General features: G+C 45.6%; 1 protein-coding gene across 1 annotated transcript; it reads right to left on the reverse strand.

Annotated features, from left to right (window-relative positions):
- Window positions 1-3,455: 3,455 nt before the first annotated feature.
- Window positions 3,456-40,035, reverse strand: GUCA1B (guanylate cyclase activator 1B). Its single transcript, XM_075335633.1, has 4 exons — window positions 39,619-40,035; window positions 14,766-14,915; window positions 10,782-10,896; window positions 3,456-5,792 (listed from the first exon to the last, which is right to left on the reverse strand). The coding sequence occupies exons 1-4, from the start codon at window positions 39,817-39,819 to the stop codon at window positions 5,665-5,667; spliced, it is 594 nt and encodes a 197-aa protein (XP_075191748.1). The 5' UTR covers window positions 39,820-40,035; the 3' UTR covers window positions 3,456-5,664.
- Window positions 40,036-72,089: the final 32,054 nt, after the last annotated feature.

A 72,089-nucleotide genomic window follows, 5' to 3' on the forward strand; every position in this document is an offset into this window, starting at 1 on the left:
GTGCACACACAACATGGGGACTGAAGGGAAGGGGAGTATGGGGAGCCATGGGTTAAATTTAAAGACACAGTATGGGGAGCATGAGGGTAGGATGGGTGAGTCTACAGTATGAAAAGTGAGGGGGATGGGTGCAGACACCGTATGGGAAGTGAGGGGGATGGATGCAGACAATTAAGGGAAGAAAGTGAGGGGGAATGGGTGCGAACACAGTATGAAAAGTGAAGGGGAGTGGGTGCGGATACAGCATGAAAAGTGAGGGGAGGATGGGTGCAGACACAGTAGGAGGAGTGAGGGGGAATTAGTGTGAACACAGTATGAGGAGGGGAGATGGGTGCGGACACAGTATGAGGAGTGAGGATGGATGGGTGTGGATACATTATGGAAAGTGAGGGAGATATATATGCCAATGCAGTATGATAAGAGAGGGGCAATGGGTTCGGACACAGTATGAAAAGTAAGGGGGGATGGGTGCGGACACAGCATGAGAAGTGAGGGGGATGGGTGCTGGGTGAGCGGTGAAACTCCGCCCACAGCCCAGTCACTCAGGAAGACTGGAGCCCGCCTCAGTAATGTTGGGTGAACTGGAAGTTAACGTGATATCACCGTAGCCCGGGTGTCACTTGATGAGGATGAGCGGACCGCAATAGTGCTGCTCAGAAGCAGAATTGACTACCCAAGGTATTTCACCAAAGCCTTCCCTATGAGTTTTACAGCGATGTGGCCACCAATGATGAGTAGTGAACCACCCCTTTAAGGACTCATACACATTGCAGAGCTTTATGCAGGCAAAAGGAGTCAATGTGACTCAGTGTGCTGTCTTTTGGTACCTGTAGTTGGCAAAAACCTGCTTCATAAACCCAAGATTCAGGGTATCGTGGGTCTGGTGACCTGAACTCGATAGTCCCATATATGACTCTAAAGCTAGAGTCCCATCATCTATAGACTTGAATGGGTGAGTCTCATCCAATTTCAGAGTGCTGAAATTTTTTCCCAAATAGACTCTGTCAGTGAAAAAAATAGGTCATTTGCCCTGGCCCAATGAATAATGTTGGCTCGAGTGCTGTCCGTTTTTTTCAGGGATAGCACTCAATCCGAAAATAAGGTTGTGTGATCCTTGCCTAAGGCTGTTGAGATCAAAAGCAAGGTTGTATGATCCTGGGCTAAAGCTGTTGAGACCAAAACTAAGGTTGCATGATCCTGACCTAAGGTTGCTGAGACCAAAACTAAGGTTATGGGTTCCTGGCCTAAGTCTGTTGAGTACAAGTCAGGAGACCCACAGCGGTCCATACATTGCAGTCTGTACGTGTGTATATCCGACATTAGAGAGATATTCTTACCAAGAAGGTATTATGGCATCTGAGGAAAGATGGCAAAATGTGCTGTTGGAAAAAATACAAAATAGGACAGCAAACGTATCTATATAATTGACGGTACTGTATATGAAGGTAATCTGGAGGCCATTAGACATGTTATGATTCTATCCAACTCCGAGTTTGATGATCTTATAGTCCCATCTGGAGTACAATGTTGTCTTTGTTATATTTTTAAAAATAGTCACGGACACATTTTTGCCACATTTGCTGTTAGTTTTATTACATAAATTGTATGAAGTTTACAAAATAATGCCGCCTACAGGCAACAACATTACTGATTTCACATAAAGAAACATTAAGAACAAACACACATTCACTATCAATTAACATTTCCATTTTCAGTATCATTACATGTTTTCTGATACTCCCTGCCAGAGGGTTCTGCATTGCTGAAAGACCCCTCGACAAGGAAGGGGTTAAACATGTGTTAATTCTGTACAAGGCTTTAAAGTGCTATATACAAGTGCAGATTAATTTCGGTTAAACAACATTAATGCATTCCTTATAGACAATAAGGGGGCGGCCACTGACAATAATGTTCAGAAAAATGATCTTATCAGTGCTTTTTTAAACGCATAGGTTTGCTTCCAACTGTGTCTTGTTGCAAGGAAAATTTTAAGGCTGGGTTCACACAATGCAGCTTCACTAAGGGTACCGTCTCACTAAACAACGTACCAGCGATTCCGACCATGATATGACCTGGTCACGATCGCTGGTGCGTCGTTACATGGTCGCTGGTGAGCTGTCAATCAGGCACATCTCACCAGCGACCACTGACCAGCCACCAGCCAGCAGCGACTCGTGGAAACGATGCTGCACTTGGTAACCAAGGTAAATATCGGGTAACTAAGCAATGCTTTGCTTGGTTACCCGATATTTACCCTGGTTACCAGAGCACACTGCTTAGCGCTGGCTTCCTGAATTCGTAGCCAGGGTACAAATCGAGTTACTAACCAAAGCGCTTCGCTTAGCTACCCGATGTGTACTCTGGCTACTTGTGCAGGGAGCAGGGAGCCAGCACTGGTAGCCTGAGAGCGGCGTACGCTAGTAACCAAGGTAAATATCGGGTAACCAAGCAAAGCGCTTTGCTTAGTTACCCGATGTGTACCTTGGTTACCAGCATCTGCAGCTTATAGACACCGGCTCCCTGCTCCCTGCACATTCAGAGCATTGCTCTCTCGCTATCAAACACAGCAATGTGTACTTCACAGCAGGAGAGCAACAAGCAAAAAATGAACCAGCACTGTGTGTAACGATCAGCGATTTCACAGCAGGGGCTGCATCGCTGCTTAGTGTCACACACAGCGAGATCGCTGATGAGGTCACTGGTACGTCACAAAAACCGTAACTCAGCAGCGATCTCGCTAGCGATCTCCCTATGTGAGAAGTACCCCTAAGTCTGAGATGTGCCTGCAATGCACCCGAACCATCATGGATACTTCCCAAAACGATTGGTTATCTACAACGGTTATGGGCTTTTTGCAGATTCGCAGTCCGGGATTTCTATGGAAAGTCAGAATTGGCATATAGTACCAGCAAAGAGGATGGGATTTTTTAATCTCGTGCATATGTAGCTTTTTCTTTCTCTCAGAATTTGGCCTGTTTGTGGATTTTTTCATCTGCAGCAAGGTCTGTTCTTTTTGTGTTCTTCATTTGCATAAATGATGGGGTCAAAGTCCATCCATAAATTGCATTAGTGCTGTGATTTTAGCAGAAACGGTGCAGTAGAATCTGTAATTATAAAATTGCCACCAAACATGATGATGATGATATAAAATTATATTTACTAAAAGTTGTGCTTCAGCTATTTCTGTTAGGGGGACCGAATATATAATATAAAAGTACTTTGTGTCACATTTTGCTAAAAAATCAATATGAGGCTACACCGGGGTGTTAAAGTATATACATCACTTTAGAAATAAGAAGCACATATCCTTGAACAAGCTTGATGAAGAAATATGCATTATTTTCTGCATGTCATCTGAAAAATCTTGCAGAGATCCATAGGGAAAAAAAGTTCTGCAAACACAACTTTTTTGGCCATACTATAACTGATTTCTGCGTGATCCATTTTTTTTAACATTGAAGTCTATGGAGAACGGATCCGTTATCAAATTGCTATTTACCCCATCCATTGTTCTTGCATTGGTAATAGATTCTTTTTTTGCATACAGGATCCATTACAAATGAAAGATAAATAGCAAACCGTTAATGGATCCGTTCTCCATAGACTCAAATTTAAAAAAAAAAACGGATCCTGCAAAAATCAGTTTTTTAACAACGGACAAAAAAGTTGTGTTTGTGTATTAGGTGGGAGGTGCCCATGTTGTAGCCATACAATGTTTTATGTGCTTACTGTTCAATATTAAAATGCATGTGTTAATATATTTCAGAAGAGAATAAATACCATTAGGACGGTGCAGAGCTAGGATTATTCAACAGGTTACTAAAGGCTGCAACCTGCAGTCGGGTAAGCCAGCGGTAGAGCGAGTTTAGAATGTGTTAGAGAAGATAGGGTTAAAGTATTTAAGGGAGGAGTAACAGATGGCAGGGCGGATGGTTAGGAAAGGGAGCTCCAGGGTGAGTCAGTCAAGAAGTGGGTTCAAAGTAAAAAGACGTGGCCTCGGTTTTAGGGCCAGTCAGGGAGCCCTGAGGTAACCTCTGCAGGACAGGAGCCTTCAGCTCACCCCAGCGGGCTTAGAGAATCACCTTGCTAGAAAGCCGTTGAGACCTAGAAGCGGATGAAGGTGTGCGGTATTATGGGAAAGGAGGCACAGACTCTGGCGCATTAAGGACGAGGTCTGAGATGAGTGGGGGACAGAACAAGGAGTAGTACCCCAGAGAGAGAGAGATGAAGGCTATGTCTGTCATAACGGTGTGAAGAGTAAAAGCAAACAAAACTGATTGGCTAAGTGAACTCTGGTGTTGCATGTCTCACTACGTTGAGCACTGGCAGCAGGGGTGAGGGTCAATTACTTGAAGCAGCAAAATAGTGTCCTGCACCCTGCCCGAAGTCAGTTCTGCACACAGAGAATCCTTGGTGAAGGAGAGTGGTACCTGTGCGGCCCGGGGCCGACACCCTCCTTCATTTGCACAAACTTTTTTCCCAACTGATTCCCAGCTGGATCCGTTTCCAACAGATGATTGCTGGACTTGTGAACACAGCCATAGGGCCAAAAACATTTACAAACAATTGATGACATGTGAACACACCCAAAGAAGTGTGGAGCTTGATGGTGGCACGATTATGCTGTTAGATGTCAGTTTTCCGCGCAGTCATTAATCTCAGCCATAGTGCGGTCACAACATGTGAACATGTTCAAAACACACTGCACCAAATAATGTTACATACTCGCATACCATTTATGTATGCTGGATTCTGTAGAGCTTAATAGTTGGTGCAGAGAGTTCCAACTCAGACATATAAGAAGATCTCAATTATTCCTTAGTAAACACCAATAAACTGATGTGTCCTTAGTAAATTCTCGGCACCATAATTAAACATAGTCAAATTTAAATGTCTATGTGGCTCTGATGTGCCTGTGTGTGGCTTTGATTTAATATAGAAGCACATTGACATTTTTTACAATTGATTCCATGCACAAAAAAGTAGGGCGTTTTGTATTATTTTCCCCGGAACTATCACTCCAACATGCACACCATCGGGAACACCATACAACACCCTCAATTCGTCCCCAGTCTCCTCTGCGTGTCATATAGAAGGGATCTTACAGCGCAAATTAGCTAAGGTGGTATTAGTTCATTGCTGCTAAGGAGCAACAGAAATCAATTCCTTGGCCGGTAAAAGGTTCATAGTTTGTCACATAAGTGTCAAAACCGGCTTATCACAGGTTCCAATGATCATTTTTACTGAGTATTAAAAAGCAAAGGATTAAAGATATAAATAAAATTCATTTCCAAGTTAAATCTTCATTGAAAAAATCCATTAGTATGATTTGTGATTGCAGAATAATAGCATTTGAGCAACCTACCGACACAATGACCACCACATTTATGTTGTACAGAGAGATAAGGAATCACAATATGCCTGGTCACATTGCAAAATACTTCATAGGACCCATGGATCTCAGTAACACGATAGCAGAAATTATAAATCAGAAAATCATCCAGATTTATAATAACATCTGATCAGTTTGATCAAGCAGACATCCAGTGTATGATCCATATGATTGTACGCCTTCAAAACCAGATGGCTGAAATCTTTCTGAGAAGTCTCAAACTCCATGGAGCTCTTTAGGTTTTTGGAAAAGCAACAATAAGTTAGCCAACATTAAAACAGCGCACTCTTTCTTCTCTGCTCGGTAATCCAGCTGCCAGGACTCACATCCATTTGAAGCATCTTCATCACCCATTTGTCTTTGCGAGCCCCATCTATAAATTCATCCAGAGACAGCTGGCCTGCAAAGAAAATAATACAAAAAATTATCAAATCACACCATGTTTTTGCCCAATTACAAAAGTATACATCAATACACAAAAAATGTATCCAAAGTACCAGTCAAAGGTTTGGACTTGCCTATTAATGCAATTGCTTTGTTTGTTCTTATTGGAAATGTGCACCTCGTAAATTCAGACTGAAAGCAGCAAATCCTCAATAGGAAACAAGAAAGGACGAAGTAAAGAAACTCGTGTAAAACAAACCACAACATGTGTTAAAAGGAATGTGTCAGCAGGATTTCACCCAGAAACCAATGATATTTGCATGTATCTCTTACCAAGACAAGTCCAGCAATGACTTTTCATGGCTAGTTTGTTTCTCCAGTAATAATAAATCAGCATTTGAATTGATATGGAATGAGGTTGTAGATCTGATGTCTCTGTCACTTCAGTGCTATTCACCGCCCAGCATTGTCTCCTCCGGCTTGACTGACATTCTCTATGCTGTCGTCCAATTTGTCAGAGATGAGCAAACTTTTGGAAGTTCAGTTCAGAGGGCACAGTCAAACCTTAGATAAGGTTCGGTTTGTGACGCTGACTTGTACCAAACCTCAATGGAAGTCAGTAATTGGGCAGTTCGTGTCTCTGCCGACATGCTGCCAGCCATAAAGCAGAACACTTATAGGGAAGGGTGGGCAGGGTTTTTCAATTTTTTTTTTTTTTGTGTGTTCACACTACATCTGATTACTCTGATTTTACCCCCTGTGCAAGGTGATCAAATACTGCAAGTGTGGCGCCCCTGACCTGGTCAGGAACCACAGAGTACTGCACCCATGCTGGGACAATGCTTCCAGGTAATTCCAAAGGACAGAAAGGGGCGTGTACGCACAGATACATAGCAACGAGGTCTCCCACACCATTAGATGGGACCCTTGGGTAGCCTCTGGAAGAGGCTAGCCTTCAATTCTTATCAAGGGGTGTAGTGGAGAGGCTGGGAGCTAAAGTTGCAGAGGCTGTCAGGAAAGTAGGAGGAGAGTCAGTCTGGTAGCAATGAGCGGTGGTTGCTAGGAGACGTGCGCACACTCTAGTCAGACCCTGCACGTGAAGTAGCCATTAGCGAGGGAGAATGGTTACCAGGGGGTCAGTCAGAAAGACGCTGAGGGAGTCAATCGGTTGAGTATGGGGACTCCTAGTGACTAGGCACACACAGGGAACAGGTCCCTAGAATAGACGTCCATTTATTGATCTGCTAAACCTGCCGGTGAGGGGAACTAAAAGTCCCTCACCAACCATCTAGAGTCTGAGCCTCAGCAGCAACGAGGGGGCCCATAAGAGGGATCGAGCCTGGAGCCATCTCCCTTGGTCCACGCTGCCGGTAAATGGGCCAAAAAGGGGAGAAAAGGCAGTAGCGACTTCCCTGGATGAATCCCGCGGTACTTGAAGTCAGGAGTTATCCGAAACAAGAAGTGCTAGGAAGGTGAGTTAACGGTTAACCTTAGACCGGCCTAAAGGACACCTGGTTTCATCTGGTTAATCTCAGCATCGCCCGGGTACATCACTAAACCATCCAAAAGTGAGTAAAAGCAAGTTGAAAGACATTTTGGACTGAGACTGAGTTATTCTGGAACCTGTTGTTCTACACACCCGAGCCCCTGGGGCCAGCCTCACTCATGGGAGGCCATACCATCCGACTGCAGACTCCATCAGCCCCAGACGCTCGTTAAACCTGCAGTGGCGGTCACCCATAACCCTGACCGCAAATCGTGAGTGGTGTCACGACTCCTATACATACAAAACCGACATACCTCCTGCCAGAAATACCCAAGTGAAGACCCTGTGGCATCCCTGAAGGTGGAGTGATGTTCCTGGGGCGATTGCTGCAGGTGGGCTCCACACAAGCGCCTCGCCGAGGGCTGAGCATCACTCATACCCAAGCACAGCGCTGCTCGCTAGAGTGGTTTGCACTCGTAACTCACTCGAACTCTGTTATTTTTGTAGTCTGTATTCGACACCGAACTTCAAACCTCGAACATCAGGTTTGCTTACCTCTACAATTCGTCCCAAACCATCTCAATTGGCTTGAAGTTGTTTGATTTTGGAGGCCGTTATTTAGTGCAGAACTACATCCCTCTCCTCATTGGTTACATACCACTTAGATAGCTTGCAGTTATGTTTAAGGTCATTATCCTGTTGCAACACAAATAATGCAAATCTGAAGCAAACCAGATGGAATGGCATGTAGGTGCTTTCTAAATGGTTTACTCTGAAACGATGTGGCAAGTAATTGAAAGACATACAGTGTGTCCACCCATATCCTGTCCACCGCCATTAACTTGAGAACGGCGGCAGCTATATACATAGAAGTGGTGTCTAGGTATAGTAAAGTAGCCATGCGCTACACAATGAAACCACCTACAGCACCACCTGGTGGAAAACAACGGAGTTAGCATTTTTATCTCAAAAACAGAATGAGATAGAGAAAAAGGGAATTACAAAGTCGTAGGGCATCATCAATTCAATACGAATCGACACCTTGCATACAGAAATGCTATGATATGTAACCCATGACACCCCCAAAACATTGAATGCTGATCATGCATATGGCGCTCATGTAACTTTGATGCTCAAAGTGGCCACCGTCAGCTGCAATGCACATCTGGACTCTGGACCGCATACTGTATCTTGCTGCATGTTGTGCAATATGGTAGGTGACACGTTTGCACAAGCATCTGTGATACGTCATCGTAGGTCCTGCAATGTTGGTGGAGGGGTTGCATACACCTGCTGTTTGATGTGACCTCACAGAAAGAAGTCCAATGGGGTCAGGTCAGGTGAGCGTGGAGGCCACTCCACGCAGCCACCATACCCAATGACTTGTAGGAAGGTCTCCATGAGGTATCGCTTCATGTCCGCAGCCTTGTGAGTTTTACACGTTCTAATCATAGCATTTCTGTATGCAAGGTGTTGATTCGTATTGAATTTCGGATGCCCTGCAACTTCGTAATTCCCTTTTTTTCTCTATCTCAGTCCGTTTTCGAGATAAAAATGCTAACTCCATTATTTTCCACCAGGTGGCGCTATAGGTGGTTTCATTGCGTAGCGCATGGCTACTTTACTATACCTAGACACTTCTATGCCTATAGCTGCCACTGTTCTCAAGTTAATGGCGGTGGACAGGATATGGGTGGATAGGACACACTGTATATGGGAGCAATAACATAGTGGAGGTCTGATTTATACCGCCTGTGTTTCGGGCAGCATGAATCTAATCACGGATTCCAATTAACACATTATCTGGTCACTTGTGTTTCTTTATTCCTGGTTTCTATGTGTGTCCATTTGTGGTTTTGGTGCCTTTAGTCTAAATCTAGAATATGCAGATTAAAATAAAAGAAAAAAAAGCATTGCATGAATAGGTGTGTCCAAACAGCCTATATAATTATCAAAGTTTGTCATTTTAGTCAACATTTGGAAGGTTTATATCTGGAAAATCTTGGGCAGTGTGCAAGCAAGATGCATGAAATTCATTAAGAACTTTGCATCTTTTAATGAATTTGGCGCCCCTTTCAGCTGTCGTGCGCCCATGTCAGAAATATACTCCACTTGAGGAATGGAGCACATTTTGTCATTATTTATCGATCAATCTGCAAACTTTAGCTCCGATGTACAAAAAGGCATCAAAGCTGCCAGAAAAACCTCAAAAGCCACAACATTTTTGCACAACTATAAATTTCTGGTATAAACTGATAAATTGGCTCCTTTATCTTCCACTGTGTAAGTAAGTGAAATATAGATTAAACCCTTCAATAATAATGAGAAGAGCCATGATACTGGTCTGAAAGGTTCCTTATGCCTACTTGCTTAAATGGAAAAAATAAGCACAATGGTAATTTTTGTTGCTGTATTTCCTTACAGAAAACTGTAATTTTTAAAAAAACAGATAATAAAAAAAATAACAGTGATTACCTGCAGATTTTGTGGTAATATGCAGCTAAATATAATAGTAAACTTGTGAGCAGTCTATTTGGAATTGCAGCTATACTGTAAGGAGAAATGAGGTTATATTCTCCCTGCAGCCGCTTACTTTCAGTCACACACTCTGGCAGGTTTTTTTACATACTCCTGATCTTTTTGATTAATTGTAAACTACAATAAGATCAACTTTTTTTTAATCACAGAGATGAAAACAATATTAGTATATGTTTACATCTACTTGGAAAAAAAAGTTTCACCATTTTTAGGTAGTCACCAAAAATCAATTATTAAAAAGTACAAATTATTTTTTTGCCTATAAAAATAAAGCATCACATTATGATGTCTGAGAACAGTGTTTAGTTACTAGTTCATATAAAGCTTTAATTTAAGAGAAAATCTTATTTTATTTTAAACTCTAGATATTTTTGGATATGATTAAACACAAAGAAGGTAGTACAAAACTCTGCAAGATAAGAGGATTCTACAATACTGTACTGTAAGAGTGAGGTGTTACCTTCTTGTCGTATGTTTACCATATACTTTGATATTTCAACTGTTATGTATTGGAAAGGTTACCTATATTTCTAGAAAAGATTTTGAATTTTATGCAAAATTATTTCATTGAATTAACAGCAATAAACACGAAAGGGGGAAAAAAACAACAAAAACAGTAAAAAAAAAAAGTACAAATTATAATTAAATAATATGATATTTTATTTTCCATATATCTCAAATTATTTAGTTACAGAAATGGTATATAATATTTTCCCAGAATGAGTGCTGCCAAAATAAATAAAAAAACTTAGCGGTACAATCCAGCTAATAACTGGCAAGTGATACAACCAGTGGCATAACATAAAGATTGTAGGCCACAATGTTAAATTTTCAGTAGGTTCCCCTAGTACCCCTCTAGTTGCCAGGGTGTGACTGCAACCTCTACAGCTACTACAATTATGCCCCAGATAAAGCATAATGTTAGTAACATAAAGGCAGTGCTTGCAATATCTATGAGTCTAGGTTGACTCAGCATCATACCATCTCCATTCTCATCCACCAGCTGGAATATCCTATCCACTACTTCTTCTGGTGACAACAATGGAGATCGATCTTCTAGACCTTGGCGGCAAACTTTCTTCAAGTTGTAAATAGACTGCAATAAAAATAAACATGATTATGAAAAAGGAGAAGAAAATACTTTGTAATGTTATAGATATCTTTTTTAATGTAAAGACTATCTGTAGTTCTCGGCGTTGCCCAGGATAGTAACTGTCTCTCTGTCTCTCTCACAATCACCTTCTCTGTCTGTCTGCTGTGTCTCTCTCTGTCTCTCTGTCTGTCTGTCTCTCTCCCTGTCTGCCTGTTTCTCTCTCTGCTTCTGTCTGTCTTTCACTGCTTGCCTATCTCTGTCTGTCTGTCTCTCTCTGTGTTTCTCTCTGTCTCTCCATCTCTATCCATCTCTCTCTGTCTCTCTCTCTGATTTTCTCTCTCTGTTTGTCTCTCTCCATGTCTGCCTGTCTCTGTCTCGGTCTCTCAATCCGTCTCTCTCTCTGACTGTCTCTCTGTCTGTTTGCCTCTCTGTCTGTCTCTCTCTCTATCCATCTCTCTCAGTCTGTCTCTTTCTGTCTGTCTGTGTCTCTCTCTGTCTCTCTCTCTGTCTCTCTTTCTCTGTTTGTCTCTGTCTGTCTCTCTGTGTCTGTCTGTCTTTCTGTCTCTGTCTGTTTGTCTCTTTCTCACTCTCTCTGTCTGTCTCTTTCTTTCTGTCTGTCTGTCCCTCTGTCTGTCAGTCTCTTTCTGTCTCTGTCTTTTCTGTCTGTCTCTCTCTGTCTCTCTCTGTTTGTTTCTTTGTCACTTTCTCTCTGTCTGTGTGTCTCTCTCTGTCTCTTTCTGTCTCTGTCTTTTCGGTCTGACTCTGTCTCTCTCCCTGTCTGCCTCTCTCCCTGTCTGCCTCTCTGTCTGTCTGCCTCTCTGTCTGTCTCTCTCTCTATCCATCTCTCTCAGTCTGTCTCTTTCTGTCTGTCTGTATCTCTCTCTGTCTCTCTCTCTGTCTCTCTTTCTCTGTTTGTCTCTGTCTGTCTCTCTGTGTCTGTCTGTCTTTCTGTCTCTGTTTGTCTCTTTCTCGCTCTCTCTGTCTGTCTCTTTCTTTCTGTCTGTCTGTCCCTCTGTCTGTCAGTCTCTTTCTGTCTCTGTCTTTTCTGTCTGTCTCTCTCTGTCTCTCTCTGTTTGTTTCTTTGTCACTTTCTCTCTGTCTGTGTGTCTCTCTCTGTCTCTTTCTGTCTCTGTCTTTTCGGTCTGACTCTGTCTGTCTCTCTCCCTGTCTGCCTCTCTGTCTGTCTCTCTCTCTATCCATCTCTCTCAGTCTGTCTCTTTCTGTCTGTCTGTGTCTCTCTCTGTCTCTCTCTCTGTCTCTCTTTCTCTGTTTGTCTCTGTCTGTCTCTCTGTCTGTCTGTCTCTCTTTGTGTCTGTCTATCTTTCTGTCTCTGTCTGTTTGTCTCTTTCTCACTCTCTCTGTCTGTCTCTTTCTTTCTGTCTGTCTGTCCCTCTGTCTGTCAGTCTCTTTCTGTCTCTGTCTTTTCTGTCTGTCTCTCTCTGTCTCTCTCTGTTTGTTTCTTTGTCACTTTCTCTCTGTCTGTCTGTGTGTCTCTCTCTGTCTCTTTCTGTCTCTGTCTTTTCGGTCTGACTCTGTGTGTCTCTCTCCCTGTCTGCCTCTCTCCCTGTCTGCCTCTCTCCCTGTCTGCCTCTCTCCCTGTCTGCCTCTCTCCCTGTCTGCCTCTCTCCCTGTCTGCCTCTCTCTGTTTCTCCACAGAAATCATATTACCTCACACATAAGCTTCTTATACTAAGAATGTCCTTTGTTGCCTATAGCAACCAATCAGAGCTGCTATTAATGACCTGTAGCTCCCAGCTTCATTGACTTTAATGTAAACAGCTTTTTGGGTGAATAACTGTAAAGCGCGGGGTTAAATTTTCCTCTCAAAACATAGTCTATGATGTTTCCTGACTCAAATGAGGTGTCTGTGCAGAATTTTGTGATTGTAAATGCGACAGTGCAGATTCCTTTAGGGGACATACACACATACACACATACACATGTGATGCCCTGGCAAAACCAGGTAGTCACACAGGATAGCCCCCGCACAACACCTTCCCAAAAAGGGTTACACACAGCCGACCTGAAACCCTAGTCATTCTCCCCCAGGGTACGAAAGGCTCACCAGTGGGCGGGACCAGGCGGATGGAGAATGCCCACCTAGGGGTCTGGAGAACCCTGGGTGGGAAAAAGCAGTAGTCTAAGTTGAAGTTCAAGTGGAGTGGAGTGGAGTAGTTGAGGAGGAGAAAGTTTAAGTGCGGAGTCAGAAAGGAAAAGCGTCGGGGTTGGAGCCCCGGTGTACTGACTAGGTGGCAGACGGTGGTCCGTGTCTGACAGGAGACGGGAAGACGGCTGCCGGAGATCCGAGGTGGACCGGGACAGGGTTGGAGCCCGCCGGTACCGACACCGGAGAACCGACCCGGAAACCGTGCACAGAGGGGGTACTTGGACTCTGAAGCCAGGACTGGAACCAACGGCCTAGCTAATTAACCAATTGAGGGCAGGATTATAGGTCCTGTCCCAACCAAAGTCCCAGAGCAGACAACAGCCCACCGTGGGGGATAGGGCATCCGCCAGGGCCCGGTAGATCCCAAGGGCCAGCGTCAGTGGGCACGGCTCCCAACAAAAGGAGCGGGAGCGGACTCTCGTGTTTCACACCGGGACGTCCACCACACCAAACACAGAGTGCAAAGGAAAGTGACAGACCATCAGCCCGAGTGTGGGACCAGATACACCCGAACGCGGCGTCCGGCCACCAGCACCTTGGTTTACCATTGGACTTGTGTGATTCATTTAATCGTGAGTAAACTAACATCCCCCGGTCTGTCCGGCGCGCCGGCCCCTGCAGTCACCATCCTCATCATAGAGACACTGGGCCCCGGGGCATCCATCCCTACCCACGGAGGGGTTAACATCCAGCTGCCATCCCTTCACCCCCGGGTGTCCCACAACAGCAGCGGTGGTGCCACACTTCAACACACACCGTGGGTGGCATCACAGACAGTTTACGGCAAATCCCGTACAAATACGTCCCCTTTTATTTGAAGTGTCCAGGCGACCCCCGTGTCCGGTACAATCCCTCGAGCCACACTGAGGACCCGGATCCGAGTAGCCCCAGCTGCTGGCACGAGGGCGGCACACACACACACACACACACACACACACATACACATTTACACACACATAAATACATACACTCAGCTTTATATATTAGAATATTTTCTATGGAATTGTAAACCTTGGGGCTAATGTACTAGTTCTAGTTACAGGGGAAATCGGCTTAAAAAAACCCAAAAGTAATTAAATGTTGAAATACCCTCCAATGGTCTTTTATGACCTCATGGGGACACTTTATGTGAAATAAATGAAAATTAAATAAATAAATCAATAAATAGAAAGCAGGAAAAAATAAATTGAAACAAACAAAGGCCAATCCAAGCTTCTGTTATTAGACCCAAACTCGTTAAAGAAAATGTGTCTGAATTATAAAAACAATTATTACGTAAAGGGGAACAAATTGTAAATGTATTTTACTAGTCCTTTTTGGTAATTAATTTTTTTATTTTTAGAAAAACAGACAAAAATTTCCATTATTTTCCTACCAATATCACCCTATATTAGAATATAAAAATAACATTAAAATTAGGCCCCAAATATCACTGAAAAAAAGATGAAAAAGATTATTTGTACGCTCACACACTGGACTTTTAGGAGTGACTGTGCATATTGCAGAGACTGCTGTGCTTTCACAATAAGCCATAAGGCTAGACCAATAATTCTAAAATGTTGAATAACCTCCTTCATTTACTAAGTTATCTTCACTTAGAAAATAAAAATCAAATCTGTCATTTGATAATAAATTTCCACTTTTGGCTTAAAATTATACATACAGCAAATCCTACTAGTTCATTATGACCCACACAATACTTTACCTCAACTATTTCTAAAAGCTCCGGCTTGTCAATGCAGCCATTTCCATCTCTGTCGTACACCTTGAAAGTCCATTTCAGCTTGTGCTCAAGTTTTCCACGTAAAACGAGATTAAGAGCAGCCACATATTCCAGGAAATCTATGGTGTTATCCTATAAGGGACATAAAGATGACAGCATTTAACACATGTAACAATGGTATGTATTCTATGTTTTGTAGTGAGTTGTATCCTCTTGTGAATAACAAGTATAAAAACAAGTAATAAAAACAAGTTCTGGAGGAATTTAGTTTAGAGTGGCCATAATGGGATTTTTCACTACTGTACAAGCTCTTATTAATCGGTCCAGGAAGGGGAGAAAAACAGGAAAACGTATTTCAATTTCTGGGAATGCCACAGCTCCTCCAAACTAAGTGCTATGTCTCCTGCCGGTCTGCCTGGATTATTATGTGGCAGAGGAGTCACATGAGCACTGCAGACAATCATCTGATCCGTTGCAGTGTTCACAATTTGTCTGACCCAAACTTGAAGAAACAGTGAATAGCACAGACTATGGCCCCCTTCACACATCCATTTAAAAAATGCATGTATTGCACAGCCTGTTTTGTCCATATGTGTGCCCATCTATGTGCAGGTATGTGTCATCCTTGTACTAACCATGTGACATCTGTGTGACACGTACTGGAACAAAAATGCGAGGACATTTGTGAAAAGCCGGGCAAAGATCCAGAATTGGCGCATCTAATGGCAGCTGCAGGCTTCCTTTTTTAGGCTGGGAAGGACAAAATAACCATGAACCTTCCCAGCCTGATAATACCAGCCCTCAGCTGTCTGCTTTACCTTTGTGAAGGAAAGACCCCATGCTGTTTTTTCATTTAATTATTTATTTTGTTAATAGCTGTAAAATCACAGGCATGTGCGCTTGGTTCACAGGGACACAGAGTCCCTAAGAAGACACGGAGGTGTGAGGATTCCCATTGATTCTAATGAGTATGCATGTGAAGTGTCTCCAATACGTGTGAACTCGACTTACCTGGCAATTTTATTTAATTTCTCACATTCCTAGACATATTAACAAGGACTAAGTTTCCTAAAAAAAAGTAACCTTAGTTTTAATTTTTATTTCATACAATACTATTACACATGAAAATAAGCCACTTTGAAATGTTTCTTATCAGAGAAATCTGCTTCTTTCTCCCCCTGGACTGATCTTTCACACTCAATTAGGGGATTAAATCTATATATATAATTGCCTTATTCTGTCTGTCTGTCTGTCTTGCTCCAAAATTCTGTCCTTACCGCGACAAGCGTCTCATTGGCCGCTCGCCTCGCCTCGGCTCCGCCCCCCCGCACGGATTGGCCGCTCGCCCAGGCTCCGCCCCACACACGGATTGGCTTCTCGCCCCGGCCCCCTGCACGTATTGGCAACTCGGCCACGCCCCACCCCCCTCACGAATTGCACGCTCACTCTGGCCCCGCCCCCCGCACGCATTCCCCGAACCGACACGGAGCCCCGACTCCCAGGTGAGTGCTGTACCCCCGGGAGCCCACATCAGCGTACGCCGCCAACCCAGCCGACACATACCCTCGCAGTTACCAGCGTACACCAGCTCCCAGGTGATCGCATCAAGGTCCTGCAGCGGCGGAACACACACACACGCACACACATAAGAACAGACACACACACATCAGATCACACTCACTCTCACACACACCTCACACACACATCAGATCGCATCCACACACAACAACATCCAGTGATATCGCTTGCTTCTCGGCGGCGATACTGTGCATGCAGTGACCTTCCAGGACCTGCCGGAGGATCACATGGCCAGAAGCATGTGGTATCTCCAGGGTGTTGTGAGTGTGAGCGCGTATGTGCAATATCGTCAATGTGTGTGTGCGTGTATGCGATCGGGTGTGTGCGTGTATGCGATCGGATGTGTGCGTGTCGGCAGAAGGCAGAGGAGCACTGCGTGCAGCACAGCTGCTGGGACCGCACACCGGAGGGCACAGGCAGAAGTGGGGTGTGAGTGTATGCGATCAGATGTGTGCGTGTATACTGTCTGACGTGTGACTGTCGAGCACGATGGGGGGTGCACGGCATGGGGGATGGAGCACAATGGGGAGTGCGCAGCATGGGGGATGGAGCACGATGGGGAGTGCGCAGCATGGGGGATGGCGCACGATGGGGGGTGCGCAGCATGGGGGATGGAGCACGATGGGGGGTGCGCAGCATGGGGGATGGAGCACGATGGGGAGTGCGCAGCATGGGGGATGGAGCACGATGGGGAGTGCGCAGCATGGGGGATGGAGCATGTTTGGGAGTGCGCAGCATGGGGAATGGAGCACGATGGGGAGTGCGCAGCATGGGGGATGGAGCACGTTTGGGAGTGCGCAGCATGGGGGATGGAGCACGATGGGGAATGTGCAGCATGGGGGATGGAGCACGATGGGAAGTGCGCAGCATGGGGGATGGAGCACAATGGGGAGTGCGCAGCATGGGGGATGGAGCACGATGGGGGGTGCGCAGCATGGGGGATGGAGCACGATGGGGGGTGCGCAGCATGGGGGATGGAGCACGATGGGGGGTGCGCAGCATGGGGGATGGAGCACGATGGGGGGTGCGCAGCATGGGGGATGGAGCACGATGGGGGGTGCGCAGCATGGGGGATGGAGCACGATGGGGGGTGCACACCTCCCCCCAAAACACACACACGCCGCCACACACGCACTGCACAACACACCACACACACACTGGGAACCACAAACACCGCCCTACACAGACACCCACACACACAGACAACGCCGCACACACACAACACCCAACACACAAACACCGCAGCACACACAAATATACGCACATACCGCACAACACACATATTGCACAAAACATACCTCCCTCCAAAACACACACACACACACCCCACACCAACCGCGCAACACACACACACAACGCTACAGACACACAGCGCTCCACAAACAACACAACACACACAACGCAACACACAAACATCACCGCTCTCACCCCCCGCCACACCCAGAACTTGTACAGCGCCCTACACAAACACTTGGTAACTACACACAACAACATATATATATATATATATATATATCTTTATATATATATATATATATATATATATATATATAACAAAAATCATACATTAACTACACAATACGTAAATTCTAGAATACCCGGTGCGTAGAATCGGGCCACCTTCTAGTCTGTAATATTTGTATTGTGTGAAGACAGATCTTCACATTACTGAAATAAGAGATGATAGTTGTTGCTTCTAAAATTCCATGGAAAGGGGGAGGTGAGGAGGGTGGATTAGTTAGTGGCAAATATAGACATTTGCTGCAAGTTCTCCTTAAACCACAGTAAGCCCTCATTCACAAATTTATCGCATTAGTATTTAATCAGTCTTTGTATGCCAAAACCAGATTTGTCTCCAAAACACAGAACAGGCGTTAATCTTTCGATTATAGTTCCACTCTTGGGTTTGGCATACAAAGACTGATGCAAAAATACTGGGGTATAAATGAGGCCTTGCAGTTCTCCTTAGAAGTGTATGAGCACTAACTGTCATCTTATATCTCATTATTGGGATAATCTATAGTCCCTAAAAACAAATATTACCTGTGAATGGAGAATTTTGAAATTGAAAGATCAGTTCAGATGGAGAAAGATGCAAATTTCATTGAGATACACTGCTGGTACCACATTTATGCCGTGTAGGTTACTTAAAGTAGAATGAGCAACACATGGGCCTAGTGTTATCATGTTGAGAAATGGCTCCTAGACTTTATTGAAGAAATAGCCGAACCAATAACCAAATCAATGTAACGCCAAGCTGTTTGTGTACTTGGATTAAAGACTACAGAGGTCTGTGTGCCATACAAGAGCCTACCCCACACCAGAATCCTGGGAGTAGAACTGGTGTGAGGTTCCTTTGTGAAGGCCTCTTCATGGGGTGGCCCACGTGGCACTCATACTCAACACTGAATAAATTAACACGTTTTTAATTTTTTTTTTTTTTCATTTTCTTCATCACTTGCATTTTATTAACATGTCTTTCAACCCTGTGATATCCAATACTCAACTACTTCTCCAACTTGGTGTTGTATTTGCAATGTTGAGGACTGCATTTACAACTCATCATACAACTAGCAAGCTATAATGACAATTTCAAAGGCTTTTCGAATGTTAAAATTAAAAAAAAAAAAATATCAGGCCCTTAAAGGGGTTGTTTGCTTTTTTGTTAAAAGTCTGCTGTAAAGGCCAGGTCTCACTAGACGACATCGCTAGCGACATCGCTGCTGAGTCACGGGTTTTGTGACGCAACACAGATTTTGCTAGCGATGTCGCTGTGTGGGACATCAAGCAACGACCTGGCCCCTGCTGTGAGGTCACCGGTTGTTGCTGAATGTCCTGGACCATTTTCTTCAAAGGCGATGTCCTGCTGGGCAGAACGCATTGCTATGTTTGACACTGTGTGACAGGGTCCCAATGACAGCAGAGATCATTATACAGGTCGCTACTGCGACCTGTATCGTTACTGAATCGTTGCTAAGGTCTGACTGTGTGACATCTCACCACCGACCTACCAGCGACTTACCAGCGATCCTTATCAGGAAATATCGTTGTCGGGATCGCTAGAAAGTCATTGTGTGTGACTGGGCCTTTACTCGAAAGCCCCCGTCACATTTAATGACTTACCAGCGATCCCAAAAACGATGTGACCTGATAAGGATCACTGGTAAGTTGCTGGGAGGTTGCTGGTGAGATGTCACACAGTCAGATCTTACCAACGACGCAGTAACGATCAGCGACCTGTATAACGATCTCGGCAGGCGTTGCGACTGTGTTAGGAGGTCGTTGGTAGGCGTCAAACACAGTGATGCGTCCTGCCCAGCAGGATATCGCCTTTGAAGAAAATGGTCCCAACCATTCAGCAATAACTAGCGATCTCACAGCAGAGGCCTGATCGCTGGTAGGTGTCACATATAACGAGATCGCTGCTGCGTCACAGAAACAGTGCCACAACAATGATCTCGTTAGCGATCTCGTTGTGTGTGGCGGGGCCTTAAGTGACTACAGACTTGTCAATTCTCATAACGCGTGTGTCGCGGGCAGGGAGGACGCTGTCGCTGCTGCGCTCTCGCTAACACTCGGGTCCGGCGCTGCTGCGACTGCTGCTGCTGCTGCTCGGTGGCTCGAGCGGTGGGCCGGATCCGAGGACTCGAGCGGCGCTCCTCGCCCGTGAGTGAAAGGGGTGGTTGGTTTGGGGGATTTAGTCCGTGACGCCACCCACGGGTCGTGGTGAAGATAGGCACCACCGCTGCTGATGACGGAGATCCCAGGAGCGATAGTAAGGAGCAGCTGGGATGTTGTTTTCCCCCTCTGTGGGTAGGGGTCGGTGGTCCCGGGGCCCGGTGATGTTGCGGGGAGCAGGGTTGGTGAGGTGCAGGCTTGCAGGGACAGCGTGGCGCGGTGCCGGATGGCACGGGTGTACTCACTCAGCAAGAAAGGTACAAAGTCCTCGGTAAACCAAACGGCTGGATGGACGGGTCCCGCAGCCGGCTGCAGTGTTTCTCCCCGGACAGGTGATGGCAGCTGTCTTTCCGTGCACCTTGATGTTCTCCTTCTGACTACTATGGATTCCCAAGGGTAGTCCACTAACCAGTGTATGGGTACCGGAGGAGCCCGTTTGCCCGCAGGCGCTGGCCCTAGGGTCTCTAGCCTTAGGCGGTAGCTGTATACCCTCACGGTGTGGGCGGTTGCCTTCAATCGGAACTTTTGCTGTTGTGAAACCCCTGGGGTTCCAGTCACATTCGGATCTGACTATTGACGGCGGCTCCTAGCCTGGTTGGGGTCCGATGGCCCTGACTGTGTGTGCTGGCTTCACTTCGCTCCACGGTCGGTACCGGCGGGCCGTCGCCCGACCCCGGTCCTACGGTTCCGCGTTGCTCCACCACTCCTGCAGACGGCCACCACCGTCTGCCAACCTTGCTGTCAGTGCCTGGGCCACAAACCCAGACACCCCAGTGTTCACTTCTCACTCTTCACTGCTCAACACTGAACTGTCACTTTTCCCGCCTCCAGGCCTGTGAACTCCTCGGTGGGTGGGGCCAACCGCTTGGCTCCGCCCCACCTGGTGTGGACATCAGACACTGGAGGGAGGCAACAAGGATTTTTGTTTGGCTGGTGTCCCTGTCTAGTGGGGGTGGGGGTGTTTGTATATTATCTGTGACGACCTGGCTAGGCCAGGGCGCCACACGTGCACTGCACACTCAGGATTCTCTGGAGTCTGTGGCGAGACTGGGTAGTCACAAGAGTGCAAGTTGCTGATTTGCATTCTTCCAGCCCTATTCTGACTAGACATGCAATCCCACTCAATTCACTTGCATTGAGCAAGGCCGTGCATGTCTAGTTGGAATGTGTATGTATGCAACTTGCATTCTTGTGGCCACATAATGGCCCAGCCTTTTCATAGACAATCTACAGTCATGTAAAGTAGCAAAAGACCAGACAACCACTTAAATGGATATAAACCCTTTTAGGGGAAAACATTCTTTATTCTTAAATGCATTTAATTTTGCCTAATTTTTTTTTCTTTCAATTGGAGATCATAAAAAAATTGTTCATATTTGTTTCCAATACCCTCTTTGTTGCACTGTCCATTTCTGGCTTCAGAAAGCGGTTACAGAATACCTGTCAATGAGCTGGTTATATGGGAGTTTATAACTTTTATCTTCCTTAGGTCTCATTCAGACATCAATGTTAAAACATATGTGTGCAACAAGGACATCTTTATGGGGCCTTATTCTGAGCTCCTTCTTGCTGATTAATGACAACAAAATCGAGTTAAACCTTAGAGCGGTCATAAATCAGATAATCAACTCACTGACAGATTCTCAATTGAAGGGAAACTGAAAGCAGGGTTTTGCTATGTTATCTGAGGGCAGCATGAGGTAGGGTCTAAGGGGTACTTCTCAAATAGCGAGATCGCTGCTGAGTCACGGTTTTTGTGACGCACCAGTGACCTCATTAGCGATCTCGCTGTGTGTGACACTGAGCAGCGATCTGGCCCCTGCTGTGAAATCGCTGCTCGTTACACACAGTGCTGGTTCATTGTTTGGACGTTGCTCTCCCGCTGTGAAGCACACATCGCTGTGTTTGACAGAGAAAGAGCAACGATCTGAATGTGCAGGCAGCAGGGAGCCAGCGTCTGGCTGCTGGGGACGCTAGTAACCAAGGTAAATATCGGGTAACCAAGCAAAGCCCTTTGCTTGGTTACCCGATATTTACCTTGGTTACTACCGTCCGCCGCTCTCACGCTGCCAGTGCCGGCTCCCTGCTCCCTGCACACATAGCCAGAGTACACATCGGGTAAATAAGCAAAGCGGTTTGCCTATTAACCCCATGTGTACTCTGGCTACGAGTGCAGGGAACCAGCGCTAAGCGGTGTGCGCTGGTAACCAAGGTAAATATCGGGTAACCAAGAGAAGGGTTTGGCTTGGTTACCCGATATTTACCTTAGTTACCAAGCGCAGCATCGGTTCATGCGTCGCTGGTGGCTGGTCACTGGTCGCTGGTGAGATCTGCCTGATTGACAGCTCACCAACGACCATGTAGCGACGCACCAGCGATCCTGACCAGGTCAGATCGCTGGTGGGATTACTGGAGCGTCGCTAAAGTGTGACGGTACCCTAAGACCGTGATTTCAGCGTAGGCTGTGTGCTGAACCTGCAATAAAATTAGATTTTATCAGCAGGAGATTATCACGTGTGGACTAGCTGCCCGTGTGCCTCCTGGTCCAACCACACCCCCAGCACAAATTAGCAGTTTACTGTCAATGCATATAGATAGCTGCTAATCAGTGGTGTGGGTGAGGTTACCTTTCTGAGCACTGCTACATGCACAGCAGAGAAAACTCTGATTGTACCACAAGTGCTGCACTCAGTAAACTACCATATTTTTCGTTTTATAAAATGCACTGGATTATAAGACGCACCCCAAATTTAGAGACAAAAAAGGGAAACAAAAACCATTGGTCCCGTATTTTAATCCGGTGGTGTATTACCGGAGGGGACGGCAGCGGTGGTCACATGAGGCAGGGGCAGTGCTGGAGTAAGCGATGCTGTGGGTGATGAAGAGCGAGGACAAGATACTCACTGCGGGCTGCGGTGCTGCTCTGTCCTGCAGCTGCGGACTTTGCTCATTGGTGGAGCTGCGGGCTCTGCTCATTGGTGGGGCACCAGGCTCTTCTCTACACTGGGGATTCAAAGAAATGGACGCCAGATATGACGTCTGCACTAATGAGAACTTGAGCTGAGATCTCCATATGCGCATGCGCCGACTCTGGGCACCATTATTTGAAGTTCTCACTGCTGCCGGCCGCACAGATGCCCGACGCCGCAGGACGCACAGAGCCCTGCAGCCGCAGGCCACACAGATCCCAGCCACACAGAGCCCCGCAGCCCTGGCACAGAGCAGCACCTGCAGCAAAGCAAACAGCATTGCCCCTACCTCCTGTGACCCCTCTCCACCACCGCAAGGTAATCTACATTTGGATTTTAAGACACACCCCTCATTTTCCTCACAAAGTTTTGGGAGGAAAATTGTGTCTTATAATCCGAAAACTATGGCAAGTGATGCATCACTGGAATCAGGGTCTTTTTACTACATTATGGTGCTCTGAGATGAGGTAGCAAAATCCGGTGACAGAGTCCCTTTAACACATTCTGCAGCAAGAATTACACAGTGCAACACAATGTCTACAGAATGTAAATGGGGAAAAGCTGTTAACGAGTACAATGCTCAGTACAATTGAGTACACAACCTTTGAAAACCAAGAATTTAACAAATATCTGATTGAACAATTTGCAAAATATTGACAAGATTGAGTTTCATAGAACATTTTTTCAGCCTATAACCTGAAAGCAAGATCAATAATATAACTATTATCAAAAATCTTCATTTTTACTCAAATTAGTTGATGCAAAAATTAATACACCCCACATCCACACATCAAAAACTGCTACATCTAGTATTTTATATGATATCCATGGTTTTTAAGGACAGCACTAAGTCTTCTAGGCATGAAATAAATAAGTTAGCAATGTACTGCAACATCTACATTTTTCCATTCTTCAAAAACAACCTCTTTTAGAGCCTGGATGCTGGATGGAGAGTGATGCTTAACTTAACTTGTCTTTACAGAATTTCACATAGGTGTTCAATTGGGTTTAGATGAGGAGACATATTTGGACACTTCCCTGTTTTTCAGAAATGCAACAGTGGCCATACATGTGTTTTGGATCATTGTCATGTTGGTAAAGTGCACGTCTACCAAGGGCACAGAGTGATGGGAGCATCTTTTCTTTCAATGTAGAGCAATATATCTCAGAATTCATGATACCATCAATGAAATTGAGCCCTTACGACACCAGAAGCACTAATGCAGCCCCACATAAGGACACTGCTACAACCATGTTTTACTCTAGGCTCCATGTATTTTTCTTTGTACTCTTCACCTTTGAGACATCATACAGTTTTGAAATTATCAGTTTCAAAAACATTTATCTTGATCTCCTGACTCCAGAGTATAAAGTTCCAGTAGTTCTCATATTTTTCAGCATGAACCCTGGAAAATTGTAGAAGGGCTTTTTTGTGTATAGGCTCTAGGCAAAGCTGCCTTTGTGGACAACACCCATGCATGCCATTACTCTGCAATGTACACCCTATTGTGTCAGAAAATACTGAACCTCAGTTTAGCATTCGAATTCTATAGCTAGCTGCAGTGAACTTGCTTGTCAATTTTATTTAACCCTTTTCATTAGAAAACGCTTCTATTTAGACGTTAACTTCCTTGGTCAACAGAGACATCTCTGTGTTATGGCTGCAGTTCCAGCTTTGTTCAATTTGTGTATCACTTTTTGCTACAGTATTCTCACTGATAAATAAAGCTTTGCTGCTCATCTTGTAGCCTTTACCTTTCTTGTGTGAAGAAATGTTTTTCTTTTTCAGGTTTTATGTCATTTCTCTTCCATGTGGTGCCATTGTTGACAGGATAAAATGGAAAGGGGTATTATTTGTTAAGTAATGCCCTTTTATAGTCAGCTATCTGCTGGATACCTGTTCAATGAATAATTAGACTTGACTGGTTGAATTGTTGTTAGCTAGAGTTTTGTAGTCTAAACTTTAGATTTGTTCTTAAGACTTTCATTTGGGTGTATTTATTATTACAACATGGTCTTGAATGACTTTGTTATAAAAATTACTTTTTTGGGTATGCAAAATATCAAATTCACCCTTATAAGTTGCTTGTAATAAAATTCACAATCAGTAACACTTTTTTAATGCTGCAGACAGTGATACGTCTGTCAAAACAGTGATTTTTTTTTTTTTGTGATACCCTAATAGAGCTTTCATTCTGACTACAAGTCAGAGTGGTCAGAATCTGATCATTTACATGTTCCACTCTCATGTCATTTTTTTCACTCAGACCTAAAGATGTTGAAAAAAGGTCATTTTCTTGTTTTACAGTCATAAAAGCCCACAGGATAGGTGGTACCTATAAGATCTAATGAGGTTTAACACTAGAAGTCCCAGAAATTTCGAGCTACCCCCTGAAGTCCCGAAAGAGGGTTAAATGACCTTTAGTCCAAACTGAATAGAACTAACTGGAAACTAAATGGTTAAACTCAATGGAAAACAACAACCTCCTGTGGTGCGCCAGTAATGGCCTTAATTACAGAACAAAAGACTGTGATTATAGGAAGTTAGCTAAAATCCTTCAGGTCATTCGACCAGTCTCTGGGTTCCAAAGGTAGAAATGTTAAATGACCCCTCTCTGGGACTTCTAGTGTTAACCACTGTGACTGATTGCCATAATAGGGGATTTGTGTCTCCTGTTTGAATAGAGCGTTAAAATAATTGCACAAGTACAGAATATCTATCTTGTGCTCAATAGTGGGAATCTGCCTGTATTTAAAGGAAATCTATCAGTAGAATCAACCCTCCAGTGCCTAAAATATTGGCATTTAGGTCATAGAAAGCTGAATAAAGCAATATCTTATTATCTGCGATCTGATGTCTTATTCCAGAGAAATCCACAATTTATTATGTAAATGAGCTGTTAAGATTTATTGGACTGGACACAGATCTCTGTGAGACTCTTCCTCCAGAGCTTATTTCAAATAGAAGGGGACCAGTGTGATATGAAATGGCTACTCTCCACTATCATTGTCTCACACAGCTCTGCAGTGAGACCAGAGCTAGCAAAGTACAGCAGAGCAAACACAGTGCAGCAGAAGTTTTTCTCATTATAAACACAACAAGCACATTTGCAGTTGTTCTCGCACAGTGCTGACAGCTCTGATGTACTGCCCTTGCCCCACACTGGATGCCTGTGAGATGAAAGCTGAAGCATTGAGAGGACAAATGCAGCTGATAATGTTTTTGTAATGAGACAAAGTTCCCTTTTGCTGTACTGTGTTAGCTCCGATCTCACTGTAGCGCTGTGAGGAATTGTGAAAGCAAAGTGTCAGTCATTACATGTCTCATACTGGTAACGTTGCCTTTCATTTTGCCCTGGGGGGAAGATTCTCAGAGAGATTTGTGTCTGGCCCCCAGATTTTAACAGTTTAGTTACAAATACCAAAAAAGGATTTCTCTGAAACAAGACATTAGATAGCAGATATCAACCATGCGGAATATGATTCCACTTGCGTATAACTCGTGCGAGTCTCGCATTGCATCACCCTGCATGGCTGCACACTCTCCTGACAGGAGTGAGTCGCTTGCATGTATTTCCATACAGCTGCATGCTCGTGTCCAGACAGCATCATGCTCACAGGAGTCATATGCAAGTGGAACCATACCCTCAGTCTGCTTCTCACTCTGTATAGACGCTTGTCTGTACAGAGCGATGAAGCAGAGCTGACATTGCTCTCCCTGTGGACTACATCGGACTAAGGATTTTTTTTATAATAAAGATGGAGTCTCTAAATGTTTTTTTTGTTTTATTTGTAATAAAAAAATTTTTTATGTGTTGTGTTTTTTTACTGTTTACTAGAAATTCATGCTGGCCATATCTAATTTGGCATGACACCATGAATTTCGGGCTTAGTACCAGCTGATAATACAAAGATGGCCCTAACCCTTTTATTACCCAGCATGCCACCGCCATCAGGAGAGCAATGTCATCTCTGCTTCATCGCTCTGTACAGACAAGCGTTTCTACAGAGCGAGAAGCAGGCTGACACTGACAGTGACAGTCAAAGTTCAATCGAATCCATGGCTAAGCCATGGACTCGGGTGAACTCTGTCATCACTGTGAACATGGCCGAAAAAAGCCGAAGACTGCCGAGTGATGAGCAGTGCAGTGAATACCACCGGAAGTTAATGATCGGACCCAGAAGCAGAAGCGGCCAAGAGAAAGTGGCTGAACGGGTCTGCAGGACGCATCGTGGGACTGATAAGTGTAATCATAATGTTTTTCAATAATGAGCTTTTTTTTTACAGCCCCTGGACTCAAAGTAGACCCAAACTGTAACACACGTTTCCCAGGAAAACGTGTGTGGGACCATGTGCATGAACACTATGTGTTCGGTATGGACCCCGAACTGTACAGTTTGGGTTCGCCAATCACTAATCAGCATTCAAAGAATTGGCAGATCTGCAGCAAAGATTTCATCAAAACTACAGCAATCAGCGGCAGCGTTTCAGAGTCAAAACATACCTGGTTGAGATAATACAGTCAGTGCCTTATACATGCTGCTTATTGACTGCGTAGCATATATCATAGTTACATAGGTTGAAAAAGACCTCTGTCCATTAAGTTCAACCTTCATCCACCAGTTACAGTGCCTTGCAAAACTATTGGGCCCCCTTGAATTTTTTAACCTTTTCCCACATTTCAGTGTAATTGGTGGATGAAGGTTGAACTTAATGCAAACATAAAAATAAAATGTTTACATTTTATAGTGCATAATCAACAACAAGTGGGACACAATTGTGAAAGTGAACGATATTTATTGCTTATTTTAAATTTTTGTAAAAAATAAATAACTGAAAATTGGGGCGTGCAATATAATTCGGCTCCTTTAAGTTAATACTTTGTAGCGCCACCTTTTGCTGCGATTACAGCTGCAAGTCGCTTGGGGTATGTCTCTATCAGTTTTGCACATCGAGAGACTGAAATTCTTGCTCATTCTTCCTTTGCAAATAGCCCGAGCTGAGTGAGGTTGGATGGAGAGCGTTTGTGAACAGCAGTTTTTAGCTCTTTCCACAGATTCTCAATTGGATGCAGGTTTCGACTTTGACTTGGCCATTCAAACACCTGGATAGATTTATTTGTGAACCATTCCATTGTAGATTTTGCCTTATGTTTGGGATCATTGTCTTGTTGGAAGACAAATCTCCGTCCAAATCTCAAGTCTTTTGCAGACTCCAACAGGTTTTCTTCAAGAATGGTCCTGTATTTGGCTCCATCCATCTTCCCATCAATTTTAACCATCTTCCCTGTCCTTGCTGAAGAAAAGCAGGCCCAAACCATGATACTGCCACCACCATGTTTGATTAAATTATTAATAACCGACAATGTTGTGTGTGCAGAGGAAATAATCAAGTCTTTTTTAAAAAAGTCGCTACAGTGTCTGCCATTACTACCTCTTGTGGTAGGGCATTCCATAGTCTAACTAGTCTAACTGTAAAAAACCCTTTAATATTTAGCTGCCAAAATCACTTTTCTTCCAGGTATCATAGCAGATATCAAGTTCTCTTTAACATTCTGTGATATGGATGCTTTCACCAAGAACTGAACATATAAAGGTGAGAATGAAGGCAACTGAACAAGAGAATGGTAATAAATTAGTGAGAAAATTAACAAAAAGCCCCAACAAAACAGTTAAAGGGATATTCCCATCTCCAAGATCCAATCCCAATATGTAGCAGGCGTAATAATAAAAATATTAGCAAATACCTCAGATACGAAATGTAGTATAGTTCTCCTGATATAGACATATCTTACTTCATGTGCAGGGCATTGCAGCATAGGTATCCATGGTTACATCCAGGAGCAACTAACTATCACTATATGAGTGGCCATAACCGTAAGTACTCAAGCTGCAATACCCTGCACATGAGGTAAGATACATGGCTATATCAGGAGAACTATACTACATTTCTAATTGGAGGTATTTGCTAATATAATTACACCTACTACATATTGGGATAGGATCTTGGAGATGGGAATAACAATTTAACTCCAAAGCCAAATATACATCAGATATCCAACAGGACCTCATCATATATTGCATGGGCAATAATCGCATTCATGTCATGCTAAATGTTGTTAACTGAAACATAAAAAATGACCCACCGCCAATAATTTTAGCCTGTTTTTTAAACCAACTTTTTTTTTTGAACGTGTACTAAAAATGTGGGTGTCTGAATGATTATCTTGTCTACCAGGGGTCCTCAGTCTGTGCCTTGTGGGCCTGTGATGTGTGGCCAGCTGTTTGCCAGTTTAGTGCATTAGCTTCTGGTCTAACACATGGGTATGAAGAGCAGATCTCCAGATGGTGACTTTTGTGAAGAACCCTGCATTGAAGAGCAGATCTGGATGAGCATATTCTTTCCTTAAGGGTTTAAAAATAAATTAAGTAGGGTAAGCTGAACATAGGATGATAATACTTGTTTGAGGAGGTGCATGAAACTGAATGTGACAGTGTGGTGGGAGTGCTTCATGCGAGAATACTGAATGTGGATAAGGTTGGAATCCCAGGATGTTGGTATACTGCAATGGTGGGATTTATATTGTATTTATATTATACTGGTAATGGGTACCCATGGAGCTCTGGATGTGGGTCATGACCCGCTCTCAGAGCTGGATGTAACTCCCAAAGGTTAGAAAGGTTGAGGACCAATCATCTATACAGACCATCAAAGAGTTAAAGGGAAGCTACGTTTACATTTTGTTGTAATTATTTCTTGTTAGGAACTCCTTCAGGTGACATATGTAGTGCAATAGAAAATTTCAAACAGCTGGCATTGCCAAAACACTTGTGACTTGTCTGCAACCTGCTCTTACCCGACTAGTTTAGAATAGCAATTGCGTTCGACCTCCGTTGAGGCCAAAGAGGCAAAATCATGTGCAGCTTGGGACCAAAATTTCAACACTTGAACTTTTTTGGGGCAATAGTCACACCAAGGACTCCCTAGGTAACTACTTGGTCACAACACGACCCTACTGACAATCATTCGATCACAACCTTCATGTTGTTTGACAAGTGTCGCTGTGCCTTAGCTTCATCCTCCAGTCTGTTTTTCAATCACAAACGAGAGATCTAGAAATGGTACCAATGCATGTACTTATGATTAAAAAGCTTGGTTCTGGCAATCGCACAGGCAGCAAAATAATCACAGCTAGAAAAACAGCAATAAAGCAATAAAATGCAGACAGGTTAGGTATTAAACGATGCCATGATTTATGGTGCTGTATGAGAGGACATAGGTGTGCAAGCTCCTGGATTTGTACATGTGGGGTTTGCATATGTTGTGAACACGTTCTAGCAAAGCTCAAGGTTACTGTATAGTATAAAGTCTACCTTGTCTGTTCTTAAAAATATTTCCAAATAGAATATATAAAGTGTGAACATGTGCCAGCCGCTATGACTACACAAAACACAAGAATACAGCAGCGCTCTGTAAGCGCTAAGATATATGCACACACAGAATATATGAAATTTAAACTGCATGAATGCTACATGGAATATTCTTAGAAAAAATGAAGGTTCTAACCACAAAAATTGGCCAATCCTTGTGAGGCCATCAACCGCAGCAAGGTGACCTTTCTTTGATGGGACCCTATCTTTGTGTCATGACGGCTTGTTTTTTGTGGGACAAGTTGTACTTTTTAGATCCACCACTCATTCTGCCACATACTAAATGTACTGGAAAACGGGAAACAAAACAACTCCAAGTGTCGTGAAATTGCAAAAAAGGGTAATTCCACAATGTTTTGGGGGGGATTTTTATTTACCACTATATGGTAAAATTGACCTGGCAATATGATTGCCCAGGTCAGTACAAGTACGTAGATACCAAACATGTTAATGTAAGTGGTAAAAACAATTCAGAAATTTGTCAAAAGAAAAAAGAATTTTGCTTTTGTTGCCATTTTCCGAGATCCATAACATTCTCATTTTTTGGGATCTGGGCCTGAGTGATAGCTTATTTTTTGCACCCTGTGCTGTAGTTTTTAATTATACCATATTGGAGTACATACAAATGTTTTGATCACCTTTTATTGCATTTTATTGCATTGTTGTGGTGAATAAAAAAAAAAATCGTAATTCTGCCGGTTTTATTTTTTTTTCTTTATGCCGTTAACCGATTCGATTGTTTTATTTTATATTTTGATAGACTGGACATTTCAGATTGCAGCAATACCAAATATGCAGATTTATTTATTTTTTTTTTTAAATGTCATTGTTTTATTTTTAATGGGGAAAAGGAGGATGATTTAAACTTTTATTCTTTTTATTTTTTAAAACTTATTTTTACTTTTTACATTATTAAATAGTCTGTTTAGGGGACTTGAAGCTGCGATCATCCAATCACCTGTGCTATACTGAATACTGTTTTGCTGTGTTTTGCGGCGTTTTTGCTCACTGCTTTTTTATGCGTTTTTTTTATCAGTGAACAATGCCATTAAAGATTGTTGAAAAAAAAAAGGTCTGATGTCATTTCCTTCTTCAATATGTTCTTCATTCTCCACTAGTGTATGCAGGAGAGCAGACAGCAGCTGCAGAACTACAAGGCTCAGCATGCTCCATCCAGGACTGTATGCTGGAGGGAGAGGCAGGGGGAGCAGAACTACAAGAATCAGCATACTCTATCCACTAGTGTATGCAGGAGAGCAGACAGCAGCTGAAGAACTACAAGGCTCAGCATCCTCCATCCAGTCCTGTATGCAGGAGTTTTTTCCCCCCCCAAAAAATGACGTGGGCTTCGCCATATTTTTGTATGCTAGCCAGGTACAGCAGGCAGGTACGGATTGCCCCCAACCCCCAACTGCCTATTTGTACCCGGCTGGGAACTAAACATATAGGGAAGCCCTTTTTTTTTTAAATTATTTCATGAATTTCATGAAATAATTTAAAAAAAAAAACTACATGGGCATCGCCCAATTTTTGAGTCCAGCCAGGTACAACTAGGCAGCTGGGGATTGGAATCCGCAGTGCAGGGTGCCCAAGCTTTCTGGACACCCCCGCTGCGTATTGCAGTCCGCAGCCACCCCAGAAAATGGCGCTTTCATAGAAGCGCCCTCCTCTGGCACTGTATCCAACTCTTCCAGCTGCCCTGATGCCGGGTGGCTCGCTGGGTAATAATTAGGGCTAGCTGTATATTATCAGCGGGCCCTAAGCCTGAAATTGATGGGGTCACGCCAATATTAGACATGGCCACCATGAATTTCTAGTAAAGATAAATAAAAACACAACACACAGAAAAATATTTTTATTAGCAATAAAACACAACACAATTAGCGACTCCTTCTTTATTGAACTAAAGAACCCCCTTCCCTTCGCAGCAATCCTGGATCAAGGGTCCCGCGCCATCCAATGTGGATCCAATATCATCTGATCGGTTTGCTGGAAGGCAAAGTGATCAGATGATGTGTCAGGTTCAAGGACGTGAATCACATCACACATCAGCTGATTGTATAAAAGCCGTTTATACAATCAGCTGATGCATCAGTGCCAAAAAAAAAAATACTCACTTCTGTGCAGACTCCCGTCTGATCGCTGTAGGAGCCGCTGGTAATCAGCTGATGAAGTCACCTGATCGCATCAGCTGATAGTTTAAGCTGGCCGAGCAGTAAAAAGCCGGCCTCACCGCTGGACTTATATGATCAGCTGATGCCATCAGGTGACCGCATCAGCTGATCAGCGACAGGTCTTGCAGCTATCAGACGCGTCTGCACACAGCCGGAGCAGAGGTGGCTGTACCGGGAAGAGGAGCTGGGAGCGGATATGTACCTGGAGTCTGCAGACAGGTGAGTATATTTTTTTTTTCTTCTACTGTTCACGTTTGATTTCACAGCTGCTTCCACCTCCCGTCCTGTCATGGTGCCACACGGGAGCGGACATGGCGCCGGACGGGAGGTGGAAGCAGCGCTGGCGGTATCAGGAGTATTCACGCTTCTGTGTTTACCAACAGAAGGAATCCTTTTCCTGTACACGTCACTGTACTACCCACCCCTTGCGTTTATAGCTGCATTTTTAGTCATAGAAACACACTAAAACGCAGCTATATTTGCAATTTGCGTTTTTCATTGCATTTTTGAACATCTCATTGAACTCAATGGGTGGAAAACGCAGTGAAAAACACAAAAATAATTGACATGCTGTATTTTTGTGGGCACCACAAAAACGCAGCTAAAAAAAAACGCTGTGTGCAGACAGCAAAAATGAAAACTCATAGACTTTGCTGGTGAAGCAAAGTCATGCAGTTTTCTGAACAAAAACGCACCCAAAAAATGCGCAAAAATGCCGCGAAAAATGCACTGTGCGCACATAGCCTAACTCATTGAGCAAAACAGAGATCCACCCGTGGCTGTTAATAAGTTAGGCTATGTGCGCACAATATGTTTTTCGCTGCCTTTTTTTGCGTGTTTTTCGGGTGCGTTTTTGTTCAGAAAACTACATGACTTTGCTTCACCAGCAAAGTCTGACTATGAGTTTTCATTTTTGGGCTGTCTGCACACAGCGTGTTTTTTAGCTGCGTTTTTGTAGTGCCCACAAAAATTTTATGCTGAGCCTTGTAGTTCTGCTCCCCCTGTGTCTCCCTCCAGCATACAGTCCTGGATGGAGCATGCTGAGCCTTGTAGTTCTGCAGCTGCTGTCTGCTCTCCTGCATACACTAGTAGATGGAGTATGCTGAGCCTTGTAGTTCTGCTCCCCCTGCCTCTCCCTCCAGCACAAAGTCCTGGATGGAGCATGCTGAGCCTTGTAGTTCTGCAGCTGTCTGCTCTCCTGCATACACTAGTGGACAATGAAGAACATATTGAAGAAGGAAATGACATCAGACCTTTTTTTTTTTCTTCAACAATCTTTAATGGCATTGTTCATGATGAAAAAAATATGCATAAAAACGCAGTGAGCAAAAACGCAGTGTGCGCACATAGCCTTAGAGGCACTTGATTGCTGATTAAATCAGCTGTCAAGTGCTGGGAAAGGTACAAGCTCAATGTGTCAGCTTGCATCAAAGGCAGAGACACGGCCAATGACGTACATGTCAGTCATTGGTTGCAAAGGGGTTAATTGATCCATTACTTAACGGGAATCTGTCAACAGATTTTTGCTACCTCATCTAAGAGCAGCATAATGTAAAGACAGAGACCTTGATTCCAGTGATGTTTCACTTAGTTGACTAGGTGCTGCAGTTGTGACACTATTAGAGTTCTTAGATATGACATGAAGCAGAGCTGAGAAAGTTAACCCCACCCACACCAGGCTACTTATGTAGATAGTCTATTAACAGTGATCTGCTTATAACAAGAGGAAGAGAGGTAGACTAGCAGGTACTGCTGGTATTGCTGATTTAATCCAAGCATAAATAAGCTCCAAGTACTAAAACAATCACTGCAAGTAAACAACAGCAGACCTGATAAGAGATACATCACTGAAATCTGTGCTTAAAGGGAACTTGTCGCCATGTTTTTCCCTTATAAGCTGCAGCCACCATCAGTGAGTCCTTATATACAGCATTCCTCCATCTTGTGTGATCGCCATATTAATAATAATAATCTTCATTTCTATAGCGCCAACATATTCCGCAGCGCTTTACAATTCAGAGGTTCATATACAAGCAATAGTTATAGAAAATACAATAATTAAAGCAACAAAAACAAACCTCCTCTTTCCCAGCCCCGTGTGAATGTCGCATCTTGCGTCATCCACAGGGTGGCCTTTGTTGCGCTCTTCCGCATGTGTGCTTTGATCTGTCCAGCTGAGGCAGATCAAAGTATTGTAATTTGTAATTGTGTGGGCGGTCTGTGACCTTTTCTCGCACCTGCGCATTACAGTACTTTGCTCTGCCTTCAGCAGGGCAGATCAAAGTGCGCAGGAGCAGGAGCTTAATGGAGGCCTCTGTGGAGATGATGTAGGACACGTCATCCATACAGGGCCTGGAAGGAGGACAGTGACTGCATAAAATGGAGGAGGTGTCTGACAGAGATCTGACAGAGAACAACAACACCCATTGGACTAAACCGCCCACTAAGTGAGTATAAAAAGGTCTTTTTTTTTACATTTTACAGAGTGGCCTGGGGCTTTTATATACAGTACTCTGGAATGATGTATATAAGAGCTCACTGATGGCCACAGCTCATAATGGAAAAACCTGGTGACAGGTTCCCTTTAAACAGTTACAGTACATTATGCTGTCCTCAGATTACATACAGATTACATTCCTTTTAAAGCTCAGACAATTTACCTGTATCTGAGAAGAAAATACAGATGAGAAAAAAATGGATATAACACCAAAGCAACTAGAATTATACCTGAGAAAAGAATTGGGCAGTTTCTTTTGAATAGTAAAACTTACACAAATGTGTAAATGCATCCTACTTCTGTGTAATCAATCCCTCATTATTTTTAAGCTCTCCTCCAAGGCTATGTTCAGACTTTGCAGTTTCCTTAAATGATGGCAAACCTGCATTGAAGCAGAAATGGAAAAAAGCTGTATTCAACTCACACTCCAATGGCATGAAAAGTAAAGAAGGAGATCCATAGGAATGTCACTTGAACAAGCCCTGAGACATAGACCATCTCTGGTATTTGGCAGGGAGTATACAAAGCAAACCAGACTGGCTTCCAGGTTAAAAAATGAATAGGAAAATCCATTAGGATGGAGATTTCAGCACTTGAGGAAGAAAAAAATTAAAACATAACAGTTACTTATAAAAACATAGTGAAGAGATTAAAAAAACTAGGATCTATAAGTTTACGCGTTTCGGGTTAGGAACAATCCTTAATCAACAGTCGTCCCTAACCCGAAATGCATAAGTTTATGTTTTCTTTAACTTCTTTTGCATGTCTTCATCATATTTTGAATGCATAAAAAAAATATTATGTTTTCATTTTTTTCCTTCCTCTGGTGCTGGAGTCTCAGACTTAACGGATTTTCCTATCCATTGTTGCAGTAATGCTGCCCATGACACGTTAAAACAGCTTTAAACGGCAGAGAATCTAACCATTCCTCCTGATAATGTGTGTCCTTACAAGAAACAGCGTTCTAATAGAAAATATATCTTGGTCATATCCTTGTTATAAGGTAACGGCAATCAGAGTTTGAAAATAATGAATGATGAAAATCCACCAATTCATCAATTGTGTTATTTTTTTATTTATTTTACGGTCTTGTCTTTCTATTTTTGCTGGTAGAATTTGTACTAAATTCAATAAAATGGCGCATAATGTTTGATACATTTTAGACATATTGTTTCTTTCTTTTTAATAATAAACATTGCATAATCCTTTTAAGAAGTTTTATAATGATGTTTAAAATGGTCTTAAAAAATTAGATAAATTGTGTTTTCCAGGCGGATACTAGAGTACTATTGGGTAAAAAAAAATTTGAAGAGTGAAAAATTATGCATTTGCTACAAGCATCCAAATAATTTGAAAAAAAAATGTCAATATTGTCAAGCAAACCTAAAAGTGACCAACACCCAAAAAAAAATTGCACAATAGCTATGATTAATTTGGCGCAAAAAAAAAACCCAAATCCAAACTGTTAATTGAAATAAAGGTGCAAAACGAATGATGATGTATTCAGGACCAAAGAGTATTAGAGAGATTAATACCTTTAACTTGAATGAATGAAAAAAAAAATATATATATATATATATATATTATATATATATATACACATAAAACATTTTCATGTAAAAAAAGATATAAAAAGATAAAATGAATATATTTTGCAGTGAAATTGATTTGAGCTGATGATCCACAATTGCAATGAAACATGGCCATCCAGCAGGTGGTCTTCTCAAAAAAGAGGGTATATACATTGTGTATTTTGTATAGAGGGATAGAAAAAATATTTCTAAATTAGGAGTGTGCTTCAAAATATGTTTCGCTCATTGCTGGCCATGAACCCTGAGAGATTTGGGACACCTCCACACACATTAGATTTAAATATTTCATATGATGTCCCACTCTCTTCAGATGGCAGAAGTTGGGGTAAAGAAGGGTCAAGGTGCTGGATTTTAACATACGCATTCCTTTTGTTCTCACTAGAAATAAGCCACTGACAGAACTGTCTGACAGTGGCTTACACCGTTCTTCCCATTAAAAGCGCATATGCACTCAACCGTGCTGACCATCTATGCATATATGGGTGGTAGAGAAGACAAGCCACTTGTTAAAGAAGCATGAGGCTGTCAGTTATCTCAGGTGGAGATCACCATTTGCGTGGACATAAACGGTGTTTGTCTCTTAAGCCCTGCATACACATAAGATGGCTGTCTGCCGAACCATTGTTTGGCTGGCAGCCATTTTGGCTGGCTCTCCCATTCACAGAAGCACTTATCAGACAGGGCACTACTATGTTCTCCATGAGAGAAACACCACTAGATATGACTGACCTAAGTTTATCTCCAGGGGAACAAAAGAATTGTAAGTCTGAACATGCCTTCATGATCCTTATCTCCCCCAACAATCAATTGTCTAGTGCTTCCATACATAGACTGTTGGCCAAAGAGTTAGGGTACCTTCACACTTAGCGATGCAGCAGCGATCCGACCAGCGATCTGACCTGGTCAGGATCGCTGCTGCATCGCTACATGGTCGCTGGTGAGCTGTCAAACAGGCAGATCTCACCAGCGACCAGTGAACAGCCCCCAGCCAGCAGCGACGTGCAAGCGACGCTGCGCTTGCACGGAGCTGCCGTCTGGAAGCTGCGGAGACTGGTAACTAAGGTAAACATCGGGTATGGTTACCCGATGTTTACATTAGTTACCAGCGCACAGCTGTGTGTGCAGGGAGCAGGGAGCCGCGCACACTGAGCGCTGGCTCCTTGCTCTCCTACCATAGCTACAGTACACATCGGGTTAATTAACCCGATGTGTAATGCAGCTACATGTTCAGAGAGCAGGGAGCCGCGCACACTGCTTAGCGCTGGCTCCTTGCTCTCCTAGCTGCTGTACACATCGGGTTAATTAACCCGATGTGTACAGCAGCTACATGTGCAGAGAGCCGGAGCCGGCAGCACAGGCAGCGTGAGAGCTGCAGAGGCTCGTAACTAAGGTAAATATCGGGTAACCACCTTGGTTACCCGATGTTTATCTTGGATACAGCTTACCTCAGCTGTCAGACGCCAGCTCCTGCTCCCTGCTCGCTTCATTTGTCGCTCTCTCGCTGTCACACACAGCGATCTGTGTGTCACAGCGGGAGAGCGGCTTTGAAGAAAATGAACCAGGGCTGTGTGTAACGAGCAGCGATCTCGCAGCAGGGGCCAGATCGCTGCTCATTGTCACACACAGCGAGATCGCTAATGAGGTCACTGCTGCGTCACAAAAAGCGTGACTCAGCAGCGATCTCGGCAGCGAGCTCGCTGTGTGTGAAGCACCCCTTAAAGTCCCGTCACACACACAACGAGATCGCTAATGATCTTGCCAGTGATCTCGTTATGTGTGACCCCTACCAGCGATCAGGCCCTTGCTGTGAGATCGCCAGTCGTTGCTAAAGGGTACGGACCATTTCTTCAAAGGTGATGTCCTGCTGGGCAGGACACATCACTGTGTTTGACACCTAACAATGACCTATACAGGTCCCTCATCGTTATACAGGTTGCTCATCATTACTACATCGTTGGTAAAGTCTGACTGTGTGACATCTCACCAGTGACCTCCCAGTCACTTATCAGCAATCCTTATCAGGTCGTATCATTTTCGGGATCGCTGGTAAGTCGTTAAATGTGACGGGGGCTTTAGATATTGCCGGACATTAGTACAATAAGTATGGGGAACTTTAGTTTGTCTAAAGATGTTCAAGATGTAGCATGCCCCTACTTAATTTTCCCCTGAATAGTATGTTTTGTTAAAGATTAAAGCTAATATACCACATGTGCTCCATCAAGACCCATGTGTAACCTGACTAATTAACCTGTTGTTGTCTACACCAATGTTAAGAATGGAACTCTAAAATCCATTTGTGTTGGGTTTTAGCAGTTCTTTAAAAAAAATAAATAAAATAAAATAAAAATCTTTCATTTGAGAGAAATATGATGTGACACATTTGCTCAGATCAGACATCTCAGCTTTAAGGGATTAGAACCCACAGTAGGTTTCCAGTAATAATCTCAATGTCCTGATTGTGTTTAATCGCTTATCTGGCTTTAGAACCAATTTTATTCCACGTTATATATATATATTATATATATATATATATATATATATATATATATATATATATATATACACTGTATATAGCTATGAAGTTTCTTGAGTTAAGATGAATGTATTATACATCTGTATGCTCTCCGAGGTCAAATTGGATAGCACACGTACACATGGACCATTGGTATCCAACAGAGTTGCTCGGATCACTTTTAGCATACATTAGTCTCTTCCTTTTGGATGAAATGCTCCTATACAAATCTAAAAAAAAACATTGGATCCCATACAGATATTTCAATTATTAACATAGGAAATTGTATTTGATCACTTACATTTTCACCTGTTGATTTATAAATACAGATGGATGCAAAAATAAGGACACACGGATGACAATATTGATGAAAATCAGACGAAACTGGCCTTAAGAGCACTTACCCCATTTTTATCAAAGGCTCTGAACATGTGTTCCACATAGTCTGCTGCTTCTTGATTGTCTGCCACTCCAAAGAAACGCTTAAATTCATGCATGAAAAGAGTCCCACTAGGACATTCTACAACAAACTTCTTATACCATTCCTGGAGCTCGGCCACATCTATTTCCACCCGGTCAGACTCCTCACTGAGGTGCTGCCCCATCTTCAGAAACTCGATACTTACTCTTCTCTGTCTCTCTATCCTTCTTCACTGAGTGACCCTATGACCTTATCTATGTCTTCAAAAATGAGCCAATTTTAATATGCAGCCACCCATACAGCGTTGTTGCCCAGCCTCCACAAACCACATTCCGAGTGTGGAAAAGAGAATAAAGGTCCAATTGTTCTTTGACTCAATTTCCAAAAAAAAAATGCTTAGATGAACATCAGCTTTTTAACTCTGTATGTCAAAATCTTTCTGTAAATTAAGATGAAAAAAGAATAATTGCAATGTCCTGAAGATACCCAATTTCTTTAGAGTTGTTTTTTCTTACGTCGGGCTGGATTTTGTAGCGTTACATCCAATCCACGCATATTTAATATGTCCACCTGGCAGTATGTTTCTTGATACATCCCTTGTCATTAAGCTATAATAATAAAGATCCAGGGAAAAACTCAATCGTCTTACTGTTAGAAATCAGAAATTGTTGTTAGCACGCTGTGCGCCTTTCAGTAGTTATGTTCCTATTCCCAGATAATGCTCTGATCTGCACAAGGAGACAATGGAGGGGGCTGACTCCATTAGACTAAATACAACATGTGTTGTCAGATAGGGGATAAGAAGATCTAAGATCATTAGAAGATTCTCATAAGGACTTAGATGTTCTCATGTCTTGTTTTTGTTAAAGGTACAGCACAGCCTTGATGTAGCTACACTGCTCTACATGTATATAAATATGAACAGTACTTAAGATTGAAGAATTTTTTTAGGCAATATAATGTATGCCATACACAAGATAGGTAGATATGAGATATGACATCCACAGCTGTAAAATGATAAATAGTTAAAGCATAACCATCGTTTTCATTTTTATTTCATAAATCAATAGTACACATGAAATTAAGTAACTTTGTAATATATCTTATCAGACAAATGTGCTTCTTTCATTACCAGAATTGATCATCATTATTGAAATTTTCAACCTGAGGCTGTGGCTCAAAGTGATAGAGATTGATGGTTAAAGAGGTTGTCGGTTCAAGTCACAGGGAACTCACAAAAACAAGAAACAAATTATAAATTTTCTCAATTCTAAGGTAAAATCTGTATTGAGTGAAGACTTTCTCATTACTGACAGGAGATGGCAGATGTTACTGATGAGATTCTTTGTTGGTAGAATAGGGAGGAGGGGCGAAACTCTGCCCCTAGCCCCTCCTTCTTCTGCATATAGCTCCTCCCTCTGCATTTTGCCACTCCCTTAGCTTCTAGCTCCTCCCCTCCTGTCTACATAGACTCTCATCAACAACATCTGCCATCTCCCATCTCAGTAATGGGAAAGTCTTCACTGAATACAGATTTTACCTCAGAATTGAGACTTTTGATCATGAGTGATCAATTCTGGCAGAGAATGGGTACACAGTGAAGAACTCATTAGAAAGCGCACATCACTTAAAGGGAACAAATGCACCCAGAACCACGAGCAGTTCTGAGTGCATATCTAGAATCCCTGCCTAACTGCCCCAGCATTTACTAGCATACATAAAAAAAAAAAAAAAAAGTATTAAAAAGTATTTCTAAAGATCATTTATGAGATGCTAATGAGGCCAGCGACTAGACGCAGTGGCGTTAATTCCCTGGCTAGTCATCCCACTTAGCTCACTGCCTATGATCAGAAGTCACCTGCACTTCCGATCATGGGCATATAAGCCAGGTGTACGTATCCCGGCTTCAGAGAGGAGTACTGCACATGACTGGAAGTGCAGGCGACATCGGTCATGCCGGATACGCATACACACAGTGTCAAAGGAGCTAAATGATAATGGATACAAAGCCGCGCTCATGCTCAACTTTGACACTTGGCATTGTAAAGCATGTTAGCATGCCCACAGGGGCGTGATAACAAGCTAAGTGGGCCCACTAGCCAACGCCTCTGAGACTAGTCCTTGTGCTCATTATCTCATAAACGATCTTTAGAAATGCTTTTTCTAAAGATCTCTTTATGTATGCTACTACATGAATAAGGCAAGGATTCTCAATATGTACACAGAACTGCTTGTGGTTCTGGGTGGACTTGGGACCTGATAGATGCTGCACCAGAAATGCTACTCCAGTTTGTGATCCTGCCTCACTCCAGCTTCTCCACAGTTCCACGCATTTAAAAAGAGTTACCGTATTTTTCACTTTATAAGACGCACTTTTCCTCCCAAAAATTTGGGAGGAAAATGGGGGGTGCATCTTATATAGCGGTACCTGGGGGGGGTCCTATCTGAGGCGATCGGGCGGCCGGGTGCCTGTGGCTGCATGCAAGTGGCCGGGTACCTGTGCTTGCGTGCGGTGGCAGCCGGGTACCCGTGGCTGTGTGCGGGCGGCAGCCGGGTGCTGTGTGGGGTCGGCAGCCGGGTACCTGTGCTTGCGTGCAGTGGCAGCCAGGTACCCATGGCTGTGTGCAGGCGGCAGCCGGGTGCTGTGTGCGGGCGGCAGTCGGGTGCCCATGTGGGCGGCAGCCGGCTGCCGCATTCACACAGGCACCCAGGTGCCGCCTGCACACAGCACCCGGCTGCCGCCCGCACACAGCCACGGGTACCCGGCTGCCACCGCACGCAAGCACAGGTACCCGGCCGCTTGCACGCAGGGTGGGCGGGCAGCCTGCTGGCTGCCACTCTGTGCGTGCGGGGTGGGCGGCTGTGCAGCAAGTTACCAGTTGTCCGCGGTCCCACTTTCAAATGATGGCGCCGGTGGAGCTCTTGGATGAGAGCTCCATCTGCGCACGCGCTGCTCCGGGAGTCAGCGCGTGCGCAGATGGAGCCCTTGGATGAGAGCTCCATCTGCGCATGCGTCTCTCGGGGCGCCATTACTTGAAACGGGACCACGGACACACTGGGAAAACACCGCATCTGTTTGCTCCACCACTGAGCAGTCGCCGCCGCTGCCACCACTGAGCAGTCACCGCCGCTGCCACCACTGAACCGGGACCGTGGACACTCACTGCACCGGCCTGCTGCACGGCTCACCCACCGTCGCTGCTGCCGCCACCACGGACGCCACCGCGCCTGCAACCACGGATGCCACGGCACCTGCAACCACAGACTCCGCTGCCGCTGACCCGCCGTGCCTCCTGTGACCCTGCTTCACCACCACTGCTGCCCCCCTCCGGTAAGAGAACACCGGAGTATAAGACGGACTCCATTTTTCTTTTTTTTTACCTTTTTTTATGTCTAAATTTGGGGTGCGTCTTATAATCCGATGCGTCTTATAAAGCGAAAAATACGGTAATTCAAAGTGGCGTAAAATGTGTGACTTTTGAAAGCTCTTACAACACTTTTGATGAATCAGCCACAATATATTTAATGTATTTTTTTTTCTTTTCTTCTGCTTTTATCAAGCAAAGACATATGCTACAGATACAAACCATTTTGAAAGCTATGAGTTCATGCCTGGGGGTTCTGCAAACCTTGTTTCCTATGAGGAATGGGACAAAAGTAGAATTTATTCACCACTGTTTTAAAATAGAATGTATAGTAAGAACGGAAGGAAGTTCTGTCATGTTTCTTACTAAGGGACCAACCATCATATAAATATATGTGTGTGGGTGTTGATGTGGATTTTCTGCTAGGAGATGCAGGTCTGTGAACTCAGTGACCTCACCTGAAGTGAGTTAACTGAATTTAATGATGTCACCTGAGGTCAGTTTACCTTTGGTCAAAGCTGGAGTACCATGGGAGCTTCCAGCTATGACAACAAATGAACTGAGTGACGGTCACTGCTTACCGCTGCAGCTCAGTCTCTGCCTGTCATGTTCCGTGCCCGTGTGCTGTGCTTTCAGTATGTATGTAGCAAAGCTGGAATAATCATGGATCCTTGTGTGGATTTCGTCAAGACTTGGTGTTTTGGGGGTTAATACAGGGGAGAAAGAGGGTTTATTTTGTATTTTATTTCAAATCAAGGATTTTTTCTGTGTTTTGTATTTTATTTCTTTTCACTTACAGCTCAGTAATTTTGGTAGGGTCTCATAGATGCCTCCCATTACTAATCTAGGGCTTAGTGGCAGCTGTGAGCTGTCATTAACCCCTTGTTACCCCCAATTGCCACTGGACCAGGGAAATTGAGATGAGCTGGGCAAAGTTCCAGAATTGTAGCATCTAATGGATGCAACAATCCTGGGTAGCTGCATTTGGCAAATATAAATCATTTTGGTAATCCTAATTGACCTAGAATGGTAAAAGCTTATTCTGATTTCATGTCAGATAGTGTGAAAAACATGCATAAGTGTCATTTTAGACAGTGTATGTAAAATTATGGTTTTAATTGTATATATATACATATATATGTATATACACATACACAAACACACAAGTGCATCCCAATAAATTAGAATATCATCAGAAAGTTAATTTATTTCAGTAATTCAATATAAAAAGGGAAACACATATATAGAGTCATTACAAACAGAATGATCAATTTCAAGTGTTAATTTCCATTAATGTTGATGATTATGGCCTACAGCCAATTAAAACCCAAAAGTCATTATCTCAGAAAAGTAGAATAATTACCACAAAACATCTGCAAAGGCTTCCTAAGCGTTAAAAATGGTCGCTTAGTCTGGTTCAGCAAGCTACACAATCATGGGGAATACTGCTGATGTGACGGCCCTGCGGTAATAAGGTGTCACAAAAATAAGGTAACAATTAAGGTAAACAGCTCGGTTCCTACATGACAATGCCAGTCATTGGACACAAACACTAGCACACCAGGACTTTTCCACTCGCTGTACCCGGCTGGGAGCCTCACATAGCCAGATGACAGGGCTGGGCACTGTTAGATAACAGGCAGAAAACTTTGAGTAAGAGACCAGACCTGGGGGAGGAGAGAGTGACCTGGGAAGTGTTAGTGGGGAGTCTGAGGAAGGAAGTGAATGAGGAAGGTTGTGAGCTGAGGAGAGGAGTTGTAAGAAAGGTGTCAAGACAGACCAGAGACTCTTGAGACACCTAGAAAGAAGGAAAGACACTGCAAAGACCTGAGTAGTAAGAACAGCCACTAAGAGGAGGAAAGTAGCTGAAGAGTGAGAGAGCAAGCTCCAAGGACAGAGGGATCCTGTGGGGTGGACATCCAGGGCTCACAGTACTTTGAACGAACGGGTTGCAGATCCCAGAACAGACCAGGACTTCAAGCCATCTGTTAACTCTGCCAGGCGGGTGGGTTTTCAGGACTCATCTGCCACCACTAACGTCTGAGGCATCAGCAGCAAAGGGACGACTGGGACATATTCCCTTAAATAGTCCAAGCTGCCTGCGGCAGGACCCAGACCCAAGGAGGACCTTCAAGTGCTCCATGCCAGGGAAGACCCACATACACAGGACTGCACAGGTGGAGAGTGGCACCAGGTTGGTAGGCAAAGACATCAGGACTCAGGCACACCTGAAATCCAGTACGTCTCCAGGACGTAAATCCAGTGAGTAAAAACCATCAAACTGCTCTCCCTGTCTGGATTGCATTTTTGCGCTGCGTCTCCAAGTTAACCCTTCACCTACCCCTGGGGAAAAGCCCTGCTTGAGCAGGGCTTCACCATCCACGCTGCCCCATCCATCATCCCCAGTGGGAACCCGCAGCGGCGGCCCTATCATTCCTGGCCGGAAACCACGAGTGGCATAGTCAGACTTTTATTTTATTTCAATTTTTCATTTAAAACTGGTCAACGGTGCCCCCAGATCCTGTACCCCTCGAGTCACAGACTGGCCAGATCTGAGCAGCCCGGCTGCCCCGGGGTGCGACACTGACTTGACAGATGTTCAGAAGGCAGTCATTGCCACACTCCACAAGAAGGGTAAGCCACAAAGGTCATTGCTAAAGAAGCTGGCTTTTCACAGAGTGCTGTATCCAAGCATATTAATGGAAAGTTGAGTGGAAGGGAAAAGTGTTATAAAAAAAAAGGTGCACAAGCAACTGGGATAACCAAAGCCTTGATAAGATTGTTAGGAAAAGGCCATTCAAAAATTTGGGGTATATTCACAAGGAGTGGACTGTTGCTGGAGTCAAGAGCCACCACACACAGACGTATGCAGGACATGGGCTACAACTGTCACACTCCTTGTGTCAAGTCACTCATGACCATTAGACAACGCCAGAAGCATCTTGCCTAGGCCAAGGAGAAAAAGAACTGGGCTGTTGCTCAGTGGTCCAAAGTGTTGTTTTCAGATGAAAGTAAATTTTGCATTTCATTTCGAAATCAAGGTCGCAGAATCTGGAGAAAGAGTGGAGGCCACAATCCAAGCTGCTTGAGGTCTAGTGTGAAGTTTCCACAATCAGTGATGATTTGGAGAGCTATGTCCACTGTGTTTTATCAAGACCAAAGTCAACACAGGCGTCTACCAGGAAATTTTAGAGCACTTCATACTTCTCTCTGTCAACAAGATGGAAATTTCGTTTTCCAGCAGGACTTGGCACCTGTCCACACTGCCAAAAGTACCAATACCTGGTTCATTAACCATAGTATCCCTGTGCTTAGTTGGCCAGCAAACCTCACCTGACCTAAACCCCATTGAGAATCTATGGGGTATTGTAAAGAGGAAGATGAGAGACACCAGACCCAACAATGCAGACAAGCTGAAGGCTGCTATCAAAGCAACCTGGGCTTCGATAACACCTCAGCAGTGCCACAGGCAGATCATCTCCATGCCACGCCACATTGATGCAGTAATTCATGCAATAAGAGCCCTTACCAAGTATTGAGTGCATTTATTGTACATACTCAGTAGGCCAATATTTCTGAGTTTAAAATTATTTTTTCAGTTGGTCTTATATAATATTCTAATTTTCTGAGATAATGACTTTTGGGTTTTCATTGGCTGTAAGCCATAATCATCAACATTAGCAGAAATAAACACTTGAAATAGATCACTCTGTGTGTAATGATTCTGTATAATGTATACGTTTCCCTTTTTGTATTGACTTACTGACAAATTCACTTTTTGATGATATTCTAATTTATTGGGATGCAATATTTTATTGTTCACATGTGAGCTGTTACCTTTTTGATATTGTATGACCTAATATACAGTCAGGGCCAGAAATATTTGGACAGTGAGACAAGTTTTGTTATTTTAGCTGTTTACAAAAACATGTTCAGAAATACAATTATATATATAATATGGGCTGAAAGTGCACACTCCCAGCTGCAATATGAGAGTTTTCACATCCAAATCGGAGAAAGGGTTTAGGAATCATAGCTCTGTAATGCATAGCCTCCTCTTTTTCAAGGGACCAAAAGTAATTGGACAAGGGACTCTAAGGGCTGCAATTAACTCTGAAGGCGTCTCCCTTGTTAACCTGTAATCAATGAAGTAGTTAAAAGGTCTGGGGTTGATTACAGGTGTGTGGTTTTGCATTTGGAAGCTGTTGCTGTGACCAGACAACATGCGGTCTAAGGAACTCTCAATTGAGGTGAAGCAGAACATCCTGAGGCTGAAAAAAAAGAAAAAATCCATCAGAGAGATAGCAGACATGCTTGGAGTAGCAAAATCAACAGTCGGGTACATTCTGAGAAAAAAGGAATTGACTGGTCAGCTTGGGAACTCAAAAAGGCCTGGGCGTCCACGGATGACAACAGTGGTGGATGATCGCCACATACTTTCTTTGGTGAAGAAGAACCCATTCACAACATCAACTGAAGTCCAGAACACTCTCAGCGAAGTAGGTGTATCTGTCTCTAAGTCAACAGTAAAGAGAAGACTCCATGAAAGTAAATACAAAGGGTTCACATCTAGATGCAAACCATTCATCAATTCCAAAAATAGACAGGCCAGAGTTAAATTTGCTGAAAAACACCTCATGAAGCCAGCTCAGTTCTGGAAAAGTATTCTATGGACAGATGAGACAAAGATCAACCTGTACCAGAATGATGGGAAGAAAAAAGTTTGGAGAAGAAAGGGAACGGCACATGATCCAAGGCACACCACATCCTCTGTAAAACATGGTGGAGGCAACGTGATGGCATGGGCATGCATGGCTTTCAATGGCACTGGGTCACTTGTGTTTATTGATGACATAACAGCAGACAAGAGTAGCCGGATGAATTCTGAAGTGTACCGGGATATACTTTCAGCCCAGATTCAGCCAAATGCCGCAAAGTTGATCGGACGGCGCTTCATAGTACAGATGGACAATGACCCCAAGCATACAGCCAAAGCTACCCAGGAGTTCATGAGTGCAAAAAAGTGGAACATTCTGCAATGGCCAAGTCAATCACCAGATCTTAACCCAATTGAGCATGCATTTCACTTGCTCAAATCCAGACTTAAGACGGAAAGACCCACAAACAAGTAAGACCTGAAGGCTGCGGCTGTAAAGGCCTGCAAAGCATTAAGAAGGAGGAAACCCAGCGTTTGGTGATGCCCATGGGTTCCAGACTTAAGGCAGTGATTGCCTCCAAAGGATTCGCAACAAAATATTGAAAATAAAAATATTTTGTTTGGGTTTGGTTTATTTGTTCAATTACTTTTGACCTCCTAAAATGTGGAGTGTTTGTAAAGAAATGTGTACAATTCCTACAATTTCTATCAGATATTTTTGTTCAAACCTTCAAATTAAACGTTACAATCTGCACTTGAATTCTGTTGTAGAAGTTTCATTTCAAATCCAATGTGGTGGCATGCAGAGCCCAACTCGCGAAAATTGTGTCACTGTCCAAATATTTCTGGACCTAACTGTATCTCCAACTCTCTTTGTTTTTCCTTGGATCTGTCTTTTGCATACCTCTTTATTTCTTCTTTTCATTATTGTGCATTGTAACTATATCAGTATAATTTTGCATTTTTTATTACACGAATATAGTACTCCAGTCTGTATAACGTGAAGGTTTGAAATCCAGGACTGGTATTTTCCTAAGGAATGGTTTAATTGAAGAACAAAAAAGTAGAGCACCTAGGAGGAGAATCAATGTAACAGGATTGGTGTGTACACAAGTTATAATGAGTGGATGAAGGAGATGCCAAAAGATAAGGATGCCACTTATGACAGTCCAATAAAGATAATTCATTGCACACTGCAACCTACAAAGTGAAGAAATTGATTTATTCAAACACAATAGATAGGTTTGATCAGAAGACAATTGAAGCATTGGCTTTATATGGTGCCATAATGTGACGTTTTGAACCTACCAGGGTCTTTCTTAGTCAATAGAAATAAAATAGAAGAATATGAGACACTCTGTGTGAGATATATATATATATATATATATATATATATATATATATATATATATATATATATATATATATATATAACTGTGTACAAAATATATCCAAATATATAGAATGCAGTATGTAAAGATATTCACAGATGTTGAGATGAGACACAGGGTAAGTATACCGTGGATATAAAAAAAAGTCCATTTAACTCTGTTAAAATGCCAGTTCTTTGACATGCAAAAAAAATAATGTCAATAAAAATTATTTAAGATTTTTCAACCTTTAAAGTCACATATATTCTGTACAAATTCATTGAGAAACGAACAAATAATTTTGAGGGGGAAAATTAAAATAACTAAAACAAATAATTTTAAAATCTGTGTATGAACACACTCCTGACACACCAGCCAGGTCCACCAAGCGGCGCGGCTTTATGGCCATATTTGCAACACGTTGCTCAGCTAAAACCAAGACCAGCCAGTACGTAACATTATATCTGACCCAATAGAAAGATTCTCATGGAGCAACTCAAAGCAATTGTGGACCATATGCACTCTCTCCCATTTGGTTCAGGACTTGGTGGTATATCTCCAGGAACATGAAACTGCACTGTCCCAAGTGGCAGTGGCACCTCTAATTAATCTGGAACCTAAAATCAACTTACCCTACCGTTGTTTTTCTGGTAACTGCAACAAATGTTTCCCGTTTAAGGAGAGCCGTAAACTGTATTTTCGGCATCCCCCACACTCGTCAGGCTGAGAGAATCTATATGTAGGTTTGTGATTTCTAAGCTGCAGGGGAGCTCCTGAGGTTTGGGCCTTCTCCCTTCCTCCTCTGCTCAGTCAGTGCCTTTTTTGGGGCCCCTGGTTTACTATAAGATGACCTTGATCTAGCATCATTTGCCGAAAAGAAGCTTACAACCCTACGCCAGGGGCAATGTGCTGCTGAGTTTCAGCGTTGGGCTACAGACTCAAAATAGAATGACCAAGCCGTAAGCAATAAATTCTGTATTTGACTATCTGATCAGATAACAGATTAATTGGTTCAATTTCAATTTCTAGTACTGAACTCTCTTGATTCAGCAATGTTCCTAGCAATCTGTTTGGATTGGCACCTGCAGGAGTGTAGATGAGATTGAAAGACCAACCCAGTTAAGGCTGCTTTACACCTTACAATTTCCTACGCGATCTCGTATGCGATCGCACACGCCCCCATCGTTTGTGCGGCTCGTGCAATTTCTTGCCCGTGTCGCACAAACGAGTAACCCCCCGTCACACATTCTTACCTTCCATACGACCTCGTTGTGGGCGGCAAACATCCACTTCCTGGAGTGGGAGGGACATTCGGCGTCACACGGCAGCCGGCCAATAGAAGCAGAGGGGCGGAGATGAGTGGGGCGTAAACATCCAGCCCACCTCCTTTCTTCCGCATAGCTGGCAGGAGCCGCGGGACGCAGGTAAGCGGAGTTCATCGTTCCCGGGGTGTCACACACAGAGATGTGTGCTGCCCCGGGAATATTGAACAACCGGACGGTCAATTTTTAGAAATTGAACGACGTGTATGCGACCAACGTTTTAACGTACAATCTGGGTCGCACGTAGGTTTCACACGCTACAACAACACTAACGATGCCGGATGTGCGTCACTTACGACGTGACCCCGCCGACACATCGTTAGATATATTGTAGCATGTAAAGCCCGCTTTACACTTCCTAAAATACTGTCTGCCTGTCTGCTGGAAAACTCCCCCCCTTCATAGAGCCTACGCAGATTGGGTTGACTCAGCCGACATTACTAGAGAGGGTAAAGCAGCAAGACGTAGGCTTTTGTTTTTTTATGTGGAAGCTTGACATTAAATTCGTCTCTACCCAAGATGACAACCACTGGAAAACTCCAGCGTCTAGGTGGCTTTGGGGTTAGCCTCTCCTCATTAGTACCCTACATAGGGAGTCCATTTCATTTCTTGTTCTTGAAAATCTATCCATGGCTGTGGTCTTAGAAATGTTTTGGTTACGTAGTCAAAACATGATCATTAACCCCTTAACGACCGCGGGCCGTAAAATTACATCCTAGCCGTCATAACATTACTGCCCGCGGTCTACCAGCAGCATCATGGTGCGATCGGCACACATCTCAGCTGATTTTCACAGCTGAGATGTGTGCCTGCTAGGCATGAGCAGAATAGTTATCTGCTCGTGCCGTTTAACCCCTTATATGGCGCTGTCAATATGTGACAGCGCCATTATAAGCGTGATCGCGGTAAACTTTTACTTACCGCCAGATACCGGAAGTCACGTGACGCTATCACGTGACTTCCGATAGTTGTCATGGTAGCACAGGGTCATGTGATGACTCCTGTACTACACCTGACTTGCTTTCACTTTCGCTGTGCCAGCGGCACAGCAAAAGAGAAAGAGAGCGTATCTGCTGTTTACAGCCTTGTAGCTGTGATCAGCAGATACTGCAGAGCGATCGGATTACTGATCGCAATAGCCCCCTAGGGGGACTAGTAAAATAAAAAAAAAAAAGAAGTAAACAAAAAAGTTTTAAAAATTTAAAAAAAAACCAAAAAAAATCTAAAAGTTCAAAGCACCCCCCATTCGCCCCATTGAAAATTAAAGGGTTAAAAAAATAAAAAATATACACACATTTGGTATCGCCGCGTTCAGAAACGCCCGATCTATCAAAATATAAAATTAATCTAATCAGTATACGGCGTAGCGGCAAAAAAATTCCAAACGCCAAAACGACTTTTTTTGTCGCCACAACTTTTGCGCAAAATGCAATGAGGCGATCAAAACATAGCATCTGCGCAAAAATGGTACCATTAAAAACGTCAGCTCGAGACGCAAAAAATAAGCCATCACTGAGCCATAGATCCCGAAAAATGAGAACGCTACGGGTCACGGAATATGGCGTAAAACGTGCGCCACTTTTTTCGGACAAACTTCCGATTTTTTTTAACCCCTTATATAAAAGTAAACCAATACATGTTTGGAGTCTACGAACTCACACTGACCTGAGGCATCACACCCACACATCAGTTTTACCATATAGTGAACACAGTGAATAAAATATCTCAAAAACCATAGTGCTATCGCACTTTTTTTGCAATTTTTCTGCATTTGGAATTTTTTGCCATTTTCGAGTACACTATATGGTAAAACTGATGGTTTCATTTAAAAGTACAGCTCGTTCCGCAAAAAAATGAGCCCTCACATGACCATATTGACTGAAAAATAAAAAAGTTAAGTCTCTCAGAAAAAGAATGGCGAAAAAAAAAAACGGAAAGCGAAAAATCGTCCGGTCGTGAAGGGGTTAACTAGCACTTGGGAAACAAAGATTTTCACCACTTATATAAAAAAAAAAATTATACATATTTGGTATCTACGAACTCATACTGACCTACGGAATCAAATGAAAGGTCAGTTTTACCATACAGTGAACATGGTATATAACAAAACAATAACCAATGACAGAATTGCGCTTTTTTGCATAAACTTCTTACAACACAGGAAAGGTATTTGTATCATTGTTGAAAATTATCAGTCAAGAGAAGGGTACAAAATATTTTTTTCAAGGCATTAAATATACCTTACAAAAATAGTAAAGACGTTCAGTTCGAAGTTGCTTAAAATTGGCATAATAATGAGAATAGCTAGAACTCGACATGCCTCTGAAATTGATGACAAGACAAGGAGAAAATTGGTCTTGGAGGATGGCAAGAGGCCACAGCAAAATTAAAGGTGCTACAGGATTTTTTGGCAAATTGTGTATTGCATGTGACAAGAATCTAGCATTCTTCATATCTCTGGCCTGTGATGTCAGTTGAACAGATGGAAGCCATTTCTAATAAAGAAATACATTCAAGCCCAGTTATGTTTCCACAAAACCTACATCAAATCTGCCAAAAGAATGTGGGGAAATGTGGTGTGGTCTGATGAATGCAAGGTTGTACTTTTTGGCAATTATTCCAAAAGGTATGCTTGATGCAAAGCCAAAACTACTCATCACCAACACAACACCATACCCAAATTGAATCATGATGAAGGCAACAATACGCTCTGAAACTGTTTTTTGGCAGTTGGAATGGAGATTAATCAAGGTTGAGGCAATTATGAACAGTTCCAAATATCAGTCAATTTTGTATCAAAACATTCAGGTTTCTGAAGATGAGGAGGCCTTTCACTTTACAGGACAACAATGACTCTAAGCGACCTTCACGTGAAGATCAATTTTATGGAATGGCCCAGTGAGATTCCAGACCTGAATCCAATTGAAAATCTGTGTCTTGTCCTGAAGAGGGCTGTGCACAAGAACGCCAAAGATTTTAAATGCTAAATGTCTCTGCAATTTCTGCTTATAACTGTAATGGGAATTTGTAACCAGGTTTCTTCCATCCATTCTGAGTGCAGAGTCGCTGATTCCACTGATGCTGGTCTGTTTGTTTTAGGCCCATTTCACACGTCAGTGAAAAACACAGACGTTCTTCACTGACGTGTAAAACATGCACATGTCCCTCCGTGTGCCGTGATTCACGTCACACGTGGGTTGTCTATGTGCAATCCGGGCTCCGTCCTCCGTAGTCCATGATTGCTCATAGAGATTAACTCACCTGTGCCCGCTCCCGCTCTCCATGGTGCGGAACGCTCCCGTGGTGCAGCATCTGGCCGGCGCTGACCCCCGCAGCAGCTACTTCCGGGTCAGCTGTGTCGTGCATTCATGAATATGCACGACAGTAATGAGCCGGCTCAGAAGCAGCAGACAGCACAGGCTGCACAGAGCGCCGCTGAAGCCGGGTGAGTAAAAATTATTTTTATTTTATGTGCACGTTTTTTTCTGGCACGTGTTTCACGGATCACACCACTGCGTGGTCCGTGGAACATCAGTGATGCCAGAAAAAAATGGACATGTCTCCGTCCGGCAATCACGGACACGCGGGTACGCCGCACGGAGACCCGTTCAGTGAAAAATTACTGATGTGTGAGCAGACCCATTCATTATAATGGGTCTGCATATGTCAGTGATTCTGGTACGTATAAAAAAAAACACAAACGTACCAGAATCACTGACGTGTGAAACAGGCCTTAGTTTTGATAAAAATCACTGTTTTAGCAGCCAAAGATTATCACTAGAGGACTAGTAAACCTGCTGCAATGTAGTCCTCCATATTCATGAGCTCTGTATAACTCCACCCACAGAACTAATTGGCAGGTTTCTGCCTATGCACAGTGTACACAGAATGCGGACAATCCAATCAGAGGTGTGAGCGGGTTATAAAGAGCTCAGCATTCAGAGAAGTTAAAAATCAGGGTTTCTGCTCCTACATCATGCTGTTCTTGGATGGGGCAGCAAAAACCTGGTGACAGATTCCCTATAATCTGGCTCACGTGGGAGGCATGGGAGATATAGTAAGAAATGAAAAAAAATGCATATTAGATCTGTCTGTAACTGACCAAACTTACATTTACTGTACTGCATTTATATATTATATATTACATAAATTGCAAACACAGAAAATGAGCCTCGGAAGCAGGAACATGTTTTACCTATCCATATAATACTTGTTTTTATAAGCATAGAAAAAAATCATTAGTTCATTAATTTCCAGTTGATGAAATAATGCAGTGTAATAATAATATTATATTATTCCTTGTGCTGTGCGCAGTAACATTGTTGTAGGATCATATTCCTGCTGAACCCGTCCATCCAGAAAAGCCAGACCTCTGTGAATTTCCGGAAAATAATTTTAGTTACAGATTTTTTTGTGCTATACATCACATCTGGTTTGATGAGTTTTACTTTCTGTTGTTAAAAATAGCAAAGTTTCTCAAAAATTCCTTAAACTAACCATGACTAAGAACATTTATGGGTCATATGTATCTCTGTAAAAGTTCACGAGGACATTTCTGGGGTGTAACTGTGTAATTCTGTATCTTATTCCCAGTAGTGAATGTAGTCTTGATTATCTCCTGAGGCGCCACTGACCAAATCGGAAGCAGTGTCCTAGCCAGACTTCAATTCACCCATATACATTAAATTAACACTGGCCGAAACCGCCGTTATTGGTGGGCTCAACCAACAGTCTAATGTGAACAGGCCCTTCAACCTCACACAAGTAATATTGTCACCACAGCCCCATACAGTATAATAATCCCCACAGCCCCCAACATCGAATGATATCCATGACAGCCCTTTGTATGGACTCCACAACCCCCACACAGTATGATGTCAACCAAAGCCCCCATACAGCATGATTTCCACCACAATCCCCCATACAGCATACCTCCCAACCGTCCCGGATACAGCGGGACAGTCCCTCTTCTGAGCCTTTGATCCCGGGTCCCGCCCGTGAGGCTGTTTGTCACGGCTCCACCCACCCACTGTAGCCCCGCCTCGCTGTTTCTCCCTTCTACTATTCATTACAGAGCCGAGCGCGCACCTACTCCTGTGACTGCTGCTGAGGTATGAATCACCCCCTGCAGCAGAGCGACCCCCCTGCAGCAGAGCGACCCCCCCCTGCAGCAGAGCCCCCCCCCTGCACCAGAGCCGACCCCCCCCAGTCCCGGAGCCTGCGTTTCTCTGCAGCTGTTCTCTGATTCCCCGTGTGCGGCTTCTCACTGCTGCAGACACGCGGGGAGTCAGGAAGCTGAGGAGACCGTGCAATCAGCACTTCTCTCTCCTGCAGATAGCAGTGACAATAACCTATGCAGAGTGACATCTGCAGGCTTCTATTACCGATCAGTGGTCTCCTGCCTGTGGAGCAGAGCTGCTGGGTCCTAGCTTCCCAACAGCTTCAGCTCTGCTTTATCCTGGCTCCCCTACCAGTTAAAGGGAACATGTCAGCAGAAATTTCACAATAAAAATAAAAGATTCCCCTCTGCAGCTCCTGGGCTGCTTCTAGAAAGGTTCCTGTTGTTATTGTGCCCCCTTTGAGACCTACAAAAATACTTTATGAAGTCTTACCTTTTTGTATGCAAATGTGTTTTTATGGTCACGGGGGCGGGCTGTCTGGCGTCCGTTATTCCCCCTCCTGCCGCTTTACGCAGTCCCCCATTGCTCATTTACATACACAAGGACGCCTTCCTCATGTAACTGTCCTCCCGAAGTTTTGCGCATGTGAACGCTTTTTCAGGTGATTGCGCAGGCACGAGATTATGGGCGGCGCTGTGATTGTCATCAGCAGCGTTAACCAAGTACCCGCCCATAATCTCGTGCCCGCACTTTTCCCTCTGACTCCACCGTTATGCGCAAGTGCTGGCCATATGAACCATGTTACCTATTACTGCTTGCACGAGATTATGGGCGGGTACTTGGATGACTTTGCTGATGACAATCACAGCGTCGCCCATAATCTCGCGCCCATGGTAATAGGTAACGTGGTTCATATGGCCAGTGCTTGCACATAACGGTGGAGGCAGAGTGAGAAGCGCGGGCACGAGATTATGGGCAGGTACTTGGATGACGCTGCTGATGACAATCACAGCGCCGCCCATAATCTCGCGCCCATGGTAATAGGTAACGTGGTTCATATGGCCAGTGCTTGCGCATAACGGTGGAGGCAGAGTGAGAAGCGCGGGCACGAGATTATGGGAAGGTACTTGGATGACGCTGCTGATGACAATCACAGCGCCGCCCATAATCTCGCGCCTGCGCAATCACCTCAAAAGCGTTCACACTTTGCACAGTGCTTACTCCCGCGAGAGTGGCACTGGGCATGCACAAAACTTCAGGAGGACAGTTACATGAGGAAGGCGTCCTCATGTATGGAAATGAGCAATGGGGGACGGCGTACAACGGCAGGAGGGGGAATAACGGACGCCAGGCAGCCCGCCCCCGTGACCATAAAAACAGATTTGCATACAAAAAGGTAAGACTTCATAAAGTATTATTTTAGGTCTCAAAGGGGGCACAATAGCAACAGGAACCTTTCCAGAATGCAGCCCAGGAGCTGCAGAGGGGAATCTTTTATTTTTTTTGCTAAATTTCTGGTGACAGGTTCCCTTTAAAGGGAACCTATCAGGTGCAATCTGCACTCAGAGCCAGGAGCAGTTCTGGGTGTATATTGCTAATCCCTCCCTAACCGTCCCTGTATACACCAGCATAGATAAAGGCATCTATAGAAAAAGTATTTTTAAAGAGCTTATATCTTATGCTAATTAGCGCGGGGACTAGTCCCAAGGGCGTTACTTCACTTGGCTAGTCGGCTCATATAGCGTGTTAGTACTCACACAGGGGCGTAATAACATGCTAACATGCTATGCGAGCCGACTAGCCAAGTGAAGTAACGCCCTTGTGACTAGTCCCCGCGCTCATTAGCATAAGATATAAGATCTTTAAAAATATTTGTTCTTGATCTCTTTATCTATGCTAGTGTATACAGGGACGGTTAGGCAGGGATTAGCAATATACACCCAGAACTGCTCCTGGCTCTGAGTGCATATTGCACCTGACAGGTTCACTTTAAAGGGAACCTGTCACCAGATTTGGGGCCTATAAGCTGCGGCCACCACCAGCGGGATCTTATGTACACATTCTAACATGCTGCATACCTCCCAACCGTCCCGGATACAGCGGGACTTTCACGCTTTACGTTGTTTGTCCCGTTGCCACGGGCGGGACGGCCGGCTCCCGGGCTCCGCCCACCCACTCTCTCTCCGCCTCCCTGCTTTTCCCTCCTACCATCCTAGTAGACGTGGCATAGAGAGGAGCGCTGCCTGTGCTGCTGCTGGTACAGTAAACTAATCTCCCCAGCGCTGATTTCCCTCCCTCCCCCCTCACCCCCTGCCGCCTGTCTGTGCGGGCGCCCCCCTGCCGCCTGTCTGTGCGGGCGCCCCCCTGCCGCCTGTCTGTGCGGGCGCCCCCCTGCCGCCTGTCTGTGCGGGCGCCCCCCTGCCGCCTGTCTGTGCGGGCGCCCCCCTGCCGCCTGTCTGTGCGGGCGCCCCCCCCGCCGCCTGTCTGTGCGGGCGCCCCCCCGCCGCCTGTCTGTGCGGGCGCCCCCCTGCCGCCTGTCTGTGCGGGCGCCCCCCTGCCGCCTGTCTGTGCGGGCGCCCCCCTGCCGCCTGTCTGTGCGGGCGCCCCCCTGCCGCCTGTCTGTGCGGGCGGCCCGCCGCCTCATTGTGCGGGCGGCCGGCCGCCTCTCTCTGCGGGCGGCTGGCCGCCTCTCTGTGCGGGCGGCCCGCCGCCTGTCTGTGAAGGCGGCCGGCCGCCTGTCTGTGAAGGCGACCGGCCGCCTCACTGTGGCTGCCTGCGTGTCCGTGCTGGAGGCCCGCCGGCTGCCTGCGTGTCCGTGCTGGAGGCCCGCTGGCTGCCTGCGTGTCCGTGCTGGAGGCCCGCCGGCTGCCTGCGTGTTTGTGCTGAATGGGTGTGGATGGGGAGTGGATATGGGCGTGACTGTGAAATGGGTGTGGTTAGGGGGCGTGGCCTAAAAATTTGCCGCGGCGCGCTACGCGCGCCGCAAACTTTGTCCCTCTTTTCCTTCTTTAAAAGTTGGGAGGTATGCATACAGTATGGTCACCATAACTACCACAAAGTATGATGTATACCTCAGACCCCAATACATTTTAATGGTCACCACTGCCCCCATACAGTATATTGTCCATGTCATAGAGAAATTGTAAGATTCATAAGACAGTTTTCTGTTCTCCAGAAAGAGCATATGTGATGTGCACTAAAGTGCACATGTGGTAAATAGCATAAAATAAGGTGTTACTTAAAACTACTAAACCTGACCTGCCTGGTTCTAGTACAGACTAGAGGTCCCAGCTCTGCAGTCCCTAAAGGCCCTTGTGCAGACTGAAGCAACCTAACTGAATGACTCAGATGACCACTCGGACCTTTGCTTCTTAAGCGGCCATTGGGGGTTACCAGTACTTTTTCAAGAATACGGGGGAAGATGCAGAGTAAAATAAGGTAAACCAAAAGTTATAATATGCCAAGAGAAACACAAGACAAACAGGCTGTTGTTCCAAGCAGGGTCCACTTCAGAAATATCAATAGTGGGAAATAGAAGCCCACCAGGTGATAAGGCAAACTAAGGCTACTTTCACACTTGCGTCATTTGGCATCCGTCACGTTGCGTTAGTTTTCTTTAGCCGAGAGAGAAAGAGCCCCCATCATCACCGCACACACCGGCACTACCACCCCCATCATCACCACACACACTCCGGCACTTCAGCCCCCATCATCACCGCGCACATCCTGACACTATCGCCCCCATCATCATCGCACACACCGACACTACCACCCCCATCATCACCACACACACCCCGGCACTACCGCCCCCATCATCACCGCGCACATCCCGCCACTACCACCCCCATCACCGCACACACCCTGGCACTACCGCCCCCATCATCACCGCACACACCTCGGCACTACCGCCCCTATCATCACCGCACACACCCCGACACTACAGTCCCCATCATAACCGCACACACCCCGGCACTACTGCACCCATCATCACCGCACACACCCCGCCACTACTGCACCCATCATCACCGCAAACACCCCGGCACTACCGCACCCATCATCACCGCACACACCCCGACACTACCACACCCATCATCACCACCACACACCCCGACACTACCGCACCAATCATCACCACACACCCCGACACTACTGCCCCCATCATCACCGCACACACCCCGGCACTACCGCCCCCATCATCACCGCACACACCTCGGCACTACCGCCCCCATCATCACCGCACACATCGGCACTACCGCCCCCATCATCACCGCACACACCCCAAGACTACCGCCCCCATCATAACCACACACACATCGGCACTACTGCACCCATCATCACCACACACACACTGGCACTGCCGCACCCATCATCACCGCACACACCCCAGCACTACCGCACCCATCATCACCGCACACACCTCGACACTACCGCACCCATCATCACCGCACACACGCAGGCACTACCACTCCCATCATCACCGCACACACCCCGGCACTACCGCACCCATCATCACCGCACACACCGGCACTACCGCCACTATTATCACCGCACACACGCAGGCACTACCTCCCCCATCATCACTGCACACACTGGCACTACCTCAGTGACATCCCCGCTGACAGCGCGATTCACTTCAGTTGCTGCGTGGAACTGATAGAGAGAGAGTAGCGATATTCTATGGCCGCTCCTGTCAGCTTCATGTAGCAGAGCTGAAAGCGTCGTGGGAGGGGTATTTGGGGATTTTAATAAAGTGATGAAAGAGGGTGTATTTTTGTCTTTTATTTCAAATAAAGGATTTTTTTGGGTGTATGTGTTTATTTACTTTCACTTACAGGTTAATAATGGGGGGGTGGCTCATAAATGCCTGCCATGATTAACCTAGGACTTAGTGGCAGCTATGGGCTGCCATTAACTCCTTATTACCCAGATTGCCACTGCACCAGGGCAATTCGGGATGAGCCGGGTAGAGTCCCGGAACTGTCGCATATAATGGATGTGGCAATTCCGGGCGGCTGCTGGCTGATATTGTTAGGCTGGGGGGCTCCCCATAACGTGGGACTCCCCATCCTGAGAATACCAGCCTTCAGCCGTGTGGCTTTACCTTGGCTGGTATCAAAATTGGGGGGACCGCACGCCGGTTTTTTAAATTATTTATTTATTGTACTGCACGATATAGACTCGCCCACCGGCGGCTGTGATTGGTTGCAGTGAGACAGCTGTCACTCAGTGTGGGGGCGCGTCTGACTGCAACCAATCATAGGCGCCGGTGGGCATGGGAAGCAGGGAATAAAAGATGGAATAATGAGCGACCGGCATTTTCAAAAGAGGAGAAGCCGCCAGAGCAGTGTGACAGCTGCGCAGCGCCGCGCCCGTGATCGGTGAGTATGAGAGAGGGGGTGAGAGGGAGAGACCGACCAACAGAGAGATAGAGAGGCCAGGAGTAATTTTAAACGATTTAGATCATTCTACTGGACATGCTGAGCATGCTCAGTAGAACGTGATGCAATACGTCAGCGGATTCCGCCGCTTAGCGCACTGCGACGGAATCCACCACCATAGACAATCTTTAGACACCTTTGTGGATTCCAATGGAATCTGCCAAGGTGCGTTGTTTTAACGACACCAAAAACATGCTACATGCTGCATTTCCTCCGCTCGGCGCTCAGTCAAAATAACAACTCAGCGTTGCACAGCGGATGCAACGCAGACACTTGCGTCACAGTGCGTCATCAATACAAGTCTATGGAGAATAACGCAGTTCGTTAACGGACTGCCCTATTTTCCATAGCGGCGGATTACGATGAACGCAAGTGTGAAAGCACCCTAAATTACAGCATATGAAACACATGATGGCAGAAAGGCAATGAACACACAAAGTGTCCACACAGAGACAAAGGGGCACTTTGCACACTACGATATCGCAGGTGCGATGTTGGCGGGGTCAAATCGAAAGTGACGCACATCTGGCGTCGCTGTCAATATCGTAGTGTGTAAATCCTTTATGATACGATTAACGAGCGCAAAAGCGTCGTAATCATATCATCGGTGTAGTGTCCGACATTTCTATAATGTAGCTGCAGCGATGGTACGATGTTGTCCCTTGTTCCCCTGCGGCAGCATACATCGCTGTGTGAGAAGCCGCAGGAGGGAGGAACATCTACCTGCGTCATCGCGGCTCACGCCCGCTATGCGGAAGGACGGAGGTGGGCGGGATGTTTACGTCCCGCTCATCTCTGCCCCTCTGCTTCTATTGGCCGCCTGCTGTATGACGTCGTTGTGACACCGCACGACCCGCCCCCTTAGTAAGGAGAGGGTTCGCCGGCCAGAGCGACGTCGCAGGGCAGGTGGGTGCATGTGAAGCTGCCGTAGCGATAATGTTCGCTACGGCAGCAATCACAAGATATCGCTGCTGCGACGGGGGAGGCGACTATCGCACTCAGCATCGCAAGCATCGGCTTGTGATATCGTAGTGTGCAAAGTACCCCAAAGTGTTCAGAACCAAGACAGTGACCGCACCTGATTATGACTCAGTAAGGAAATTTGCTAAGAAAGGGACAACAAATCTGAAATTTGTATACGCAGAGGCAGGCAATTACATTCCCAGGCCAAAGCGTTCTTTAATCAAAGTAGAATCCCAGACAGTTGGGCACCAGTGGTCAGTTATAAATATTGGAGTTTTTAGCGATCCGATATTTATGGAATATACATTTTCAATTTAGTGTCTACAAGAGGGTGAACATGCATATTTTTTCAGAAGTGTAAGACATGCCTATGAGCATCAAATTAATATCAGCTAACTGGATGATGCTAGCCATGCCATGATTTATTTCTATAGAAAGAAAATCTTGATAAGAAATCTGATCATGATAACTTCCACTTGGGACCTCCAGGGGTGTAGATATAAAAAAAGTAGAACATCAAGTGGAGGTAACTTGTGTTACTAAAAGGCAAATACAAAATGTTGGTCCTTGGTCAGTCCTGAGAGGGTGCAGCAGGCTGGAGGTTCTGTCGGTTTTATTAAGGAGTACCTCCCTCCATAAAATTGAAGACATTGCAGTGAGATCAGGTTTAGTAACTTTCTTTGTTTAACTCTTATTTTATGTAATTGTATATACTGTATTGTTTTGTCCCCTTTGTAACATCTTTTAATATATTATTGCAAACATTGCCTACCTTTTGGATTAAATATATAACATTTTATAGCTTTGTTCCTCTTACTCAATAAACTGCATCTCTGAGGCCATGTGCTACCATAACGTATGTCCCAATCTACCTGTATAAATGTGTTTCAATGAGATCAGCTGCACTCCCTCACCGTAAAAAAAAACCTTTTGTTTATTGATCTAACATCATAAAATAGCAGTCACGGTTTATCTGTAAATAAGAAGGGGAGAGAGGGAAAGCAGGTGCAATAGGCCCGGACGGCCATTTTGCACCGCTCAGCACTTCCATGGGTCCAGCTCATCTGAGCCCCATACAGTAGGAGTCCTCCACAGGCCTCAATACAGTATAATGTCCCCCAAGCCCCCATACAGAATGATGTCTCTCACAGCCCCCATATAGTATGTCTGTCACACCTCTCTAAACTGTATTTGATGATACCTCCACTACCTAATTTCCAGTACTATAAGAAAATTATAAAATTTACATTCAACTGATTCTGGGGACCCATCCACTGCGGCCTCCATCTCCTTTCCTATCTTATCTCACAGTAGGCTGGCTGGGCAGATGCAGTGATGTCATTGCGCCAGACGATGTCCCCTATGTGGCAGCGGCTTCCAGCAAGGTGCAGACCGGAAGTAGCTGTCGCGGGCGGAGGGGTGGGAACGCCGCTCGGCTGGAATCGCTGGCGCTCAGGTCCGGTGCTTCTGCTCCTCAGTGGCTCGAGCACGGGGCCGGACCCGGGGCTCAAGCAGCGCCTCCTCGCCCACGAGTGAAAAGGGGGAAGTTTTTGGTGGGTATTTGGGATGTCGGTCGTGACGCCACCCACGGGTTGTGGTGATTGTGGGTGTGGCGCCCTGGACTAGCCAGGTCGTCACAGGGACTACAACACGACACCCCCACCCCGAGATAGGCACATCAGCCAGACACAAAATCCTTGTTGCCTCCCTCCAGGGGCTAATGTCCACACCAGGTGGGGTGGAGCCAGGTGGTTGGCCCCACCCACTGAGGAGTTCACAGTCCTGGAGGCGGGAAAGGAAGTTAGTTAAGCTCGGGCAGAGCTCGAGATCAGTTAGGGAAGTCAAAGTGAGAGGAGTGAAGTAGTAGTAGAGGAGCAAACTGACTGTGTCCGGGTACGTGGCCCGGGCACCGAGAGCAAGGTTGGCAGACGGTGGTGGCTGTCACAGGAGAGGCAGATCAACGCGGAACCGTAGGACCGGGGACGGGCGGTGGCCCGCCGGTACCGAACCGGGGAGCGAAGTGAAGCCAGCACAAACCGGCAGGGCCTGCGGACCCAGACCAGGCTTGGAGTCGCCGTTAAACAGGTCAAATCCGTTAGTGACCAGAACCCCAGGGGTTTCCAAACAGCCAAGACCCGATTGAAGGCAACCGTCCAATCAGCACAAGGGAAATACAGCTACCGCCACAGCTAGAGTTCCCAGGGCCAGAGCCTGCGGACAAAAGGGGTCCCCCAGCCCATATACACGCTGGGGAGCGGGTTACCAGTCGGAAGCCATCGGGACCGAAGATACACAAAAGGTGCAGGGAAAGGCAGCCACCACCAACCGTCCGGGAGAAACCACAGCAGCCGGCTGCGGGACCCGTCCATCCAGCCGTTTGGTTTACCAGAGACTTTGCATCCATTTGTGGCTAAGTGAGTACTACCGTGCTGTCCGGCACCGCGCTGCGCAGTCCAAGCGACCCTGCACCTTGCCCGACCCGGCCTCCCCGTCACCTCACCGGGCCCCGGGACCACCAACCCCCCTACCCACGGAGGGGAGAGAAACATCCCAGCTGCTCCCTGCCATCACTCTCGGGATCCCCATCAACAGCAGCGGTGGTGCCCCAACCTCACCACAAACCGTGGGTGGCGTCACTGACCAAATCCCCCAAACCACACTAACCTCCTTTCACTCACGGGCGAGGTGCGCCGCTCGAGTCCCCGGATCCGGCCCACCGCTAGAGACACCGAGCAGCAGCAGCAGCCGCAGCGCCGGACCCGAGCGTGGTGAGCGCAGCGCCCTCCCTGCCCGCGACAACTTGGCATCACGAACAGGATCTTACCGTTCTACCGGCTGGTAGAGGTGCGCCTTGTGTCCCGCCGAAAAATTTCTGAATCCGCCATCTTGGGCGCGAAGATTTTCCCGCTCAAGAGTCTTCTCGAGCAGTGGAGGCGCGAAATCCGAAGCCCCGCCCCTGAAGAGGAGGTGCTGGGAAAAGACCAAGGGGGGACAGATGGCGTCCGGCCGCATGTAAACCGCGGCTATAAAAGCAGGGACGACAGGACTCTGCAGGAATATTTTGGTTCCTGGAAGATACCGCTGCCAACATGTCCACCCCGTCCGGCCACGCAGAGATCCTGGAGCCGGTGCCCGGAACAGCGACATGGATCAGGGCCCGAACGGCGGGGATCTGTCAGCGCTACCGGAATCAGATATGTCTTCTGATGGAGCAGTGGACTGCGAAGGTGGAGGAGTTAGCTGCGGTCGCCCGGGTGTATGGGATGGAGGCCATGATGGAGGAGCTGGTGAGCAACCCACGCCCCTATGTCCCTGGGGGACCGGCCGCTGCGGCTGAGGGATCCGGTCTGCCCCTGGCCCCCATACTGCCTCAGTCTTCCCTGCCCGCGTGCCCCGCCGCTGCTGGTCCGTCTGGCTTGCGGCCCCCTGCAGCGGCAGCAGAAAGAGTGGCGAGCCCGGAGACTGCGGCAGCTGGCGGCAACCCGCCTGGCGCAGGAACGGATGATAGTGACTCCGGGCCTGAAACAGAGCCTGTCTCGGAGGAGGAGGGAGTCGTTGGCTTGTATGACATGGAGGCCACTTACATCCCACGGAGCAGAAATAATGGATATCAGGCCGCCCTTCCCCGTCGCGCCTGCCATGCGCTGGAGGGGCTGGTACCCGTGTTTCTTCACATGGGGCCGGGTGAGGAGTATGAAAATGAGCAGTAAAGGCAGCGGTCCCTCCGTTGCACCGTTGTCCCCGTTGGGACCACCAGTACCGTTACCTGTTAAATGAAAGTAATCAAACCGAAGTTTTTACCTGATTGGCACTGTGATTGATCCGGCCGTTGCCGACAAGTGGTCCCCGTAGGGACCCTTTGTACCATTGCATAAGAAACTGCTTATGGACATGCCTGAGAACTAGCAGGGCACCCACAAACTAGTGGAAATGTAAATATTTTGGGCATATTTCCGTTGCCGCCTCCACAGAGGCTGATTTGGAGGATGGGCCTGGAGGAAAGTGATGGCCCAGGCCCGCCACTACCGCAACCGGTGGCAATCCTAAGGGGGTCAAGGGTCTCCCATGGATGTGGGGTCTCCTGAAGTGACAGTAGGGTACAAGACACCATACCCGTTCCCGCTCGGGCAGCCTGGATCTGGACTGGGGTCAAGGGGTGCTGCCCACTTCTTAGGGGCAGCATCAGGGCCAGGTTGTTTGGGTGGGAGAGCCGAAGCCGACTGTTATTAATAAAAATGTGTTTGTAACGTTAAAGTACCGTGCCTCCCGTTAAGGGAAGATTCATAAAACATGCTTTTGTTGAATGTTTTCATATGTTTTTACGTTTTTCAGTTGAAAATAAAACCGGTGATGGACGGGCAGCCCGTGGACGGTCTGCATTACCCAAGGGGGAATGTGGCGCCCTGGACTAGCCAGGTCGTCACAGGGACTACAACACGACACCCCCACCCCGAGATAGGCACATCAGCCAGACACAAAATCCTTGTTGCCTCCCTCCAGGGGCTGATGTCCACACCAGGTGGGGTGGAGCCAGGCGGTTGGCCCCACCCACTGAGGAGTTCACAGTCCTGGAGGCGGGAAAGGAAGTTAGTTAAGCTCGGGCAGAGCTCGAGATCAGTTAGGGAAGTCAAAGTGAGAGGAGTGAAGTAGTAGTAGAGGAGCAAACTGACTGTGTCCGGGTACGTGGCCCGGGCACCGAGAGCAAGGTTGGCAGACGGTGGTGGCTGTCACAGGAGAGGCAGATCAACGCGGAACTGTAGGACCGGGGACAGGCGGTGGCCCGCCGGTACCGAACCGGGGAGCGAAGTGAAGCCAGCACAAACCGGCAGGGCCTGCGGACCCCGACCAGGTTTGGAGTCGCCGTTAAACAGGTCAAATCCGTTAGTGACCGGAACCCCAGGGGTTTCCAAACAGCCAAGACCCGATTGAAGGCAACCGTCCAACCAGCACAAGGGAAATACAGCTACCGCCACAGCTAGAGTTCCCAGGGCCAGAGCCTGCGGGCAAAAGGGCTCCCCCAGCCCATATACACGCTGGGGAGCGGGTTACCGGTGGGAAGCCATCGAGACCGAAGATACACAAAAGGTGCAGGGAAAGGCAGCCACCACCAACCGTCTGGGAGAAGCCACAGCAGCCGGCTGCGGGACTCGTCCATCCAGCCGTTTGTTTTACCAGAGACTTTGCATCCATTTGCGGCTGAGTGAGTACTACCGTGCCGTCTGGCACCGCGCTGCGCAGTCCAAGCGACCCTGCACCTTGCCCGACCCGGCCTCCCCGTCACCTCCCTGGGCCCCGGGACCACCAACCCCCCTACCCACGGAGGGGAGAGAAACATCCCAGCTGCTCCCTGCCATCGCTCCAGGGATCCCCGTCAACAGCCGCGGTGGTGCCCCAACCTCACCACAAACCGTGGGTGGCGTCACTGACGAAATCCCCCAAACCACACTAACCCCCTTTCACTCACGGGCGAGGAGCGCCGCTCGAGTCCCCGGATCCGGCCCACCGCTCGAGCCACCAAGCAGCAGCGGCAGCCGCAGCGCTGGACCCGAGCGTGATGAGCGCAGCACCCTCCCCGCCCGCGACATGGGCATCACCGCTGCTGGTGACGGGGGATCCCGGGAGTGATGGCGGAGAGCAGCTAAGGTGTTGACCCCTCCGTGGGTAGGGGCTGTTGGTCCCGGGGCCCCGGTTGGGAAGTAGGGAGGAGGTATAGGTGCAGGTGCCAAGGCGGGGAGGCAGCGTGGGCGCGGGTGCAACGTTGCGGTGCAGCGCGGTGCCGGATGGCACTGTTGTACTCACTCAGACACAGAAGGAAAGAGTCTCTGGTAAACCAAATGGCTGGATGGACAGGGCCCACAGCCGGCTGCGGTGTTCTCACTCTCCCTGGACGGGTTGATGGTGGCTGTCGTTTTCCTGCACCTGTGTAAGTGTATTTGACTCCTATGGCTTCCCACGGGTAGTCCGCTCCCCGGCGTGTACGTGTCGGGAGAGCCCGTTTGCCCGAAGGCACTGGCCCTTGGATCTCTGGCTCTTGGCGGTGGCACTTATACGGACAGGTTGGGCTGTTGCCTTCTGACGGGACTTAGGTGGGAATGAACCCCTGAGGTCCACAGCGCAATCAGATAATTTGACCTTTACGGCGGCTCCCAGCCTGGTCGGGGTCTGAGTATCCTGCCTTGGTGCTTGGCTTCAATCTGCTCCCCGGTTCGGTACCGGCGGGCCACCGCCCGACCCCGGTCCTACGGTTCCGCTGACCTACACCAACTCCTGCAGACGGCCACCACCGTCTGCTGACCTTGCTGAACGTTCCTGGTCTCCAACCCAGACACCAACAGTTTTCACTCCTCTCACTTTCACTGTCTACCACCAACTCTTACTACTGTCTTTTACCATCTCCAGGCCTGTGAACTCCTCGGTGGGCGGGGTCAACCGCCTGGCTCCGCCACACCTGGTGTGGACATCAAGCCTGGAGGGTGGCAAAAAGTATTTGATTGATCCCCTAACCAGGGGAGGGGGTGTGTGTGTGATGTTAGTGTACTGTGACCCCTGGGGGTCCAGGGCGTCACATAGCCAGCATCTAGCTGGAGAAAGTGAGGCAGAAGGAAGCCGGTGGTTCTGGGCTCTACCACACCTGTTAACAGTATCAGCATCTTTAGGATGCAATTACTGTTAAAGTTCCAACCACTGTATGATCAGGCAACGCCAACATATCTGGTTGCCTGATGACTCCCATGTACTTGGACGGGAGATGATGGGGTCTCTCAATTATTTTGACGCAGCTATTCATATTGACCAAGTAGGAAGGTGGAAGCACTGATTGTGGATGAGCAGCAGAGTGTCAGCTGTGATATACAATTAGCAATTTAGCATCCACTTTTTATACTATGTTCGGCTCCTCCATTATACATGTATTGAAGGGTGTGCAATGTACGTGATGTCATATTTATTGAGCTCATTGTGAAGGAGTTAATACACTATTACATTAATAATGCATCTTCACTTAGCTTTCATCAATATTATGTAGCCTATAATTCTCTTTCAATTTAATAGAAACTGGATTAAGTATTATATTTTACGTAAAGATATTATGTAAACGTATCAGCATAACTAAGATAGGATAATAATATATCATATTTTAAGCAAGTTGGCACAATAGTGACCTGTTTCTATAAATGGTCCAAGGTCTTAAATGGGATTCTGCTGGTAAGAGGATTTGGACAGTTTTAACAGGACACATTAGATCAAGACGTGTGCAGCACAATGTGAGAAGCAGGCACTCATCTTCAAAGGTTTACTGGACAGGGAAAGTGTTATGTTAAAACTAAGTAGCAATATCAATGCTACCCGTCTGGATGATACACATACAACTGGGTCCAGAAGTATTTGGGCAGTCACAAAACTTTCATTCTATAGTACAATCATTTTGAAACAATGCCATGAACACGTAATACAAGTGTAGAATTTCAGCATTAATCCAATGGGTATATCAAAAACATAGCAGCAAGAGGGTATCCCACAAGCGGTCTTGTTGTGGTGTCCAAAAAGTTGAGACTGCCAAAAATTTGGGTTTTCACAAAGTTTGCTGCTTCAGCGTTTTTAAATCTCTTAGTCAGATGTTTCTAAAGTTACTGAAGTATAATTTTGAGAGTTTCATGAGTTTTTAAACTTTTATTGAAAATACATCAAGTTTATGGAAAGACTTAAGGGGGCTTTACACGCTAGCGATATCGGTACCGACACGGGCGTATCGCTGCCCGTCGCGCACAAAATCGCGCTCCCCCGTCACACGGCTTACCTGCCCTGCGACGTCGCTCTGGCTGGCGATCCACCTCCTTTCTAAGGGGGCTGGTCATTCTGCGTCACACGGCAGGTGTCCAATAGAAGCGGAGGGGCGGAGATGAGTGGGACGTAACATCCCTCCCACCTCCTTCCTTCCTTATAGCCGGTGGAGGCAGGTAAGATGTTCCTCGCTCCTGCGGTGTCACACACAGCGATGTGTACTGCCGCAGGAACAACATCGCTAATGAGAGGTAAACGATTTTTTGTTTTAGGACGACCTCTCCGCGGCAAACGATTTTGGCCGCTTTTGCATTCGTTTTAGGTCTCACATAAGTGTCACACGCTGCGATATCGTTAATGACGCCGGATGTGCGTCACTACGACGTGACCCAGACGATAAAACATTAACAATATCGTAGCGTGTAAAGCCCCCTTTAGGCCCAGATTCATCAGATCATTGTTGTCCATGGACATTTTGGAGTCAGATGCGAAGAGGCGCACATCTCTTAATAAATCACGCACGCTAGAAAAGTGGTGGCATGCTACTATGTGTGCCTTTGTACAAGTCCTATTCCAGTCAGAAACTAGAGTAAGATTTGTGGTATAAATCACCCAATAGATTTTAATTTCTGAGAATGAAAATTAGTTATATTCTACTGTACACAATGCTGTGAACCCTGATGAAGAGTATACGCTCAGAAAGTGTTGAATGAAATCACTCATCTATGAACCGGTATCATCCTTTTATGAACAAGCAGCGTGGTTTTTAACCCTCTCATCTCTACAATCTGCATATGTACTGTGAAGCATTGTGCTATCAGTTTTGCAGTGTTTGACAGAATCTGAGCGGAAAATATAGCTCCGTATACTTCACATCTCATGCTACTATGTCTATCCGCAGTCACATCATTAGTTCATTACTAGAGTTGAGCGCGGTTCGTGGTTCGTGGTTCTCCAGTTCTAGGCTCGAGTGATTTTGGGGCATGTTCTAGATCGAACTAGAACTCGAGCTTTTTGCAAAAGCTCGATAGTTCTAGAAACGTTCGAGAACGGTTCTAGCAGCCAAAAAACAGCTAAATCTTAGCTTGGTTTCTGCTGTAATAGTGTAAGTCACTCTGTGAATCAAACTATTATCACATTTCAGTGTATAGTGTGCGTGAACAGCGCCTTCAGATCACTGCTGTTTCTATAATGGCGATCGCCATTTTTTTTTTTTTTTTTCTTGTCTTCCTTCCCTAAGCGCGCGCGTCTTGTGGGGCGGGCCAGCATGTCAGCCAATCACAGACACACACACACCTAAGTGGACTTTGAGGCAGAGAAGCAACGGCATGTGTGATAGGATCTGCATGTCACATGTCCCTGCATTATAAAACCGGACATTTTCTTCACGATCGCCATTATCTGCCTTCTGCGTCTTTGGTGTCAGACATCACTGTCGCAGTTCCGTCCTTTGTCCTATCGCCGATACAGCTGTATGCGCTGCATACACAGCGTTAGACAGCTTAGGGAGAGCACATTCTAGCAGTCCTTTTAAGGGCTCGTACCGGCAGGGTCAGAGAGCCATAGGTGACAGGTCCTGCAAACAGCAACAGCGTCTGTGTAGCCCAGGTCAGGGATTTCCTCCCTGCATTTCACCATTAGGAGGGAATAGAAAGGCAGGCTTCCATTCCTCTACCCAGAGCACCACAATCCTGCCACTGTACCCTCTTGTCCTCTGCACACTCCAACTCATTCTAAGTAAGCCATTATACTAGCAAACACTCAGTGTACCTAGTGGCATCCTATACGTGGCTATTGGACTTTGCTATAGTCCCACTAGTGCCAAGACATTTGCAGAGCGCATCTGCCTGCGTTGCACACTCCAACAAATTATAACGAAGCCATTATACTAGCAAACACTCAGTGTACCTAGTGGCATCCTATACGTGGCTATTGGACTTTGCTATAGTCCCACTAGTGCCAAGACATTTGCAGAGCGCATCTGCCTGCGTTGCACACTCCAACTAATTATAACTAAGCCATTATACTAGCAAACACTCAGTGTACCTAGTGGCATCCTATACGTGGCTATTGGACTTTGCTATAGTCCCACTAGTGCAAAGACATTAGCAGAGCACATCTGCCTGCATTGCACACTCCAACTAATTATAACGAAGCCATTATACTAGCAAACACTCAGTGTACCTAGTGGCATCCTATACGTGGCTATTGGACTTTGCTATAGTCCCACTAGTGCCAAGACATTTGCAGAGCGCATCTGCCTGCGTTGCACACTCCAACAAATTATAACGAAGCCATTATACTAGCAAACACTCAGTGTACCTAGTGGCATCCTATACGTGGCTATTGGACTTTGCTATAGTCCCACTAGTGCTAAGACATTTGCAGAGCACATCTGCCTGCATTGCACACTCCAACTAATTATAACGAAGCCATTATA

The sequence above is a fragment of the Anomaloglossus baeobatrachus genome, chromosome 2 (genome assembly GCF_048569485.1).
Source record: "Anomaloglossus baeobatrachus isolate aAnoBae1 chromosome 2, aAnoBae1.hap1, whole genome shotgun sequence".
Taxonomy (NCBI): domain Eukaryota; kingdom Metazoa; phylum Chordata; class Amphibia; order Anura; family Aromobatidae; genus Anomaloglossus; species Anomaloglossus baeobatrachus.

Excerpts from the sequence above, each read along its gene's own strand:
- GUCA1B (XM_075335633.1), bottom strand. The coding sequence starts at position 39,819 with ATGGGGCAGCACCTCAGTGAGGAGTCTGACCGGGTGGAAATAGATGTG. Across the intron at positions 14,916-39,618 it reads GAGCCTTTGATAAAAATGGG|GATAACACCATAGATTTCCT; the intron begins GTAAGTGCTCTT and ends TGTCCCTTATAG. Across the intron at positions 10,897-14,765 it reads AGCTTTTAGAAATAGTTGAG|TCTATTTACAACTTGAAGAA; the intron begins GTAAAGTATTGT and ends TTTTTATTGCAG.